Below are 60,948 nucleotides of genomic sequence, written 5' to 3'. Positions count from 1 at the left end.
ATTTACGAAGATCACCCCTCCAATGAAATGAGTCTCGGGACGCCCCTGAGTGCAGTGGAGTAATTTCGACAAAATTCTGGGGGGGGGGGGCGCATTTGGAGCCAATTTTCCCAAATCAAATGAAAATGACAGTGAAAACTGAAAAATGAGTCATATATTACCGTGAGGGCAAAGATATGCTAAAGAAAGCTAAGCTGTTTCTCTGGATGGTTGAATTATGCAGGCTTATCTTAATTTTGACAAGACTTTTTACAGACACTAAATTTCAGCTGGGAGGGGTGGGGGTGGGCAAACTGAGGTCTGGCAGGGGGAAAACAGGTGTCTGGAGGGGGCATCCCCCCCTCTGCTTCATAGCAAATTACGCCCCTGGCAAAGTGAGGCGAAAAATATTTGGTCCTCCTGCAACGTCAATCAAAAGACACATTATATTCTAAATATTTGTTTAATCAAAAGACGATAAATATTAACTAGACTTCGAAAACGGGTTCAGCGTTGACATCCATGACCTAAAAAAGAATGCATGAAATAAGTCACCCGATTAAAATTGTACAAACATTAGTATATCTTTTTTAAGGTTTGCGTTCCCCGTAAAACATCAGATTTTACGACAAATCTATAATTTGGACAAAGAGAATAAGATACTTATAGACTCACTAGTTCAGATCTATCTATTCACTGAGTAAGTAGGATAGAGAATCTTCTAAAGTAGCTTAAAAACTGGAAAAATTCCATGTTTAAGACCTATCTTTTAATCAGAAAAAATGACAAGCGAATTTCTAAAAGGGGATTCAACAAATAAATGAAGCTGAAACACAGCTATCGAATGATAGCGAAATTGTCGTCTAATGCGCAACTGTCGTCTAATGCACAACTTAATTTTGCGCAACTAATGCGCAAAATTAAAAGCGCAACTGGAGCTTGCATATTAAACATTAACCTTGACGACCTCAAATTAAACCTAAAAAAAAACTCGATATGCACTTTTTAGATAATCTTAACTATTTATTATTTGCAAATTATCCTGTAATTTATACAAAATGAAGAAAAATATATCGTTGAAAACATGTAAAAACAATAAGTCTGTAAGACATTAATCAGCAGCTTTGTGCGTGTTGAGAATAACCTCTCTCTGGTAAACCTCTCATCATGATTTGATCATTTGACAAGAAAAATCTGCTTTTCCCTCTTATGAGTTTTAGAAGGAACACTAAGAAGTCTTCTTAGTGTTCTAAGAAGTCTTCTAAGACACTAAGAAGTCTTCTTAGAAGTCTTCTTAGTGTTATGAGTTTTAGAAGGAACACTAGGCTATTCTCGTTATTATATTACAAGTTGGAATGATTACAAATAGGAATTAACCTCAGTGGAGAAATTTACGCCTATTTTTAGCTGAAGAATTTACTGTGGCTATTAGCGAAATAAATATAGCGAAATAAATCGAGGTACATGAAATAACCCTGCATAGGTTTAATGCTTTGGACGCTGATATCTATATCTAATAGATTGTATTAGAACAGAAAGGTGTACATCCGTGACCATCTTTCTCGGGAAGAACATGAAATTTCGTATTGTTTTAAAGAGTAGTTTGTAAACTCTATTTTGGGCTTTCGGGCATATTGAATTTCATAGTAAAATTTTCATTAAGAACGCACCCCTTAGATTAAATTTCCACGGAGGAGGTAAGGAGGGGTATTCCTCACGGAAAATTTAACGTGGATTAAGACTAGAAGTTTTCGCTTCCAAGCTACCTGAAGTTACCAATGATTCCCGAAGTTCATAGGCTGCCAATTGCACTTTCTAGAAGGTAGGTCGTAGAGCAAATTACCTAATTAGTAAAATTTAGATTTTAGGGGTATGATCAGGCCCCATGGTCCTGTTTTAGGTACATCAAGACACTTTCTTTCGATTAAACTGTAAACTGTTTAGACTATTTAATTTAGTTGATCCGACTTATTACACAAAAATTCAGGGTAAAAGCATTTTGGAGGGGTTTTAGGCTCTATTTTGAGTTCATATAAGTTTTTTCCGCAATAAACTTTTACTATTAAGTTTAATCGAAATAATATTTACCGTTTCTGTATCAGTTTACGTAGACTGACCAGTTTACATAAGTTTACGTAAAAATCGTGCAAATCTACTTTTTTCTAATCAACATTAATTTGACTTAGTACGTAGTCAAATCTCTTCCTTTCAAATCCTTTTTTAAACCAACCCCCAACACCAAATTAGAAGTGTCCTTGTCCTCTCTCTTCATCTCAAGCACTACCTTAAATTTTAAGCTCCACCCCCCCCCCCCCCAATAAAAAAAAAACTGTTCAATACATTGCAGATGTACTATTCCTATAACCAAGATACACATAGTGTCTATCGATTTACATCTTTCCCCTCCCTCAAGTGAAAAATCAAGGTCCACTTAGCTCTCTCTCCACCACTCTATGGAAGTTGCAAATCGACCCACTAAGTAATTCCTGAGATAATAGATCTTCAAAAGAATTCATTTCCCACGGCTAATTTCACGTGGTTAAAATAAAATAAAAGCTGAAGGTTTTTTTTTGAAAATATCTTCCGAAATGATCAGGATAAAAAATTTTGTGTGAAGCTGCGATTCTTAAGTGTTAAAGGGAAGACATGGCAAGAATATAGTTTGCATATATTGCAAAAACCAAGGCCGTATTCCGGGGGGAGGTCAGGGGGTTTGTCCCCCTTCCCCACGAAATGTGTTTCCGACTCGGAAAAACGTAACAAAAATGAACAAAAAAAAATCTGATGCGGTTTTTAGGGTTATTTTGTACCCCCCCCCCCCCCCAAAAAAAAAAATCCTTTTGTATATAGAATATAAATTTTGAATATAGAATATAAATATAAGAATATAGTAAGAATATAGTTCCGGCCTATGCTAATAAGCAAGCAAATTTTCCAGGATTAGACCTAAAACTAAGATAAAGTGAAAATACTTAAAAAAAATATTGAAATGTTTTGAAACGCTAATAACACTGAAACATTGAAAAATATCGATAATTCTTAATTAAACTTTTAATAAAACAGTGAACTTTGCAAAAAAAGATCCTGTGTATATAATGAAGTCCAAATATTCCGGCTTCATGTCTGGCAGCCTTTATCAACAAAAAAAAACAAAAAAAAAACAACTTAAACAAATCAAAACACAAAAAGGTAAAGACATCACATCAAACAGCCTTTATGACCAGGCAAAAAAGGGACAAACGAAAACAAAAACGACCGTAAACAAATGAAAACACAAAAAGGTAAAATGGTAAAACAACACAAAAAGATAAAAGAACTGACATTTCATAAAAAGTATATTGTTACGAAAATAATATTTTCACAAAACCCGTTTTTATTATTTTTATTTATGTATCAAACGAGGTATTTTTCTTTCATTTGTTCATAGTACGGCCAAATTCTAAATGTTGTTGTCTAATCCCATTAAAATAAAAATAAAAAACACTCAGTTTTTTTTTTCAAATATAAATAAAAAGCGAAGTTCAAAACTTCGCTGAAATTTTGGCGACCAAAATTTCATTAAACGGGAGGAGAGCAATTGCCCACTTTAACACCCTCACTAGCAACGGTCAAGAAGCTGCTTGCGCTTTACTGAAAACAAAACATTTTTGTTACTTTAATGTTTTGAAAATCAAGTGTTTTATGCAGGATGCTGCACACATGCTGCAGATAATGCAGAATGCTGCATATAAAAACACATATAAAAGGAAACATATAACTTACACTAAAAAATTATGGTCAACACATAGTTGAAGAAAAATATTATAGAAAAAATACCTTCATTTAGATTTGATACCGCTGAAAATCGCACCTTAATCCTTACTACTGACTCATGAAGATTTGACGAAGAAGGGAATGAGAAATTAAGAAATTTATTTAAGGAAAGAAAATTTAAGGAAAAATTATTTTCTTATGTATAAATATTAATTAATTATATTAAAATTTATTTAAACCTATTAAACTTGAGGCAAAATTTAAATTTTACGGAAAAAATAATATTTTTTATAAACTTAACGACAGAATTATATGGGGGTTTGGGAGAATGAGAATAAACTTTCTATCAAGGAAGGATATTGGAAGTATAAAGAGACTCAAAACGTTCCTGACAATGAGGGTGGAACCAAAAAAAGTTTTTTGAATATTAGGGATGACGTTCTCTGTTATCAGTAGCGTATCCCGGGGGGGGGCGGGGCCCCCCCTCCCCGAAATTGCTCTTCTTCTTTTTTTTAAGTGCCAATATAGAAAGTTCCAAAATATTCACGCTTTTAAGTTATTTGCAACACCCGTTCCTTTTTTCATTTCTTGTTAAATTTCTTGTCCGTTTCTCCGGCAAGCTTATATCCTTATTTTATCATCAAACGTGAAATCGTCTCCTGTAATCAAACAAGATGTCAAGAAATTTTTCTCACTATTTAACCCTCAGAGCTATAAGCACTAGTTTCTCTGCGATGAAGGAATTGCGATAAGGAATCAAACAGTTCGTGGTAACGAACTGTAAGTAAGGAGCGACCCGGCTCAATGGTAACCGAAACTCTAAAAAACGGAATTTTGATACCAATAGATACATCAAAAGAATCAAATTTTAATTCCGATTTCAAATATATAAGTTTTATCAAGTTTAATCTTACCCATCAAAAGTTACGCGCCTGAGAAAATTTGGCTGATTTTCGAAAAAAGGGGGAAATACCCCCTAAAAGTTATAGAACCTTAATGAAAAGCACACCATCATATTGAGCGTATCAGAGAACCCTGCTGTAGAGGTTTCAAGCTCCTATCTACAAAAATGTGGAATTTCTATTTTTTGCTAGAAGAAAGATCACGGATGCGTGTTTATTTGTTTATTTGTTTTTTTTTCCCAGGGGTGATCGTATCGACCCAGTGGACCTAGAATATAGTAGGAGAGCTCATTTTAACAGAAACTGAAAGTTATAGTTCCGTTTTTAAGTGACCAAAAAAATCGGAGGGCAACTCGGCCCCCTTCCACGCTAATTTTTTTCCCAAACTCCCCCAATCAAAATTTTGAGATAACCATTTTGTTCACTTTTGTCGAAAATATTATAACTATGTCTTTCAGCATGACTTAATCCCTTAAATCCTTCATGGGAAGGGCCGAAAGCTATGAACTTTACCCAATGTTAACATGTAGTCTTGGTTATTAAGAAGTATATAGACGTTTTCAGGGGGAATTTTTACTGGTAGTGGGGGGTGGGGGTGGGTCGGGGGTTATATGGGAGGAACTTTTCACGAAGGAAGGTTTCATGGGGGAAAGGACATTGCTATGAAGGGGGCGCTGGATTTCCCATCATTATTTAAAAAAAAATCAGAAATTAAATAAGAAAAAAGAAGTTTTTCAACTAAAAGTAAAGAGCAACATCAAAAGTTAAAACGAACAAAAAAATATTAGCTATATGATTGGGTTCACCTTCTAGTCAATGCCTCGCTCTTTAAGCCAAAGATTTTTTAGTACTTTCATAAGAGCTATTTATTCTAATTAACGGCCTTTGTGATTAAGGGGTCATTTTTAAAGAATTGGAACACAATTTTTTTTACTTATTCAATGACGGTGAACTAAAATAAAAGCTGCATTAACTAAAAAACGATCAGAAATTAAATAAAAAAAACAAGTTTTTTAAACTGAAAGTAAGGAGCGACATTAAAACTTAAAACGAACAGAAATTATTCCGTATTTGAAAGGGGCTGTCCCCTCCTCAACGCTCTTGACGCTAAAGGTTGACTCTGTCTCACAACTTTATTTTTTAAAACAATAAAAACTTTAGCGTAAAGAGCAAGGTATTGAGGAGGGGACAGCCCCTTTCATATACGGAATAATTTCTGTTCGTTTTAAGTTTTAATGTCGCTCCTTACTTTCAGTTTAAAAAACTTGTTTTTTTTTATTTAATTTCAGACTAAGAGGCGATAGTTCATTCAAACGGTGCTATAATTCCAGTGTAAGCTAAGCATTGAAACAGAAAGGTCGCGTGAGAGGAAATAAAGAAAATCAAGCGACGCCAGCCCAGCATTAAGCATTTCTTAAAGCTTGCAAAAACCAGCAATGAAGGTAAGGAGTTTACTACTATTCTGACAATAGTTTGTATTTAGTGGGTTTTGAAGCACGCATGTGTCACTTGAAATTAAATGCAATTCCCAATTTAGATTGAAGACGACCAAATCTAAATTTGGAAATCTTCTCGTAAGAATTTTCTTAGCTATGACCAATTAAAGGATACAGTAAAAATGATCATTATTTGGGTGGGATCAAACTTTTTTGAAAATTAATCTTTTTCTAGAGCCCAAAATGGGATTATTAATAGTTCATTCATTTTATATTCTATTTCTTGTGTAACTATGAGCATGGTTAATGTTGGAATACCTTCATATTCCCGTATTTCCAGAAACAAAAAATAGAATCCCGCAAAAACGGTAATTTTACCGTGTGAATTGATCAATTAGAGCCGTTCCAGAATTTTTAGACGAGTCTCTAAAATTCAATACTTTTGAGAGAGGGGTGGGCAAACTGTTACCAACCAAACAATTCATGTACGCAAATAATTTAATTAAAAAAAATTAATTTTTTTCAGTTTTTACGAGTTTTACGAGGAAAACGAGTTTTTGCGACCATTAGTAGAATTAGGAGAAAAAATGTTCCGATTATGATTTAATTGCCAAAATTGATGTTTGCCCAGGAACAGCGAGATAAGTAATAAAATGAGTAATTTGACGATTCAAGGGCAATCTTTGAAGCCTTGGAACAGTCGGGTAGAGAGCATTTTCTTGGTACTTTACTGCTAAGGTCACACTACATGATGCTCCAACCGAGGGGCTAATAACTGACCGTCGCAGGTGTCCCTTCCTTCGTACCTCCGTGCCTCCGGCACACCTGAAACAGCGTGTTACTGGAAGCGAAGGAATACAGTTTTATCTTTGGCTTATGGAAAGCGTACGGCGCGTTTTTTTACGACGGCAAACTTTCTCCTCTTGAGAGGTTACCTTTACTTGGTCGTGTTATTTACTGCGTTCGACATTGGAGATCCTGGGTCCTAAAAAGTGGATATTATGCTTTGAACGAGAATTTTATTACCACAAGCCTTTACCATTGCCTAGAGATGAATATGCATTCCCTAGTGCTTCTCATTCGTCGATTCAAACGGCTTGGGCTCGAACGTCTTTTCAAACTCTCTTACAAGAATAGCCAACCGTGTGAAGATTTTTTTAGGAAGATGCGGTCTCAAACCAGTACTTACAGTACTGTAATAAACTTTTCGTTCCTCCAACTTCTACATCGAATTCGTCAATATGAAAGTATAACGGATTTTGAAGCTCCATATTCTAATGAACAGTTGTCTTTGCCCAAGGCCAAGCCAGTTAGATCCATTGGTGTTGTGTCTGTCAGTTCCAATTTTTCTTTGCCCGGGGACGATGAAATCAAGCTCAAGCTAGGGCGAGCTCGTATTGAAAGCCAGCGAATAATGAAAGCCTTGATACCCAACGACGAACTTTCTGCTTTCGGTCACAAAGTACCGAATGTTCTTCTTTCTGTACTTCACAACAGTGACTCAGACGATGACTCAGAGGAAAATACTCTGTCCGATAAGTAGGAATAGGCTTCCGCGACTGACACTGAATCGGGCTCGGAAAGTGACGGCATCTTTGAAGATTTGCCACTGATTGCTCACTGTGTGAAACACCAAGTTGAGAAAAATTGGGTTAGTGAGCCTGTGACGAATTCTAGGTTTTGTCTTGTCAAGACTTCTGACGGCTCCACAACACCAATAAAAAAATCCACGCTGTTCTGGCTTCTGAGGGAAAGCTCTGAGAAGCTGAGTAGTGACCGATTAAAACGGGTGATGGTCCAGGGCCGACGAGTAGGACTACGTGAGTCGCCACAAACCGATGCAGAGGTCGGTGTGAAATCAGACAATAAATATCTGAGAAACTAGTTATTTTTTTTAGTTGGTTGCTTTACTTAGCGCTTTTTACTAATAACTCGGTAGTAACAGTTTTTCTGACTGTTGCTTTACAGTTTTCTCTTCAAATACCCAAAGGCTTAATACCAAGGTTTAATACCTTGGTATTAAGTATTGGTATTTGTATGGGTTTAATACCAAGAAAATTGGATTCTAAGTACATTCGGGAAAAAGAGATCTATGTTTCTTCCGGAATTTTTCCTGTCAAAGCAGCAGATTCCTTTTTTTTAGTACAATTAAGAATCCGAGATCCAAGGGTGCGTCTTGGCACAGCCACTAAACAGAAAAGCAGGTACGATAAAATGGAAAGGGACGTGTGAAGACGTGATAAAAGGCAACTTTTACCGCTGGCCAAGCCATATTGAATAGGGCTGCGAGGCGTGACGTCAATTCTTGGGCGGGAAATTCAAATAACGATGTAACGTGGATGCGTAGACACATTTTTTGGAACTTTGGCGAATTGTTTTGGCCTAAAATATTTGTCATAGATCCTACTAATCCACCAGAACGTATTCACGTTGAAATAAGACTAGGAATATTGACAATCAGTTGTTAGTTACAACTAGAAACCACTTTTCACCGTACTTCGAATTTCGCACCTTGCTTGTTACGTCATCACCGCGCAGCCCTAGGTTGTATAAATTAAAAACTGTGTTCCGGGATTTTTTTTTGAAATTTTGGGATTTTTTTTTGAAGACAAATCGGACTTTAATTTTTGAGCTGGTGGCAACGCTGCATGTGTAATAGGAAAAAGTGACACCATCAGTGCCATCGTAGGGGTACCTAGTTTCTGCATGGATATCAACAACTTGCAGTCCTCCGTTCTTCTTCTTTAGGTACATATCAGTTGTTTTCAGTCTTGGGGGTTCTTTTCCTTGCCAAATAAACCCGTAAATGATTTTTTCCATTTTTTAAAAGATCGCTTTTGAAGGTGCTGAAATATTCGACCGATACCGAATAACAGGCAAGCTGTATATATTTACATATTGCGCCCTTTGGAATATGCCTCCGGCGTGCCTCCGGAGGCATGCCTCCGTGCCTCATGACTCCAGGTGTCCCTCAAAATGCCCAGTTGTTAACCCCTCGGCTCCAACTAGCGCTTCCGTGTGGAACCGATCACACATTTTCTCATGGGAATTCAACAATATTCAGAGTATTTCAATTTGAAAAGCATATAGATCATATAAAATACACATCTTCAGAATGACTGGACATATTAAAATCTTTTGCTGAAAAGACAATCGTGCGGAGAACGCAGTGTTCCTACATTACTAGATGTTTTCTCTAGATCCTATGTTTTGAAGGATTGGAATTCGGCACGCTTGTTGACCTGGGTCTTTGTCACGCGTAAAAAATTTTGAACCCAAAACTCAGAAACTCGGATTAGCACAATAATTCACGCGTTTTGGTTTTGAAGAATATCATAATGTATAAAATGGAAATCTAACTTTAAAATATAGATAATATCTTCAGTCATGCTTTAAGAAAATATAGGGTTTGCCAAAAATAAGCAACTAATCTTTGCACCCTTTTTTGTATGTTTTTCCAAGAAGCTTTGGATCTAAAGCTGAATTGATATCTCTATGTTTTTTTTTATTTCCTGTGCATTAAAGACCAAGATATTTAATAGAATTATGATTAATTATGATTTATCTAATAATTTGTATTTCACACTCTTTTATTCTGGTTTTTTACTTTTTGCTTATTTCTTTTCGTCACTTTATTTCGTCTTTTTAATTTTAGACTTGGATTTTGGCGATGACAGTAGTACCTCTGCTTCTAGTAGTATTGACTATGTTATGAGCGGTGTGGATGCTTCTTGCTCGAAGGGCTCAGATATGACCGAATTTCACCAGCCAACTGAACAGGATTCTGTAGACTCGTCCCGTGTTCTTTCAAAGTTAGATATCGGCTTGTATGCCGGAAAACCAGATCAACTCAAAAACCTTTCAGACGAAGAAAAATACAATCTTTTAACTAGTCAATTGAAGCCGGACCAGAATTTTCCATTTCATTCGAAAACATTTATCGAAAAGGGAAAAACGAAAGTTGGATCCTTTCAGTACTCTTGGTTACAAACTTTCCCAGAATGGTTGGTCTTCAGTCCATCGTGCATGGGTGTCTTTTGTGCAAAATGCGTTTTATTCACTTGTCAAGCTGCTGGGAAGGGTAGCCATCAGGTTCAAGGCTCTCTAGACTCGAAACCATACACAGGACTCAAGCATTTCCTTTCAGACATGCGGGCACATCAGAACTCTCGTTACCATCTTGATTCAATGATTAGCGCCGAAAGCTTTGTCTCCGTTAATGAAAAACGAACTAGGAGCATTGTGTCTGCTATATCGAGTGCAGAGGCTGAAATAAAAAAGAAAAATCGCGAAATTCTAACACCTATTCTGCGCGCGGTCCTTTTTGGCGGCATGGCGGCATGAATTACCTCTGCGAGGACACAGAGAGGAGAGTAAACTATGCAACGAAACTAATGTAAATGAAGGCATTTTTCGTGGAGTTTTGCGTTTAATGGTAGAGAGTGGAGAGCAATGTCTAAAAGAACACTTCGAAAATGGCGCAAAAAATGCGCAGTATGTATCTCCCATCATTCAAAACGACCTGATCGATTGTGCCGCGTCCATTATTGTACCAAGCATTGTGAGTGATTTAAATAGTTCAGTAGCATTTTCAATCCTTGCCAACGAGACTAAAGACATTTCCAATAAGGAGAAGTTACTTATCGTTGTCATATACTACAATGGAACTCGTGCTTAACTTGAAGAGCGGTTTCTCGGGTTTTTCTGTTCGCGGAAATTTCACCGGCTCTACAGTAGCAAAACAAATCATTAGCGAATACAGTGCAATTGGCTTGAAAATTTAAAACTGTGTAGGGGCTGGTTTTAATGGGGCCAGCAACATGTCAGGCTGCTATTCTGGTGCACAGGCAAAAATTAGGAAAAAATATCCGCATGTGATCTACACCGACTGTGCATCACAAAGCTTAAATTTGGCTTTATGTAAAACTAGTAGGGTAGGACTTTTTTATAGGACTAGTAGTATATGTAGGACTAGTAGGGTATTAAGTAATACCTTTTTAAGGTTGGTATACCAATGGGTATTAATAAGTTTTAATTGCCGTTTGGCTTCTCCTTTCTATTGTCTTACCCCAAGACAAAATTATTCTGAGTATAATTTACCTATTCTCTTGTGGGATAATTTGCTCATCATCCAAGGCTCCAGATTTCAGCTGCTCCAACAATTGCTTCCTTAATTGAATTTTTAAAGGCTGGATTGGATTTTCCCTTGCCATTCGGTCCCTAAGTTTTTCTACAGCTTCCTCTAAGGTAAGACCATACCATTCTGCTTCTTCTAACTAAAATCAGAAATATAAAGTTATGAATAACCACAACTCGACTCAAAATGTTCGGACACTCGGTAATAAAGCGGAGATGCTAAAAACTGGTTTTTTGACTTAGGTAAAAAAGGAGTAATTTGAAAGATAATTACATTATAAGATGTATTGCTACTGAATGAAGCTAATTGGCTTTGTTAAGCTACCAAGTAGCATCAGAGGCGGTTTTATGAGGTTGGACAGAGGGATAATCTGCCCCTGACGCAAAATTTTAGGACGACAAAATTATGAATAAATAATCTAACAGTCATAATCATGGGCGTCCATAAAAGGAATTTTAGGGGGGCTTGCCTGGTCTAATCAGCACTTCCAATGTTGGATACTGAACCCAGCGCCACGCCGGCGCACACATCGAACGCCGCCGACGAGAGGCCCGGTCGACTGCCACCGAAGTGTCAGAACGCCGCCGGCGCACCACCGCCGGCCTAGGCGGCGGCATTCCGCTGACTTTGAATTAATTTGAGCCAATTCTTTATTGCAACCGCAATGCAGTAATTTCTTTTTATCGTGTGGTTAATGATTTCGATTTTCCTGCTTAGAAATCATGTGCGGTTTTCAAAATTCAACAAACAAGTTGGAACACAAATAGTTTGCAAGAATTCCTTGTGCTTCCAGGGTGAGTTTTTATTCAGCACTAGTTCTTGCAGCACATCCTTTGAATAGACAATTGTCTTTTGAACAGACACCAGATTAAATTCCAGGTAGGAACTTGAAATTTAAGGACCTCTCTATTTCAAGACACCTTGGTATAGCAAAGAATTAATATTTATTGAGGCCTTGCCATAGGCAGGTATTAATAAATACAGAAGTTTGTATTCCGTGACACAGCAACGTTACTTGAAATGGGAGGTTCTAAAAATTCTCAAGTTGCCAACTGTCAAATTCTGAATTTAACATTGAGGACAACTAATGTGTTTCCTTATTTGTTATAAAACCACTGGAGGTTTAATAACTAGGATACTAGAAGTAGGATACTAATAACTAGAACTAGGAGCAGACTCGGAGGTGTCTAATTACAGGACGGAGACCTATTTCAGACATCGACAGCAATGAATGGGAAGGAAACTACAAATGCAGGTCTCCCTAATCACAATCTCAATAGTTGTATATATTATATCACCTGGAAAATTAATTTTTCTCTACTAAACCTGTCTAAATTTTCTTAATAAGTATTTCATTATACTGAATATTTCACCCATATACAATGGTAATTATGTTAAATGCATTAGACAATTAATAGTAGAGATCTACATGTGATTGCAAATTTTCACCTCGACTCTAATCTTGGAAAATAGGCTACTGTCCGATCTTGAACAAAGGATCTTAAAATTGAAGTAACTCAATCATGAACAAATTCAATCACTGACATGTATTGTGAAAAAGAGTAATCATATTTAAATAGGCTTGGCTATAAGATTGTCGTCAGCCAATTCCAACTATCTGCATCAGGTGCTAGATTAAGAACCTGCTGTCCTTGTTTAGGAAAGATACATTTTAGTCAAAACGTTTGTGCAAGATCACACATTGTCCATGTACAGGTTTTTTTTAACCCTAAATCCTCTTTCATGTAGTAGATATGATCTGGCTGTTCCAGCCGCTTCCGCACATTACCTCTCCCGCTACTCATAGTCGTCACACTGACCTCTGCAGTAGGTTCTACCTTCTCCCTAATTGCCTTCATAGATGACTTTTAAAAAGTTGCAAACTGCAACCCAGATCAAAACTAAGTTCACATTCCTTTTCACTATCTTACCCAAGAAAACTGTCTGAGTTGCCATCAACAGTCACTATCTGAGCCTTTTCAGTTATATTTTCACTCTCAGTGCTATCTTCTCACCAAATCTCTTCACAGCCTGCTTCTTTGCTTTTCTTGCTTTTGTTGCTTCAATTTTTTCTTTTCCACTTCTTCTTTGCCTTCCTTGTAGCAGACATGTTCAATCTTGGCTTTGACTGATGTATCAGTGATGTATATATTTTCTTAGTGGTGCTGGGATGTGGCTGTACTTGTTCAGGTGTGAATCTGATGAGCATGGCAATTTGCCACCATCTTCATGGGCTAAAAAACATTTGCTTGGTCTGTATTTGAGAGCACAAATCTTCATTATCAAAACGATTGAAAGGGAATATACCTATCAAATCCCTTCTGGACGTTTGACGGTATGAAAGCTAAGGGGAAAGATTTTCCCACTAACCCAGCTGTGATGTAAACGGGGACAGTTCTTCTCGATGGCGATGGTTGCTCGATGAAAAGAATACTACTAATTATGATAATTAATTCTGTTAGGAATTAATTATCTAGCTGTTTGATATTTCAACTATTATGCAAGGGTTCTGAAACGCCATAGCCATTCTGTTTCTATCAGATTTCTACTTCTTTTTATGAATAACAAAGAAAACGATCGTCCAGCCAGCGACTCGCGAAGTTTCTAACTCATAAATAGGCCCAAGTCTGATGTAAATTAGAGGTGGTATTTGAGAAAGACTGATCAGAAACAAAAATTTTGCGGTCAACAATGATCGCGCCAGCGGCACACCGCTGCTGCTATTTTTTACCACCGCTGCCGCCAACCCTCTTTTATCGGCACGGCGCCGAGTAATAGTATAATAGTCACCGAGTTGTATAATAGAAACCTCGTAGCAAAAATATAAAAATATTAGGCAGCATTATTAAGCCAGGGGGGTTGCCCCCCCCCCCTTATGGGCGCCCATGTTCATAATCATTTTTGTAAGTTTTGAATTTTATTTTTATTAAATAATGTAGAGAGCAGAGTTGGCAGCATGTGTCAGCAAATTACATCCGAAATATTCCTTTTTCCCATATCTTCATCACCAATCCTTGAAAATAAAAGTAAGTAGACCAAATTTAATGAATTTTAATCTTTTTGTGATATTTTGCATTCAAACCTGTTCGTATGTTACAGCATGGTTAGCTTGTAACAAGAAAGAAGGCTCCAAGGTATGAAAAAAACAATTCAACAGTGACACATTTCCTTAAAGAAACCTTAGATATCTTTAACGATTAGAATTAATTAGAATTAATTGTACAATACGGAAATGGAAGGGTCTTCACAAATGTAACAGTTGTCTATAAAATATTATTAGCGATTGCAGTGTCGGAGGCCATTAATGAGCAGTCGTTCAGTAAATTAACATTAACAGCATTAATGCGCATATAGATTGAAGAATTAGAAGCGATCAATTCGAACGAGATGATTAATAACTTTATAGAAGCTAATTTATGAAAAGTCAGATTTAAATAAATGGAATTTTTTTTAATAATTAAAATTTTGCTAAAATTTGGCCTGAAATTTCTTAAGTGAGAGGGATACTAATCAAGATTTTACTCCGAGCGCGAGAGAGGCCAGAGCCGACACCGAGTAGCATATTAAGTGAGTTCATAAGTAATTCTACAGATCGTATATTGAAAAGGTTCCAGCATACTGAGGGAATCTATCTAATTTAAATGAATCCTTTACTTTGTTTTCTTTTACTTATTACTTTCTTTTTTTACTCTTCTCTTTCTTTTACTTTCATAAAAAAAAAAAAAAAAAAAAAAAAAAAAAAAAAAAAAAAAAAAAATGCACGTTAGCCTTTAGGTAAATTCTTCGCCCATAGCTAGCATAAAATACGCCCGTAATTAATAAATACGGCCGCATTTAGCTTGAAAAACGGAGTATTTTTCCAGCCCCTTAGAGGATTGTTTCTAATGGTCTTTTTTATTCGAGGAACTTTCTAGGAAGATATGATAATCCTAACCTGTCAGACATCTTGGCTAGAATTCGCATAGCGATGTCGTGCGACCTTTTTGACGTTTAGCATCGTCTGTTAGAACTCTTGCGCTAAGATGACAATTGATACGAACAGTATAATCAAGGTCACAAATAAGTGTTCTTTAATAGATTTCAGCGCTTTCTTTAAGCGGTTGCCTGATTTAATAAAACGACTAAAATTATTTAATTTAAGCAGTTACCAAATCTTAAAGAAAATAATGTACCATCAGTACTTCTTCTTAGATAGGCATTCAAATAAGCTGTTTTTGTAAGAGGAACTTTCTAGGAAGACCGGGTAGTTTAGCTCTTCTTTAGTCAGATAACTCGGCCAAAATTCGTATAGCGGTGTCTTTTGACAGTCCTGGCATCTAGCATTGCCTGTCAGAACTTGCTCTTAGGCCAGGAAGATGATTGATACGAACAGCATAATCAAATCCAACAACAGGTGTTTTTATGACATTTCAGTGCACCTATTCTAAGCAGTTACCTAATTTGATAAAATATCAATGATTATCTAATGTAAGCAGTTGTCTAAAAAAAAGTACTATCAGTACTATTTCTTAAATTGGCAATCAAAGGAGTCTTTTTTTCATAAAAGAAATGTTTTAGGAAGACCTGTAAATTTAGCTCCTAATCAGTCAGACATGTCAGCCAGAAATCGCATAGCGATGTCGCTTGGGCGAATTTATGTTTCGTATCATCCATCACAACTAAATCTTAGGTTAAAAATACAATAGCTACGAACACTAGAGTCAAAATCAAAAATAGGTGGTCTTTGTGGCATTCCTGCGCTGTTCTTAAGCAGTTACCTAATTTAACAGGTGAGCAACTCAAAAAATACCAAAATTAATAATTAACCTAATAAATAATTCAGCTTACTTACTGGTATAATAAAACGTTCATGCTTAGCGAGTACTTCTTTTTTCTTTATTGGGTCTTCGGGATAGATGTTTTCCTTGGCAAGGGCGATGAGCATTTCCCTTTTAAACTTGAGGGCTAATATGGATTTCAAATCTTGAGGTGATGTCTAAAAATGGACAGTAAATTGAAAGATAATTAATGGAAAACTTATTTAACATTTAAGTGCAATTAGTATAATGTCGAATTTAGCTAAATAATACGAATATATATTTTATTTATGTGAGGCTGTTTGCCAAGGTACTAAAGTTGTATCTACTTAGTCTTAATGGAAACAAGAAAATGAGCAATCCCAGTCATGAGTAGTCCCTTCGCCCCCAGTGGAAAGCCAAAATAAATTTAAACTCCTGGATTATACATACATTCGAAGATGGGATTCAGGAGGTCAGGCAATTGAGAAACAACAATCTCCAAGTCAAATTCAGCGATGTTGTAAAAGCAAAAGCTTTTTGTGTTGAGGGTCCTAGTGTCCTTTCGGCAAATTTGTCAAGTGGCAGATCAAATGCAAACTCAGGGAAGAAAAATCTTATGGCATAGAACTATTTAGTGCAGGTTTTTACCCAATCCCTTATGTCCGGATGAAATAATTAAGATGAAGTTAAAATCAGGAGAGATAGTTGTTTTGTAGCGGGTTAAAAATAAATTATTACTATTATTATAGATCAAAAACACAAATTATATAAGTGCTAAATTGTAAATGATTACAAGGCAAACATATATTTATTCTCACAGGTACAAGAACCAGGAGAAGGGAATGGAATTTTATGGAAGAGGACTTGGACTTTCCATAAAAGTGGATGCTAGCGAACTGGCCAAACATAATCCAGGCCTCGGCGAGGATGCTTTCCGTTTTGGACGAAGTAAAACAATTAGACTGACTTTCAAAAACAGACAGACCATGAACTTTGCAATGTCTAATGGAATCAAGCTTGGATACGACTTTTTCCGGGTAGATAAGTACATGAAGGCCGCTCGAAGGTGTTTCAGATGCCAGAGCTTTGATCATCTCATTGAAAACTGCAAAAAAAATCCCAGATGTACCAGATGTTCCGGACCACACACTAAAAACACCATGTAACGAAGACCTCAAATGCACTTCTTGCGATGGATCTCATGTCTCCTTCAGCCTAAGATGCCCTAAATTCAGAAAGATTATAAGAAACAAAAATAATCAATGAATTGATCTCTTTAAATTTTTAGTCTGAATATCAATGGTTGTCGCAACAAAGAAAAAGACATAGATCATCTCGTTCAAATTTATGATGTGCTATTTATCCAGGAGCGTATGCTTTCTGGGATGAATATGAATCCGATTAGTAACCATTCCGGACTTTTGTTTCAGATGCAGTCATCACATAGCACTATTTACGGTTGTTCCGGAATGTGGGTCTACAAGCAAAATTGGGAGAAATACAATATTCCCCTTTACGTCACCACTGTTGCTTCGGTTCCAAGCTGCATCAAAGTTCCGTTTCATCTACTCTGCTCCGGCCCTTCCAATGTCTCAGCCACGATTGATTTCCACACTTATTACCATCAAGTCATCCTGCTCTGAAAGTTGCCGAAGCGAAAGCGGATCCTACAAGATAGCGAAAATTGGGACCAAAAAATCGATGGGGTCCGAATCCACTGACCTCCAGTCGGCAAAACAATATGCAAAACGTGGCTGAACATTTGGATTGCTTGTTGGATACCGCTACGCGGGACCAAGCTGAAGCGGAGCACAAAACGCAATTATAAGTTGAAATGAAGAGGTACCGAATTATTGGGCAACGGTTCACTGGAAATAAGAAATCGTGGCTAAGCCTAATCAGACCAGACGATCGTTCATCTAGTACTTCTCTGACGCTACATGATTGGCACTCTTACTACACTTCGATTTATGGAGATGAGAATCGTGGTACGGTATAACCAATCAGTACGAAACGGAAGTTTCCAGCTGGCTTGCACGTTTCTATTAAAAATATATAAAAGCGGCTGAAAAAGTACACCAGCTAATTCTTTGAACAGAGAAGTCGTTATACCATCACATCCTGCCGAAAATCCATTTTTCAAACTAGTAACGGCTTTTTGGTATTCCGAGAATCGGATAGGGTACATAAATATAGTCTTATCTACTTTATTTGGTAAATATTTTCTATGATTATGTGTTCCAGCAGAAATTTTATCCACCAGATCATGTCCAACTTTTCTAAAATGGTCAGTAAATGCTTCCGCCATCCCTCTCTCATCAGTTATCTCGACTCCTTCATGACTTGTAATATGAGATGGAATATTTCTTGTTTTGATATTATTAAGTTTTTCATTTATCAATTTCAATGTTTCCCGAGGTGAATCACATTTGAGAAATTCATTTTGATAATATTTTGCTTCCGCTTCTCTGAGAACAAGAGTTAACCGATTTTTATATTTTTTTAAAATTTTCAATATTAGTTTCATTTGGGTACTGCATCTTCACCTTATACAATCTATTTTTTTCTTTTATACTCTTTAACAGGCTTTCAGTAACCCATGGTTTACGAGGCAAATCCTTACTCTTTCTTAATACCATAGGACATACTTGGTCGAATATTTGGTTAAATTTCCTATAAAATAAAACAATTGGCTGATTCGGGTCTTCAACATTTAGGACATCATTCCAATCTATATCTCCTATTTTTACTTTCATCTCATCTATCTTTTTCTGGTTAATTATCCTTTTATAACTTTTATTTGGTCTCTTTTCACGTTCCACTCCTGATCCAGAGAAGTCAGAAACAACAACACAATGATCAGATGTATCATTCAAAATAATATGGGTATCAAGGCAATTTTCAGATGTTAAAATGTTATCAATAAGAGTTGCATGGTTATCACAGATTCTTGATGGTAGTAAACAAGTAGGTGACAAACCATGTAAAAATGAAATATTCAAACATTCGATGTCGAAACATTATGTCGCATTAAATCAATATTAAAATCCCCATTACATAAAATGGATGGTGTTGCTGGGTGAGGACATCTAACAATGACTCATATTGACTTAAAAACTCTTGAACACTAGACGATGGTAGCCGATATGCTACAATTACCAAAAAAGTATTTCCTTCCATCAATCACTTCTACTACACAACTCTTAAATATTATCTCAACATTCAAAATCATGAATGCATCACGTAAATCAGATGCAAAAACATCTTGTATAAAAATACCGACTCCTTCTCTCTTATTCTGTTTTTGACTACCATGAAAAAAACTATAATTTTATTAATGTTGGAATGTATTATTTTCATCAAGAAATTTCTCACAAATTCCTAACGCATCTGTTGACGACCCTTTAAAAAAATCATGCAAAAAATTTAAGCTGCTTTTTAATCCTCTACAATTACAAAATGACAGTCGTTTAAATTGATTATTTAAATGTGGAAGATAAAGAAAAAAAAAAAAATTATTTTTATTTTCATTATAATAATATGTAAAATATTTATATTGTGACTAAAACCTATGAAAAAATTTATTAATATCAAGAGGATTTTTTTCAAGTTCCTCCAACCTACCAGCAGGAATTTCTACAAAACTTAACTCATCCATAATCCAACTTACTTACTTAAAGCTCTTGCTCGGCAGCGTCGCCAGCGTAGAGGGAACCAGTCGTCAGCGCCGTCAGTCTTCTCCAGAGTGGTCGGTTCAGGGCGAGGGTTGTCACTTCAGCCAGGTTGTTGTTTCTGGAGGCGAGCCGATCACGGATGACGTCCGCCCATCTGGTGCGTGGTCTTCCCCTAGGACGCCTCCAGCCGTTTGCAGCTGGGTCAAAATCGAAGATGAGCCGGATGGGTGTTTGGGCAGGCAGACGGAGCAGATGACCATACCAACGCAGCGAGCGAGACTCAAGTTGCTCGGACAGGGGTGGGAGTTTGAAGGACCTGAGGATTTCCGAATTTCGTACCCCGTCGGGCCATCGGGAGCGTTCGATTTTTCGGAGGTGTTTCGTCTGGATGGCATCTACCTTCAGCGTCTGTGTCTGAGTCAGCGACCAAGTCTCAGCAGAATAGAGCATAACGCTGGCAACCGAAGCAGAATATATTCGTGCTATTGTGAGACGGCTGATCTGGGGTATATGGAAGACTTTTTTTAGAAGGCGACCGAAGATAGAGTTTGCTTTTGCCGCTCTTGCTGATATTTCGGCATCTAGGCTTCCGTTTGAGCAGACAATTGAACCAAGGTAGGTAAACTGCTTGACTACCACTACAGTCTGGCCACAAATTTCCACAGATGACAGGGGGTTGGACTATGTTTTCTCAACGGGCATTATCTTGGTCTTCGACCAATTTATTTTCAGACCGAATTTCTCAGCGGCAGAGGCCAGTGTTTCCAGTGTAGTTTTGAGGTCACTAATGTTTTCGCATATTAGCGCCACGTCGTCGGCAAAGTCGACGTCTGAAAGAACTCTTCCAGCAAAGCCTATGCCAAATGACTGCACCTGCTGTGTTTTATTCAGGATGTGGTCTATTACACAGTTAAAGAGCTCAGGTGCAGCGGCACATCTTTGCCGGACACCATTTTTAATTTTGAAATATGCAGAAGGCCGTCCATTTACGATCACCGCACTTTCAGTGTTATTATACAGCTCTTTGAGGAGACGGACGATTTTCGTGGGAGACGGACGATTTTCCATAATCCAAACTCAACAAAAATTTCGCATCGCATCTCCGTGAGCCGATATAAATAAAATAAAAAAAAGAAAGAAAAAAAAAAATAAAAGGCAACAAAAATTTCGAAAATAAAAAATAAGAACAAAAAAGTAATACATAAACAATATTTGACATCATACTCATTCTAACCATTATCCTTATCATCACACGAAGGCGAGCGCAATTTAATCACGGATACCTGAGCTAAATCACAACTAACTACAATCATAAATCCACTCAAACATACTAAAAAACCACTTTAATCCACTTCCGATACATTTTTTATGCATTTGACTTATACGACATTACACCATTTAAGCTTCACTTTTTGCTCATTCTCAATCAAGCATAATACAGGTGGGACGACTGGGGGGATCCAAGCACTGACTCCCTTTTCTCTCAATTCTTTCTGTTTGATTTTCAGGGAGTTACGAATGTCACGAACACCTTTTGTCACATCATCTGTTATATAGACATAGGGAGATTCACTTCCGGCTACTCTTCTGAACGGTTTTTCACGCAATTTCTTCGCAGTTTCCCTGACGGATACAGAATTTGTCCTTATCATCCTTGAGCTGGATTTTGATAAATCGATCCGTAAACTCAAGTAGTTCAAATTGGGTATTAATCCCAAGATGTTGGGAAAGTAAGGCGTTAACATACTCCTTAGCTTTTGACTTAGATTCACCTTTAATGTTCCATAGAATAATATTCCTTCTTCTATCCATGTTTTCTACCACAAAGACTCTCGTAGCTAACTCACCAAAACCGGGTTCCTTTACAATTTGTTTACGTAGTGCCGATATTTCCTGCTTAATACTAGATAACTCATTTTCGTGGGTCACTTTTGCTAATTCCAAATCTTCAACACGAGACGTTAGGGACGCTAAACTAGACTTATGTCACTGATTTCCCTTTTTATTTCCGAAATATCATTCTTAGTTTCTTCGACGATTGCAAGGATTTTATCCAGCTTTGAAACATTATCAGTCAATTCCGTGGACCCTCTAGACTCGTCCAAATCGTTTTGTCTTGATCGCTTTCCGCTTTTCTTAACCATATTGGTATCCAATAATGTTTATAATTTTCAAATAGCTCGATAAACGAACGCCTAAGATATTTCACTAGTCACTTCACTTGTCATCTTATAAAATATATTTTTGTATTGTTCTCTATCTAATAATGTTTATAATTTTCAAATTGATCGATAAGCGAATGCCCAAGATAATTCACTGCAAATTCTACACAGCGCTTGCACAGGGGATGTTACTAATACAGATTCATTGAATGAACTGAATCCGAATTGAAGAGTCACCGATGTATATTTTGGAGGTTTATATTTCTACTAAGCTTCAAACTTTTTCAAACTTTTTGCGATTTCTACTAAGCTTCGAACTTTTGGTTTTCTTTTTTAAGGTTTTTGAGTTGTTGTAATTGTACCATGAACAAAATGCGATATATTTAAAATACCAAAGTTCCTTCTTTTTAAAGATAATTCCGTCGAAACTAGCAAGTTATCATTACAAACAGTAGTTACATCAAAGAAGCCAACTTTAAAAGCCTAGTAGCTATAATCAATAAAAATTATCCTAGCTTCCAATGAACTCTGAAGTTGAATAACAGTTGAATTACAATTTTATTTCCATAAGCACACCTGCATCCAAGAAGGGCAATGGGATTCACCCACTTCCTTCCATTGAATGGTCCAATGGACATCCTTATGGGGAAAACGAAACTACTGGCGTACAGAGTCCCTTTTTTACCATCCCCTAAAGATAACCCTGCCCCCTTCCAACAAAGCTCACAGCAGTGAGCATTTATGTCTTTAACGAGGAGCGCCCGTTCACACAAATATGGGGAGGGATAATGTGCATTCTAAAGAATGACATAATTCTATTTCTGTTAGATTAATCTTTCCTAGGCTTTCTTACAATTTATTAAAAAAGGAACAGGAATGCAACTTGTTTGCTCAGCCCAAGTTGGCAACACATCGGGCTTCGTTTTGTAATTTAGCTTTGCCTTTGAAATTTAGATCAAATCTCTCTTCTATTTATTGAAAATGCTCTAATTGCATATGCAAAAAAGGAGAATAATACATGAATAATTTCCGACAGAAAAAGTGCAGGTCTTTGTACATTATAATCTTTCAATGACGCTAAATTGTAGTCCATGTAAATAACCATTACCCAAGTATGAGCTAACCGAAATAATCTTCAAAAGAACAGCCTATTTATGAAATCAAACTCAAAGGATATTTACCCCTTAATTTCTTTTTATTTAAAACTATTTTTTATTGCGACCTTCACATATTATGTAAACTGCAACTCAACGAAACTTAAAGCTCCGTCTATAACATTTAAAGTCATTCTTAATCAATCCCTCTATCAAGCATGTACCATGGTCCGAGTTAGACCCCCCCCCATATAAAATATTACAAAACACACACACGTTCCTTATTTTAAGATGACTGTGATATTACTCATCAATACAAACTTCATTTAAAAGCTTTTATCCTTGGCAAATTTTAAACTCACGGGTAAAATTGAGCAGGATTCATACTCGGATTTTTTATTTTTTTTTTTTTTTTTTAAAGAAAGGATAATTTCGTGGTTGAGGAGTTGAGTTAGCGCACTTTTAAAGCCTAGTTAACGGTGAATATTGGGAAAACCTTGGCTCTAAACCCATGGCAACTGGGGTCCTAAACTCTACCCTTACATGTATAGTTTTAATTCTGGATAAAAAATAGATCAAATAAAAAGTAACTCTTTATCAAAGATTAATGTCACTGTATCCCATGTTGATACATCATAAAAATTGCACATGAGAAGGAGCTGCAAATGATAGGTGGATAAGTATCTGAGCTTCTTTACTCAAGAATCGCCTTTACGTGCATCGGCAAGAAAGTTTATTTGCTTTTTATTTAGATGCACTACTTTTTCAATCACACTGAGTTCTTTTTAAACAACATGAAATAAAAATGAAATCCGGCAAACCAAAACATGACTGGAAGTTAAATTCACTTTGATTAATTCCACCACCTCCACCGAAGTGAAATCCACCAAACGGACTTGGACCATTTCCAAAGAAAGCATTGAACATTTGCGGATCAAATTCAGCAAGTCCCTCATCATCTAGGTCTTGACCTCTATCATAGCGGGCTTTCTTCTTGGGATCAGAGAGTACTGTATACGCTTCTCCAAGATCTTTGAAATTCCTTTCGTGTTCTTTTCGCTCTTCTTCTGTTGCCGAAGAATGTCGGTCAGGATGATGAACAAGCGCTCGTTTCCTGTATGCCTTTTTGATTTCATCGTCGTTGGCATTCTTATCAACTCCAAGGATTTTGTAGTAATCTTTTCGCTTGGACCTTTTCAATGCTATTTTCGCCTCTTGCAACAGTCTTCGCGTTTCTCTATTTGCATTTTTTTCTAGCTTCATACAAGCTTCATAATCTCTGACACATTCTTCATGTTTTTCAAGACTTCCATAGAATTTTGCTCTTAAGAGCAATGCTTTGATATAACCATCATTCAATTTCAGAGCCGCGGAACAATCGTCAACTGTCTGGGAGTGATTTCCAAGCTTGGAATTGACAAGAGCTCTATTGTAATATACTTTAGAATTGGTCAGCTTATTAACTGGGTCGATCGCAAGTGTTTCTGTATAGATGGTGAGAGCTTCTTTTAATTTGCCTTGTTTAAATGCTACATTTCGTTCCTCCTTCTTCGTCTTTAGCTGCTTTACTTTCCTTTAAGTTTCTCTGGCTTTGGCATAATCGGGTGCTAACCGAAGTACTTGTTGGAAATGAGAAAAGGCCAAATCAATATTATCCTGGTAATATAAACACATTCCACGGACCAGCAATGAGTCAACATCTGTACTATCTGACCTTAGTATGTCATTAACGATTTCCTCAGCTTCCTGATATCGTCCAAGATGCATCAACGACTCGGCTTTCTTTACTTTATATCTTCGGCAAAACACAGCTATATCCAAGGCTCTTTCAGAACAATACAAAGCCTTTCGATAGTCTTGAACTTCAACAGCTCTATTCAAATCTTTGTCTATTTTATTGAGGGTGTCAATGGTTCTCAGTTCAGCGCCAATAGTAGTATTTGTAGGTTCTAGTTCCTTAGTTTTGTCGAAAGCGCTTTTTGCAGCGGCTACATCACCCATCGCCAAGAAACATTTTCCCATTCTCAGATGGCCCTTGGCAAAAGACGGCTCACATTTGACACTTTCTCTGGCATCTTGCAGCGCCTGTGAATACATTCCCAACATGATATAACAAGCAGCGCGATTGCCATAATAGGCAGCACACGGATACAACTCAATGGCTTTGGCGTAACAGCCAAGAGCCCTTCTATAATCCTTTTGCTTGTAGTATTTATTTCCTTCATCCTTCTTATCCTCCGCGAGCTCTTCAGAACTTGGAGTGATTTCAACTATATCATCTGCATTATCTAGATCATTATCTTCAGTATCTGTTATTTCTATAACTTCAAATTCTTCAGAAGGGATTATGACAATGTCGTTTTCATCATCTAAATTGACTTCCTCAATAATATCCGGCCCATTTGAAGCATCCATTTTAATTCTTTTATGGCTTGGGTTCTCAATTTTTGTAATTAACCAATATAGAATCTAGGCTTTATATGAATTGTACTAATTTCCTATCCTGATAAATAGCCTTGGCCTACTTACTGGAACGTAAGAAGAATTTCTATCGCTACATAATCCCTTGCTAAAATGTACAAAAATATTTTTGCACTTACCCGTTTTTTGGTCTTTACGCAATTTAATATAAATTTCTCCATCCATGACAATCTTCAATTTTTCCACATAAGTGTGACAAGTGTGACAACGTCATTGCCATACTGATGTATATAAAAATGACATCACTCACATAATTTTTTTCTTCTAAAATTAAGGCTCTTAATGAATTTTCTCAAACTTCTGACCTATCTAGATCGTTTATTTAGGCCAGAATATCACAGGATGCTAATTTTCACGATAAAATCTGCACCAAATCATCAATGCATCAAATCATCACAATTCACAACATCTACTTGGATATTCAGATCTTGGCCAAACTTGGTGAGAAGTAAAAGTAAGAGTCACCGGTGTATATTTGGAGGTTTATATTTGATCTGACCTTGGGGGGAGGAGGGGTCACTAAATTATTTTCGTCAGAGAATCTCTAAAAAGGGGTTGTCACTGAGATGAAAATGCATAACTGAAGTATTTGCAGACAATTTCACGACATATATTCATGAAACAGTAGGTGCTCAGGGACTCTTTGGCCTATTAGGAAAAGGGGGTCAAAAATCCCAACAGCTGCCATTCGCGTCCCAAATCTTCAGCAGTGAGTGGCCTCATAATCAGTCTTACAGAAGTGAGAATAGATCCTATTAGGGTAACTATACAAGAAGTTTAAGACAAACATTAAAATTTCCATTTCTCAATTCAAGGACAGAGATAAGGACCAATGGGGGAGAGATAAGGGGGGAGGGGCTTGAGATTAATTTTCCAGGGGCACCAATTCACGTAAGTGAAGAAGGAGGTCTTTTTCCAGTATTTTGAATGAAGACACTAAAAAGACATTTCTTAAAATTTAGGAAATAATTGCCCCCTTACTCTTCCTTCCCCAATTGGCGCCGGGGCATTTGTCCCCTCTAGATTTTAAAATATATCTTTTCGAGTAATTCTAGTGAAAATAAATTAAAAAAACACATTTCCGCCCCCTCCCCTGATTCTAAACAAAAAATTTTTCTCAGCTTCATTTAAAATAAAATAAAATGAATAAAAATCCTTTCCTTACCCCCCACATTTTTGTGAATTGGTGTTCCTGTACAAGGAGCGAGAGACTACACTAAGACACACCTTACCTGTAATAATGCCTCAAGGATACAACTTACCTGTAAAATGTAGTTATCAAAGCCATAATGTTCATCCACAAGCTCCAAAAACCGCAGAGTACATGTGACTTCATATCTTTTGTCCAATATTTCACTATACACAACCCGCTTATACAGAGTTGGAACCCAAAAATGAGAGAATCTTCGGACTTTTGGGTGACGCTTTTTGAAGCCCTGAATAATACCTTCACCGCCCCATAAGCCTTCGTGGAACTCCTTTGGATACTTCAATGGAATTGGGACATTGACAATTTTTTGACTGAAAATGATGAATATGAAACAGATGAATAAATAAGAAAACACTTCAATAAAAGCAACAACACTTCGGGTTTTCCAAGTGGACTTGGCCACCAGCTAAGTAAATAGCTTCAACAAGATTTTCTAAATTACAATAGGAAATAATTAAAATAGTGGCTAGATTTTTATTCCATAGGGGCCAGATTTTTATTCCATAGGGGCCAGATTTTTATTCCAGGGGGCTAGCTATCATTCCATGGTTTTGTATATTTGATGCAATTAATAGTTCTATTTTGAAGGAATTAACCACAATATTTCCCTAAATATTATTTGCACATGAAGAGAGGAGGGGGACCTTCCTTCTAGTATTTGTCCAAGGGACACCCCTCCATAGAAAAGATTAGAGTTAGTGGTATGAAATGTAGGTGTTCTGTGTGCTAACCTCCCACATCTTAAAAAAAAACTGATTTTCACTAAAAAACTTCAATTTGTAAATAAAACTTCTTTTTCAAGTCTTATTTTGAAATATTTCCCCTGAGATATGTTGGAATAAACCTTCTGGCTTGATTGCGCTGCCACTCTGGTAAAAGCTTCTACACTAAGAGTCTTGCCACTAACATCAGATAAATTTGAAAATCTTGTTTTGAGGAATGGATTATAATTTACCCAAGTATTTATTTCAAATAGCCCTTGTGATATCCAATTTTAAAGTTAAACTTTGAATAGCTAGGAACTCCTTAGTGGCAGCATATAACAACTATCTGGTAAGTATCTTCTATACTAAAATTCTTGGCAACTGTTCAATTCTGAACATTTGATATATCTGAATTTTAGATTCCAAGTTTTAACCCTTCTTTCAGGGATTCATTAAAAATTAGATATTTAAGACGTACCCATATAAAAATAATAATTGCCTAATAATGGGTTCCCCCAGGGCCTAACCTCTGCACAACAAGAATGAAGAGGATTTTTAGTGTATATTTCTTCTTCTTCATCAGGGAACCGGGCCACAGGCACAAAAAATTGGTTCTTTCGCCTCTATAACGATCTGGCTGTGACGCTGGTGCCTATTTATGGGTCAAACCGCTAACGTATATTTGGCATCACTTACTGTAAAAAAAAGAAATTTAATAAATTAGTCTCTTTTTTAGTATTTAAACGATCCCTCTAAAAAAAATGTTTATCCTCATGGGATAAAAGGCAAGATTTTAGAATTGAATTGAACGTTTTAGGGATTTTTTCCTTGGAGCAGAGAAACTTGAGAACTCTAGTTTTCTAACATTGGAGATGGCAATCAAAGAAAAACTGTGTATTTGCCCTCATACAAGGGCAAATAAAGGGCATTGATGACAAAAAAGGAGTTTTCTCTCAAAGAAAAGAGAATGCATCTACTGGTTTCGACTTGTTTCTATTATTTGTCTGATTATATTGCTTCTACTGAGGTTCATAGAAGACCTTAGGGTTCAGGAGACAGCTCTGACAGCTTTTAGACCTGCAACTTCATTGTGTTCAACATCTTTATGGCTTGGAATGTGTTGGAGATATAGTAAATTATCAACGCTGTAAATTGGGAGTCAATTAGGAAAATGATACTTTCAGGCATGTTGTAGAAATTTATAACCACCTAAGGCAATGCGGATGGCATGAAAAGAGACCACATGAATCGTAAATAAAATAGAAGATTCATATGGGAGGGAAGAAAAAAGGTTACAGCTCAGATAAAGGACAAATGCAGCTGCACCAGGTTACTCATCTTGTACAGACCATTTAGGGTAGTACTTAAGCATTTGTTTTCCAAAAATAATCTGAACCCATCGGGTTGACATTGTAGAGCTACTTTTATTCGCTGGAATAAGGTGGGGTGATTTACGAGTGGGCGTTTCAACAAAGGAATTGCCTTCATTTATTTGTTGGTTTCAACTAAACCTCTGATAAGAAGATATTCGTGGATGAGCAAGCGTTGGGACAAACTGTTTTAATTGCAAAAGTATACGCTTATACTATACATGTTTGAACCGTTGAGAAATAATTATTCATTTGACAGGAAGCTCCTTCTCTAGGGGGCATTAATCCAGATATCTCTCTCAATTTAGCCAAAATTTGGAATTTTATAGAGCTTCAGGGATGCTGAATAAGGGTGGAGAGCAATTGAAGAAAAACTATATATACTATTCAATCCAGATTATGAGAACATTTCGTAGACTTATTATAGTCTTCTGATGGCTTCCCCATTTTGTTCCAGCTAGTCTTTTTAGTATGGCTAGTCCCTGAAAAATACTAGTTTTCAAAAGAGCTAATTTGCTCATACCATAATTGTTCATGAGTCAACCAGAGGCCAAGCAGCTTCACTGTTCTACAATATGGGATGTGACTAGAGAGCATTTTAATTGGTATAGAGAGACTCCTTCTTCGATTAGTCAAATAATCTTATTAATTTTGCTGAATGGGATGGGGAGATCAAATATAAAAGAAAATATATAAATTAAAACTACATCTTGTTGGATGAATCTTTTAAGCAGGTATCAATGTCCCCACTCCCCATACTTCTTTAATATCAGATCGTCAGCATAAAGGCCACTGAGTGCGATAAAATAAGTTACGTTCCATTGGGTTGAAGTGGCCCCCCTAGCTTAGTGGATGTCACCCTGGAGTTGTAACCGATCAAATAATAATTTAAAAAATTAAGGAGGGCATCGTGTAGCATTTCAGGCGATTCACAAATCCACATAATTTAAATACCATCAGTGTTTAGTGAAGACTCAATATTGAGTGATTTAAGTGATGTATTAAATTCATCTTTTAAAAAAAGCTTCAAGACACCTATACATAGAAATGTGAGGTGGGTTACAAAATGGTGGGAGTGTGTTATTAGAACCAAGGTGCTGTTTTTTTTTTTTTTTTTTTTTTTTTTTTTTTTTTTTATCAATAAAGAGATTTACTTTCTTACGATCAATGCCAACTGGGGAGACATCGAAGAAGATATGATATTTGCAATAATCAACTACCCCCAAGCAGTTAATGAGCTGACGGATGAAATGATAAACCTCTAGCAACAGGATCTTGAAGTTAGGACTTTCACCGGAAGTATTACAAGCAGTCCTTTTTCATACAGACCTTGCTGCAGCACATGACAGTTTACAGCAGATAGGTGTTGATGAGGAAAAATTCTTTTGAAATATCTTGCCAGCTTTCTTTTTGCCTGAACAGCAAGCTCCCCTATCTGCCAATGCTTAGAGCCCTTGCGGCCTATAGGCTTCACTTTTAGTGTTAGGTAAGACAAGTTAGCTGCATGTTACCAGATAGTCTTCAGGTTATGTTCAATGATATCAACATTAGAATCTAGCAGAAAAATAAAAAATTAAAATCCAATTTTTACTGGATTCCCCAGAGCAGGGTCAGTTCCCTTTACAGTTGATAAAAGGTTGGCAAACGGGGATTAGGAAGGATAAGTTGATTCTTGTATGGATGTAAGAGGAGCCATATGATCTGATTGCAGTTCGGAAATATTTACAATCTGGACTTCGGCATAATATATGAAGAACCAAATTGCAAATCAACGATTGAAAAGGAAATGAAAATCATACAGAAATATCCCTGAACATTCAAGATGAAACCATATCTTAGGAATTCGAACAGGTTCATATTAATAATGGCAATGTTATTGGCAGTGAAGGCTTGCTCCTTTATGCTTGAGATGATAAGGAAAATGGGTTTATCCTGGGCATCCCGAGTGGAGATGTTGTGTAAGCTTTCAGTTGATTCAAGGGATTGGCTGCACTCCTTTCCTTTGACCAGTCTGAAAACTATCATACAGATGGGTACCGGTTAGGGAAATTGGGGTCTCTGGTCCGCTCTCATGAGGAGGCTGATGGTGTTATGATAGAAGAGGTTAAGGAAAATATTCCAAAACGAGCTCTACAAGACACTATAAGAAGACACTCCTTTATGCTTGAGGTGACGAGGAAAATGGGTTTGTTCTGGGCATCTTTAGTGGGGATGTTGTGGAAGTTTTAAGTTGATTCACGGGGTCGGTTGCGTTTCTGTTTAAATTGACCAGTCTGAAAATCCTCATTGAGCTGTGTACCAGCTTGGGAATTCTGGATCTCTGGGACAGATATCATAGTATCATTAAAGCAGTCTTCTACAGCGTTCAACACTTCATCAGTTAAATTCATTCTTTGTATCTGCATCCCATTAGGACGGGTGACCCCCTCCCATGAGGGAGTTGGTGGTCATATGAAACATCCGGTTAAGGAAAACATTCCAAAACAAGCTCTACAAGACACTAGAATTAACGGACAAAGCAATGTAAATCCCCCCCCCCCCCGAAGAGGATAAGCGTTCTTTTCTTCTTTAAATCAGAAAAAAGGATATGAATAACATAGATACATTTACATCATTAGGCTTCAATACCAAAATAGTTTTTCTATATGTTAATAACAATGTTCCAAAAATACAGGAGTTGGCTTTTGTGAAATTCAAAAATTTATGAGCCATGTACAACATGAATCGATGCTGAGCAGAAAAATTGGTTCCATGTGGCAACGGTTTTCAAAGAAGAACATGGTGCAACCTCATGTGCCCAAAAGTGGCAGATTACTGATGAACAATGAGCTTGCTTAGAATAGGTGAAATGTTTATTCGATTTCTCAAATTCGTTTTATGTATTTATATTGTTTCTATTTCTCAACCGAAACAAATTTTGCTGGAAGGGAACAAAAGTTACCCTTCTTCCCCGCCCTTAAAAACGGAAAGTAAAAGAAAAATGCAGAAACAACACAGCCCCTTTCCCTACTTGAAAAATAATGACCCCTCTAAGCACTTGACTATGCTTTTAAGGGTGATATATATCAAATTCGCAATTTTTAGTCAAATAAAAATTCTAACCTACAAATGTTGAAGCCTTTGGACATCTTTGAGGAGAGTAACAACCCTACATTTATTTGTGATAATTTATGTTCATTTTAATCCATCATTTATCTATAATAGTCTTTATTCGTTTTAAACTGACGTAAAATCAAACATAAGCATTATATTTACCAACTTCCTTTCAAAAGTTTAGAACTAAATTTGTTTATAATACAATCAAATGAGTATTTTCACTGTTCAAGATAAAAAAAAAGTCACAACTTCAATGTGGGTGGGTTGGAGAGGTTGCTAGCCCTCAATCATATATAGTAATGATTTATACTCATTTACGTAACATCGAATGAATGAATGCCTAATATGTAAATGAATGTAAATAAAAGCTTATAATCTTTATTCCTTTGCTTTAAGAAGTAAACTAAAATTGGAAATTCCTGTGTAGACACGCAAGAATCCATAGTATTTCTCAAGTCAATGAAGAACGATTAAAAAAATCTAGCATACTGGATAAAGCATAATGTCAAAAATGAAAAAAAATAATAAATATTTCAAAATTATTTTCAAATATTGAAATATTTGAAAATTAGAAAAAATTGTAAGTGTCTATAAACATTTTTAATTGAAAATTTATATATATTTCTAATTGAAATTAATTGAAAATATTTTTAACTGAAAATTTAGAAATATTTGAAAACTTAAATACTTGAAATATAGAAAAACATTAAAAACTTAAATGAAATATTAATTTGAAATAGAAATATTTAAAATTAGACCTTATAAAGGAACTCATATTTTGTACCAAAAAACAACGTAGAACTTAAGTTTCTAAAGCTATGCCTTACCTTTTAGATACCGTACTCGTTAAAGTCAATCTTTTGGAATATTGTAGAACTTTAACATTTAAATTACAGCCTTATGGGGAAAAAGTTTTTTTAGGTGGGGGGGATAAAATACAAACTTTAACTTAATCACTAATTAATGAAACTTCATATATATTAATTACACGAAAAATCCCTTCTTTGAACTTATGCATACAGTATATGCTGTTAATATACTGACAAACGCTTTTATACAATTTATAGCATAACTGAAGTTGCCAGATGACTGAATTTGCCATAATTGAAGTTGCCAACTTCATAACATGAAGTTGCCAGAAACTGATCCTTTGATAACCAGCAATTTCAAAATGTTTGAACTGAAAGTGTTAATGTTTAAGACAAATGCCAAAAATTAAGCCCTTAAATTGTGAGGTGTTTGAAAAAGACTGTCAAACTTTTTCTCATATTGCCCTTGTGGTATATCATTTGTTCCTGAACCGTTGGGGGGAGAAGTTAACAAAAAGATAGCGTAGAATATTTACTCTAAGATTCAGGGACATGGTAAATGGACTTGAATACTCCCCCTTTTCCAAAAATTTTATAAATTTGCTTATGGAAGTGACTTTTGAATGTTATTAACTTAACTGAATTTTGGATATTTACAATAAGTCTGAAAAGTTATTTTAAATGTAAATATTTCAATAAATATTCCATTTGAAAATTTTTGGCTTCTTTTAATAAGGTTAACTCTTCACCTACAGTTCGTATTTCTTGGCTTCCAGCCAAGCAAGAATCTGTTGAATGCACACCAACATTCACAGAATCTGGTGAATCATAGCATAAGGTGAATGCATAAGGAAAACCTTTAAACTAACTCAAGCAATCAGCAAAGATCCTGTTTTAAGGAAAGGTGTATGTGTAAGCATCTATTTTGAAGTCAGTGTAAAAGGACCATTTAGATTCATTTACGTAATATGTAATATTAAATATTACAATCATTTATAGTATACAATTTGTTTGCCTTAAGCTTTGATATTGAACTCTATTTCATTTGTAAAGTTGTTGTTTTTTCTGTTCTTTCTTAATTTCACGTTTATTTTATTTTAAATATGAGAGAGGAGGGGGATATTACCTCCCTCATGCCCCTATTCTTTAATCTAAAACCTGAGTTTTGTATAATCTTGATCAAGAACAAAAGGGATTATTAAGGTATACTAGTTTTACAAAATAAAAGTAATGTTATCCTATCTACGAGACGACATCCCCCACACTAAACTATTGCTATTTAGCATAAAAATTCAATTTTTTTTCGCAGTACTTTGATTTCTAAAAACTAGTGTTTATTGTTAAAAATTAAATTCTCTCCAATTAGCGAAGGACCCCCCCCCCTTACAACCTAGATTGTAAACTTAGTTAAAATGTATTTTTCAAAATAAAGGTAGGCTCAGATGATAGTTTCCTTTCCATATTTATCTGAAGGACCTGTAATATAAAGTGAAACTATAGGCATGAGCATGTATTTTACAGTGAATAATTTCTGAGACCACACTGGCTAATCATGATAAAACATAAAATCGCGAATAAAGGAAACAAACGAGGACAATTAACAGCCAGTGAAAAAATTGAAAAATTATGCAAATATTTCGGTCAAGACCTCCGCTTGACCGTTCTCAGTGCAGAATAAAAGTAATACAAATATAAAAAACCAAACCCTAAAATAAAAACACAAAACTAAAATTGGACGACCCTTTCTCAGTAACGGTGAAAGGGCAACCGAGTTAACTGAGTTGGACGGTCAAGCGGAGGTCTTGACCGAAATATTTGCATAACTTTTCAATTTTTTCACTGGCTGTTAATTGTCCTCGTTTTCTTCCTTTCCTCGCGATTTTATGTGTATTTTACAGATATCAGGCACCCGACTGTCTCATAAAAAGATCTTATGCCCCCCCCCCCGTCATGTGGCAGCATGACTTCTTAAACTGGAAAGTTATACAAATAGCTATTCTGCCCAAATTATTATTTTGCAACAGAAATGGTACTTTGTTGCAGCACCATTTTTACGTTTAGTTTCTTAATAAAGGCGCAACAATTTTGAACTTCAATTCAAATATGTTTTCTTTTGTGAGTTCTCTTTTTCTTTCTTTCTGATGAGTTCACTTTCTTTTGAAGGAGCCCATTTTCTTTTTCTATCTTGCCATTCTTATTGAAAACTGATTCTAACTAGACTCTTAACATTTGTCTTTCTTCTTAGTTTGTGTGGCACTTTCTGCATATCTTGCCGGTCAACTAGGCCACCACCCCTGATGGATACTTCTTCAAAATTTCTGTGCTCTCATTTTATTTTATTAATTAAGATTTATTAAATAAGATTTAAGATTATTATTTTAAGATTTATTTATTAATCTAGATAAGGAAAATATATTACATATGCTTCATTTAATTTTATTAATTAAGATTTATTAAATAAGATTAACGATTATCATTTAAGATTTATTTATTAATCTAGAAAGGATTTATTAAATAAGATTTATGATTATTATTTTAAGATTTATTTATTAATCTAGAAAGGAAAAATAATATTAACATGTGCTCTCATTTTATTTTATTAATTAAGATTTATTTAAACATGATTTAAGATTATTATTTTAAGATTTATTTATTAATATAGAAAGGAAAAATTAAATGAACACTAAAATGTAAATCTTGAGGCCCAAACACCTGGTGTCCGCTTTTATTTTCAGAGTCGTTTAGATTGATCGGCAGCTATTTTTTCTGATATTAAGTCTATGAACCCTGGGGGTTGAAAGTACGTTTTATTCTAAATTTTATTTGCTTAATTCACCTTGTATCATTGTCATGAGTTAGGTAGAGCACTGGCAAGCCTATGTTTCAGGTAAGACAAATTATGCCTATATTGTTAATTAAATAAAAAAACAAGTTTTTTTTAACTGAAAGTAAGGAGCGACATTAAAACTTAAAATGAACAGAAATTATTCCGTATATGAAAGGAGGTCCCCTCCTCAACGCCACGCTCTTTATGCTAAAGTTTTTTTTATTGTTTTAAAAAATAAAGTTGAGAGACAGAGTCAAACTTTAGCGGAAAGGGCGAGGCATTGAGGAGGAAACCGTCCCTTTCATATACGGAATAATTTCTGTTCGTTTTAAGTTTTAATCTCGCTCCTTGCTTTCAGTTAAAAAAATGTTTCATATATTTAATTTCTGAACGTTTTTGAATTAATGCAGCTTTTATTTTGGCTCACCGTACATGAATAATTAAAACGAAATTTGCATATTAATTTTACTTTTTTTGGCTTAATGGCATTCTCGAAATTTTGTTCTGACGTAACTTACGAGTTAACTTACGCAACGAACTTCTATGTTCGTATGTTTTTATTACGTATATTAGGGAGTTCGCCTCCCTCGTCAATACCTCACTCTTTACGCTAAAGTTCAAATTTTGTTCGAATCACAAAACCCTGAATCTCAAAGGCCGGTTAATTAGAATAGATAACTCTTTTGAAAGTACCAAAAAAAACTTTACCTTAAAGAGCGAGGTATTAACTAGAGGGCGAACCCCCTCATATACGTAATAATTTCTGTTCGTTTTAAGTTTTAATGTTGCTCTTTACTTTCAGTCGAAAAAACTTTTTTTTCTATTTTTTATTTAATTTAATTTCAGTTTTTTTTATTTAATTTCTGATCGTTTTTCAATAATGCTGGGAAATCCGGCGCCTTCTTCATAGAAATGTCCCTTCCCCCAAGAAAACATCCTCCGCCGTAACATCCTCCTCCAGCCCCCTCCCCCACCAGAAAAAAAACCTCATGAAATGGCCTGTATACTTCCCATTAACCAATACTATATGTAAACAATGGGCAAAGTTCATAACTTGCCACCCTTTCCCCGGGAACTGTGGGGCATAAAGGTCCTCAAAGACATATTTATTAGACTTTCTACTATGCTGAACAAAATGGTTATCTCAAAATTTTGATTGGGTGACTGCGGGAAAAAAATGAGCGTGGGAGGGGGCCAAGTTGCCCTCCAATTTTTTTGGTGATTTAAAAAGGGCACTAGAACTTTTAATTTCCGTTTTAATGAGCGCTCTCACGATATTCTAGGACTACTGGACCGATCCGATCACCCCTGGAAAAAAAAATAAATAAACCCGCATCCATGACCTTTCTTCTGCCAAAAAATACAAAATTCCATATTTTTGCAGATAGGAGCTTCAAACTTCTATAGTAGGGTTCTCCGATACGCTGAATCTGATGGTGTGATTTTCATTAAAGTTCAATGACTTTTAGGGGTTGTTTCCCCTTTTTTCAAAAATAAGGCAAAATTTTCTCTTAAAAACTTACATATTTGAAATCAGCATAAAAATCCGATTCTTTTGATGTATCTATTGGTATCAAAGCGTTTTTTAGAGTTTCAGTTACTTTTGAGCCGGGTCGCTCCTTACTTACATTTCGTTACCACGAACTGTTTGATTATTCTACTATGTTTTATTTTTACTTTATCTTGTATTTTACGTGATATCGTTAACAGTTTCGTATTTTACTTTGAGCACTGGAAAACTTCTGCTTCTGGTAAGATAGTGAATGCATATACTTTTGTTAGTCTTCAGAACCATGTAGTAAGTTCATAATGGGAACGGGTTTGAACGAGCAATAATAGTTGGGCACGGGTTCAATTCCTGGCGTGGCTGGTTATTTGGTTTGGGACAGGGTCAGTGGCGTCATTCTGTAAGCTCAGCCAGAGTCGTTCCAGTTCTAAATGGGTACCTGGAGAAATCGGGGGAAGGTAAGTAGGGAGGTTGTACAAAAGCACATGATGGCTGGAACCCAGCCTCCCATTGCACTTCCTGACTGAAAGGCCACGAAACGGAGATCAGCACCCCCGGTTTGGACCTTGAGGGGATAGTGCTATCATACTTGTTTATAATAGGAACTTTGGTGTGGGTGTGTTTAGGATCTTGACTTGAGGAGCTAATAGATAAGGTCCTCATAGATAAGGAGCTAATAGATAAGGAGCTAATAGATAAGATAAGGTCATTATTGATCTTGCTTATTACAACAGAAAGTTAGGTTAAGCTAAACATTACAACCACTGGTTTGATACAATCATCCCTGAGGGAAATGTTGTCCTTTCCATTAATTTGTAAGCCACACTCAGCTTTTTACTAAAAATTTATTACATTTATTACATACAGTTAGATTATAGTCAAATCAAAACTAGACGAAACAAAAAAAAAATCTTACGAATTCTTCGATACATTACAATGCACCTTCCTCGGTTTGAGCTTAATGGGTTATTTTGTCATGATTAGACTCACATTTCTCCAGATTCAGGATTCTTTTTCCATCTACCTGGCTCTGGTATAAAATGAACTGGCTCCTCTTGTCCTGACTTCCATACTAGATAGAACTTCTTATAGTGCTCAGGCAGAAGCGCATTCACGCCCTTTTTCAAAAGACTTCTATGTCTTGCTACTTGTTCAGAATTGGTGGATAACCTTATCAGGGGTTTGATAGTTGCTGCCATATCTCCCCTGAAAAAGTAAAACTAAATTACACTGGCTCAACACTACAATTAAATGTTGAGGATATGTAGAACTCCAAAATGGATATGTGGAACTCCAAGAGGATATGTAGAACTCCAAATGAGGATATGTAGAACAACAAAATGGATATGTAGAACTAATTTCATCTCAACATAATATCCATCAAGGCCGACGTACTTCAATAGATAAAACTACCTTCCTTTTAGACCAATTTAGAGAAACCTGGAAACCCCTTATGTGTCATGTTTTCACTTCATCTTTTTAATTATCAGTACTATTGAAATAGATGCCTTACATCTATTCATTGAGTTCTGGGAATATAGAAAAGGCTACATAAATCCAATGCACTGAGGACGGTCAAGCGGAGGTCTTGACCGACATATTTGCATTTTAGTCCATATTTTTCACTGGCTTGTATAATCCTCCTTTTTCTCTTTTTTACTATTTTTTTCATTTTAACATGAATCCAGATCCAGGCTTTAAGATATGTTACTCCGCAATTTCCGCCGAGCTTCTCTAAAATCTTCTTTTGCAATGGCTGAAGACTGCACTAGGGCGTTATCATGATGGAGGATGATCCTACGATGGAGCTTTCCTGAACACTCTTTGGCTAATTCTGCTATCATTTCCGCAAAACATCTACAAAACAAGCTTCTAGATTATTTATTAGCCTTCTAAGAAGTCTATAGCACAAATACTTAGATTCTAAAAAGCAGTTACCATTATTTTATTGACAGAAATTCCGTCTACTTTCTGAATGCCCCTTTCAATGCCCTCTCCAATGCAATATCATCATAACTTAAATACTCGCTTCCATACCCCCTCCAAAAAGAAAATAAAAGTGAAATTACAGTGACTATTTATAAGAGTATGCATACTAACGCCTAAAAGAAGGAAACAAATATCAAACAGAATAATATGAAAAGGTTCAAGATGTTAATAATAGTTTAACGAAAAGAATAGAAGATATACTTTTTCTTAACTTTAATATTAATGTTAATGATAATGGTAAAATTTCCCTTTTTCATATTGGATGGCAAAATTTCATAAGAATCCCCCGAAACCACGCTTTATAGCTGATGCAGCAATACAGCTGCACCAGAATAATACCAGAACTCTGGCGACTGACCTGTCGTGTATTTTAGGGGAAATTAAAAATAAATTTAAGGCATATTGCTCGGGAATTACAAAAATTTATAATTTTAATCCAAATTGAAGCGTTAATAATTCATAGCAAATAATAGATTCTCTGGCTTTAGTTTCAGCAAAAAGAGTGGACTCATTTGATTTCGCCATATTATATACAAATCTACCAATTAATTTAGTGTTTGTACATTTAAAAAAGATTATTAAGAAAGCTTTTCTTTTGTCTAATCTGGTTTTTCTAAAAATTGACCCTTATAATAAGAAGTGATGGACTAATTTCTTTAATAGTACTGCTAGTTCAAGATGTTATAGCTTAGATATGATTTACGATTTACTAGGATTTATTATATTTAATACTTTTAAAAAATTTAATGGTAATCTGTATAAGCAAAGTATTGGAATCCCTATGGGATGTAATGCTAGTCCAATTATAGGGACCTGTTGAATTAGGCCATTGAGAATATGAATTTATGAAAAAGAACCCAAGGAATATAAAATATTTGCTTTCAAATAATAAAAGATATTTAGATGACCTTCTGGTGATAAGTTGTGCAGAGTTTTTAGCAGAGATTTCGAGTAAGATATACTCACCAGAGTTAAATCTGGAATCCAGCAATGGGAAAGGTAATTATGACCATTTTCTAGATTTAGATATTAATGTTTCACCTAATAATACATTAGTTTTAAAAAAATATATAATAAACCAGATTATTTTAATTTTGAAATAGTTAATTTCCCATTCCTTAACAGTATTACACATTCAAATATGACATATTCATCGCATTATTCCCAACTATTTAATTTTGCGAGAATTTGTACTAATTATATTAATTTAAAAGTAGAAGCCAAATACTTAGCCATAAACTAATCATAAGAGGTTTTTTCCGCCAATTAACTTTCTTGGCAATTTAAAACACTTGGTTTTCAATATAATGAACTTTTAAATAAGTATAATAAAATTATCAAGATATTTTGAACGATATTTTGATGTAACTTGTTGGATGAATTTTTCCTCTTCCCTATATTTTTTGAGTAAAGAGCTTGTTTCGACACAAGCAGGTGCTTAGTTACAGAAGATAGGTCGATATTAGTTTTTAGAATTTTGAATGAAAGTTAATTTGTATTTGCTGACAGTTGTTGTTATGCAATTATGGGAGGTAAACTGAATGAAGTGTTATCTTACAGATTTGGGTAGTTTTATTTTGAATCAGTTCTAGGTGAGTGATGGTGAATGAAGCTTTGAAAATTTTTTGTGGGTATTTTTATATTTTTGAGTATTTATTATTCGTAGATATTCCACAGGTGACACTACATAAGGGTATACCATATGGTTCTATGGCAGGCGCGCTCATGTGCCTGGGTCAGGAAATTTAAGCGCCGAAACCCGTATTGGCAAGTGAATTTTTCTCTGAAGAGCTCTGATATGTGGTGATTACTTGGGGAATATTAAATTTTGTAGACTTAAGGTGCTTTGGCTTGGTTTTGGGACAATGACTTACATTTATTAATGTTGAATTTGCTCCATTTTGGACGTGATTTTTTGACTATTGGTTTGGATTTACTGTTTTGTCCTAGGTGATTGGATGGATAAGTAGGGTCTAGACCTTGTTCAAGTGCTCATCTATCCCAGTTACTAAATTAGGAAGACAGTATTTTTTGACCAAGTAATTACCTGTAACACACTATATAGATTTCGACATAGTAAGAATCTAAGATGTTTCCTAAAAATATAATTTGGGCAAAATCATTAAAAGCAGAACTTTTATAACAAAATTAGAATGTTCATCCTTGACTTACACTCAATATTGGTGAAATTCTTAGTTGTATTTTTAAGTAATCCAATCTACCAGAAGTTAGAATTCAAGTTTTAAGAGAGGCAAAATTGTTCATAGTTTCTTTGAAATCACCCTTATCAGTTATTTCATGCTCAACCGACAGCAAAGTGAGGTCTGACAATCTGGCCCAAACTCATAATTGATCAAAGATGATTTTTTACATGTGGCGTATCATCTTTGAAAAACTTATGTTGCAGCTGGCTAAACTTACTCCAGTAGTCAGAAACAATGGGGACACAATGTCAGCATTGACAACACATTCATTGAGAAAGCAGTTCTCCTTTACAAGCTTTGATCTGATCCATTATGAAGCACTGTTGAGCTATAGCAGCCTCCTCCTGACTTGTAGCTCTTCTTTGTCTAGGTCCTTGCAAGCACCATCCAGTTTTACTGTAAAATATGAATCAAGGAGGTTAGAATTTTTTGTCCAGATAACAAAGCTATTGAAACCTGGGAGCTATTGCCAGTAGTGTTCTGTCAAAGGTTTTTCTTCTCCTGTTTGTTCACAATCATATGTACATATGCTGACTTATCACCAAATTGATGTTTATACTTTCTCTTCTGGCCTGGTCCAACTACTACATCAAACTCCATGACAGAGACCGAAGTCCCTCAAAGATAATTCTTATTTAGTTTTTCTTGAAGTTTGCTTGTAGGGCCAATGTTTTAGAAGCATATTGGTAAAAATCAAGGCATATAATTGCAATAAACTGTTGTGTATTATAGATGATTCTTTGCCCCAAAACCATGATAGAAGAAAAAAGGAATAATCACATTAGCTTTAGCAATACAATTTCATCAAAAAATCTATTTGTGCCTTTAGAAAGGCTTGTAAGTTGTCTGGTGTTATGTCTCATTCCAAGCAACTGCATCACTCTTTAAGCTGTTGAAGCAGTAACTAAATTCCAATTATGGGTATGAACTGAAAAAAAAGAAACCGAAACAAACAGTTGTTCAATAATTCCAAAAAACAGTAACTGAATTTATAGAAACAAATAGCAAAATAAACTCCAACCAGGCTTAGGGAATGCTTAGTGCAATGATTTATCTGCTTTTGAATTCATTGATTTTCCATGTGTAGAAACTCCTGTGCAAAAGTCACCCATTGCTGCAGCATTTTTGTAGTAGTTCCTACAAGAATGCTGAGACACTTGTAGATCAGAAACTCTTGTAGAGTTTCTGATATTAACTTAGTCAATTCCTGAGTGGATTTCCCCTTAGTTTCACTAAGTCTATCTGGGACTCAAAAACTAACCTTAAAACCATTAATCTTCATATAACCCTGACTAGTTTTATTGTTGCAGCATATTTCGGAAGAACTGTTAGAAATTATGGTGAAGTGTCTTCCATCCTTCAGATTCAACAATAAAAGGCAACTGCAGCAAATGTAAGCTGGGTCAGCAGTCAAATGCCTAGTACTGTTATAAAACAAAATGTCAAGGGGTGATTAGGAGGGTTGATACACCAAAAGCCATTGGTCAAAATAAAGGCGCAAAGACTGTTGTGTCACTTATGCCACAAACAAGCTTTTAGAGGTTTTGCAAGTTCAGGGTGTAAGATCAGGATTGAAAATTGATAAAAAGAAGAATAAGTTGCTAAGAATAGTACTACTTAATCATAATAAACAATGTTGGTTAACAAGAAGACATATAAAGTGGACTTATTCACTTACCCAGTAATTTGTAGGTTTAGAAACGACAGTGGGTGCAGTGACAATGTTAAAAGTAGAAGAGCCAGGGTCCAGGGTGTTTTCCATAGTGCAAAAAGTTTAGAAGAATAGGAAGAAAGTCCGCAAATCAAGATTAGAATACTGGAAGTTACAGTGATGGCAATGGTCAAGTATGATTCTGAAGTGTGGGCATGGATCTTTTAAGATGTTTTCCAGAGAAATTGCTTACGGACTGTTTTGGGTACCTGACTGACTGACTGTATCTCAAACAGTATGCTGTACAACAAAACTACTACTACTACTACTAACAACTCATCACAGCACCAAGCCGCCTGAGGCCAACACAGCTACACACGCTCCTTCTCCATCCCAATATATTCAAAGCCTCCCTTTTTACATCCGCCCACGAAATTCCCATTTCCTTTAAATCTTTCTTTATGACGTCCTCCCACCCCAGATGGGGACAACCTGCTTTCCGTTTAGCCCTAGACGGTTCGCCGAAAAGAACAATCTTCGGCAATCTGTCATCCTTCATCCGCACAACATGCCCTAACCACCTCAACCTTTCTTTCATTATAGCCCTAGAAAGCGGTATTGAACCACATTTTTCGTATAGCCTATTGTTTGAAATACGGTCAGTCAGCCGGGTACCCAGAACAATCCTTAAGCAATTTCTCTGGAAAACATCTAGCAGATCTTCATCCGCTTTTCGGAGCGTCCATGCTTCAGAGCCATATTTGACCTCTGTGATCACTGTAGCTTCTAAGATTCTAATCTTGATTTGCAGACTTATCTTCCTATTCTTCCAGACTTTTTTTAACTGTGAAGAAACACCCTGAGCCTTGGCTATTCTATTTTTAATATCTTCACTGCTCCCACCATCTTTACTAAAAATACTACCAAGGTAAGTGAAGCTGCCAACCTGATCAATCTTTTCATTACCCAACGACACCTTTTCATCTTCACTTATTCCTAGCCTTAGTGACTTAGTCTTCCTAACATTAATTTTCAAACCAATACTAGCACCCTGAACTCGCAAAACCTCTAAAACCTCATTCATTTGGTCACACTTTCATCTAGGATGCTTAAATCATCAGCATAATCCAAGTCCAGGATTTTCCTCCCCATTTGATTCCGTGGTTTCCCATTGCCTTTCCTGTGCTCCTTAAGACAAATTTCATCAAATAACCCATGTAAATGGGAAAAGAACGTAACCCTTCTTAACTTCTGATTTAATGCTAAACCAACTGCTAACCTCATTTCCTACCTTAACCGAAGCAGTATTATTCTCGTAAAAAGCACTAATTACTTTAATATATTTTTCTGGTATACCATACAAGGATAAAACCTTTACTAAAGCTCCTCTATCAACAGAATCGAACGCTTGCTCATAATCTATAAAACTGAGGACCAAAGGTGTTTGAAAACTTAGGCACTTCTCAATTACTAACCTAAGAGTGAAAATTTGGTCAACACATCCTCTAACTTTTCTAAAACCGCACTGCTCTTCTCTTAAAACTTTGTCTACGGCATCTCTCAGTCTAAAAAGTATCATATTACTAAGCAATTTGCTACCTACAGAGACCAGACTAATGCCTCGATAATTACCACACTCACTTTTATCACCTTTCTTATAAAGTGGCTTAATTAAGGTTTTCCTAAAATCGTTAGGTACTTCCTCTTTTTCAAAAATCATATTCATAATCTTCAATAGCTTATTTCTAACCTCAGAGCCACCATATTTAAGAAACTCATTTACTACCCTATCAGCACCTGGAGCCTTATTATTGTTTAATCCTTTTAGTACTGTTGCTAATTCCTCCTCACAAAACAAATCTTCCTTCACATCCAAGGTATCACAAACTTTTTCATTTTCCTCTATATTTTTTCCTGCAAATCTATCTCGGTTAAGCAAATTCTCAAAATGTTCGGCCCATATCGCTTTAGCTTTTTCCTTATCGCTAATTGCCACCCCATTCCTATCTTTAACTGGGACAAGTCCGGATTGACTACTACCTCTCAATTTGTTAACGTGCCAGTACAATATTTTACTATTATGCCGTCTAGCTGCATCTTCTAAATCCTCGGCAATTTTATCCATGGCCTCCACTTCACACCTCCTTAGTTCATATTTCAATGCTTTCTCCACTTTCTTTACATTTCTTTTTTTTCAAATGATCTATCACTCAGATAATTCTTGTACAAGTCCTGTCTCCTTTTTATTAAACATAAAGCTTTTTCACTAAAATTCTTATCTGCAGTTCTAGCTTTCTTCCCCAATACAACTTCAGCAACTTCACAAATTATTTTTCTAAAATTATTCCAACCATCTTCCACATTATCAAATTTTAAACTCTCAAGTTTATTATTCAACTGTTCCTGGAAAGTTTCTCTGAAATTCTCATCCTGGAGTCTACTAACATCATAACTTCCCGGGAGGTAATTACCCTTCCAATATTTCAGCTTTAAATTAACCTTTGACACTACTAGATGGTGATCTTTACTTTTAACATCAATAACAGCACTCCTATATACCCTAGTATCTTGTATTGATCCTGTCAGTCTTCAGTTTACTATAACATAATCAATAAGGTTTGCTGTCTTACCATCACGTGAATACCATGTTAGCCTATGAGCCATTATATGACCAAACACCGTATAACTAGATTGTTATACCTACACAATTGTAAAAGTCTGTATCCATTACTGTTTTCTTTTCCTACACCAAATTTACCTAAGCTGGGATACCATCTATCCTTATTTCTACCAACCTGGGCGTTAAAATCTCCCAGCAATAAAATTATATTTGTACCTGGGACCTTGTCTATTTGTTCCTGTAACTGTAAGTAAAATTCATCTGAGTCACTAGTATCTCCATCAGCCGGTTCTACAGGGGCGTATACTACTATAACTGATGCCCTGAACTTTTTAGTCATAAAATGAGCAATTAGTATTCTATTATTAATACCTTCTCAGCCTAGACAAGACTTAGCAGCTTCCTTATTCATCATGAACCCTACTCCCTGGCTATGTACCCCATCCTTCCTGCCTGAGTAAACAAATTCTATTTCACCTAATTCCATGCTTCCTACCCCTGGGATATGAGTTTCTGAAACTCCTAATAAATACAGTTCGAATCGTCTGAATTCGTCAGTCAAAATGTCGATACGATAGTTATTTTTTAATGTCGTAACATTCCAAGTTTCAATTTTCATGTTCTTTAAATCATTGAAATTAGTTTCGCCTCAGGAAAAGCAATGATCCCGGATACCAGTGCAGGACGGGGATCACATATCTTCTCAAGTCTACACCGAAGTGCTTAAGCCGGCTTAGAACCGAACAGCAAGAAGTACCTGGGACCTCCATGAATGGAGGCTTTGTGCAATCCTGGGCACATCTTGGTCACAACATGGTTTTCAGCGCTTGGTGATGCTCTTCTATCAACAAGAGTCGAAATCCTGCACAGACAATCTCAATCCTATTTCCTCCGACTCATTATATATTCATGCCTACAAATATTATGCTACTACGGGGAGGCAACCCGTAATAGATAAATTAGCTAGGAAGAGGTTTTTCAGCCCATAGATGCCCATCAAAACATACTAATCCCAGAAGAATTGTCCATTAGTCAGAATCCCGTGCGAATGCTGTGTCGTTTACTAGGCTATAATTTCCTCGAGGGGCGCCACTCCTCAAGTGGGAGTAGAGTTGACCACAAGGTCCCCAGTCTTGCAGGTACCCCGAAAAGGTCGAGGCAGCCCTTTGCAGAGGCCGTTGTTTATAGATCTGGATCTTACGCCCTGCCACAGTTGTCCTCCGATCGAGGATCCTCCCGCGATGGTGTTCTGCATCACCATGCAATTTAACCCATTGCTGGGAGAAGGTTTGCAACTCAAGGAACTTGTGGATAAACCAGTGGACCCTTTTGAGTGTACATTTGAGGGGCCTTCTTCCTACTCCGCTTGTATTTATGACCCCGGGCAAGGGTGCCCCAGATTCTATTATGGACCCCCAGGGACAAGGACCCCCCTTGGTCCATGCCTCCTATGGAGGTACCCTTAATATCTGTAGAGCGTTCCCCTATCGCCACCTGGGGACGTGCTGAATGGCCTGGGGGAGGCAAGATAAACGGATCACTTTTGTTTTGCAAAACAAAAGTGTTACCAAGATTTTTGTACAACAAATATGGTTCAATACTGCTTTCAAGGGCTAAAAAAAAAATATTTATATTTCTACAACACTTAAAAAGCCATTTTGGCTAAGTGGACGTGCGCTAGGTTGTTAATTCTTTGTCCAGGGGGCACGGGTTTGATCCCTGGCGTGACCAGTTATTTGGTTTGGGACGCGGGTCACTGGTATGACTCTGTAAGCTCAGCCAAAGTCGATCCGGATCTAAATAGTTACCTGCAAAAATCTGAGGAAGGTAAGCAGGAACGGTGTGCAAAAGCACAGGATGGATAGCCCCCAGCCCCCCATGGAACTTCCTGACTGAAGGGCCAGGAAACGGAGATCAGTACTGCCGGTTTAGACCTAAAGGGTCTAGTGCCTTCACACTCCCTTTACTTTTTTTACTTCTTACTATGTGAGTTTAATTAAATATTAAAGAATGTAACATTAAAAAAACAATGCATATAGCAGTACGTTACTACGTATGATACACCTGCGCAACCGAGTGAGCACTTCACCTACCACTATTAAACGTGATCTATAATCAATTCTTTAATAAAAAAAAAATTCTAAGTTTCCTGAAGTTGTTAGTTTGGAGGATGGATCAACTACTAATAAAACGGAGAAAGTGGCTGATATTTTGAATATTTATTTTGCTAATATACGAGAGAAAATTGTTTCATCAGTAATGAAACAATTTCATTCACGCAGTAATAAGCATTTTTTTGTAACTTCCATCTCCTCAAAGTAATTCAATTTTTCTTGGGCCTATTTCGCAGTCTGAAATAACAAAATAGTATGTGATCTAAATCAAGGTAATTCAGCAGGAATAGAAAGGTCTAGTTCTATAATTGTTAAAGAAACACTGTCTGCAGTAATTTTACCATTACAGCATATAATTAATCTTTCATTTAAAACTGGAGTTTTTGCATCTGCTTTTGAAGAAGCAAGGATAATTCAACTTCAAAAAAGGTGGCTCTCCTGAAAACCCATCAAATTACCACCCTATTTCTATTTTGTCAGCTTTTTCTAATATATTTGAGAAGGTAATTGGTAAAAGGTTTTATGATTTTCTTGAAATCGTCTAATTTCTTCACAGATTCCCAATTTAGTTTTAGGTCTGGACGCAATACTAAACACGCTATCCTTGTTCTCATCCAATATATTCATGAATGCTGAAATAGAGGTGAAATTCTAGCAACAATATATTTACGTTTTAAAAAAGCATCCGATGTTGAATCTTATCTTCATAAGAGAAAGCAACAAATAGATGGAGACAATTTCCTCTCTCCGCCTGTTCCTCATTCTTCAAAGGTTGGGGTACCTCAGGGCTCTGTCCCAGGCCCATTGTCTCTCCTAATTTATATAAATGATCTTCACCGCGCTTTGGCAATGCTATGTATCTACACGCATTTTGCGGATGATACGACAGTTTCATTTCCTGAGAGGATTAACAAAGAGTTGGAGGTGAAACTGGATACTGCATTTTCTAATATTCTTGATTTGTGTACATCAAATTTTATTGCTTTGAATTTATCAAAAACTAATTTCATAATTTACAGCAGAAAGTCAAATATCTGCCCTTGTATTACCCGAGTAACTTCATCAAAGTATCTACTATCAATATCTTGGGTGGAAATTATAAAGTACGGTACCATGGACTTGTGATTGACAAAAGCTTATCTTTTAAAACACACATTGAAAATCTATGCTTAAAGATTTCAAGGTGTGTTGGTTTAATGCAAAGGTTGAATCATTATTTGCCTTACTCTCCTAAGCATTTATTTTGTTCTGATTCAATCAAATATTAATTATTGTTCTCAATTAAATCTACGTTTAAAAGCCATATTAAACCAATATAGATATTTTACAAAATAAAGCCCTAAGAATCCTGAAAATTTTATTCTGTCACCTATTGCACTTCCAAATAAGTCTTATACAGCATCTTTATAGATACTTGTCTAGATATACTTCCAGTTTCTCAACAATTTACTTTTTGAGCAATGAACTAATTTATTGTAAACCTGTCAAGTTTAGACAAGAAACACAGACAGAGCAAAAATAAAAGAAAATAAGAAAATGAAAAACGAAAAGACGCTTCAACAGAAACAACAATGAAAAAGAAAGAAAAACAAAACAATACCTAAGACTTAACCTAACAAGGAGAGAAGAAAATCCACATTACTGATGAAAACTACTGGGTTAGTATGGGCCACCACTGATGAGTTTGACCATTATTACTGAATTTAACAATCTGTTTTTCTGTCGCTTTCAGTGGATCCGTGATATTTGTAAATCCTTATTATTTTTGTATTCCATGTCCAAGGTGGGAGTCTGAGTAAACATTTTGCAAACCGGAAAAAAATGCTGCGGATTTTATTTTTATCTGTTTGAGTAAATATTTTCCAAAAAGGTGTACAGTATAGAATGTGAGGGGTTGCAATCGTATTGTACAATGTGGCAATGGTGGATCTATTGAAACGAAGTTTGGCCTTGATAAATATCGCATAAGCAGTGCAAATACGGCGTTGTATATGTGAAAGTAGAAGCTGACGTGTGTGTTTAATAGAAGTGCCAATCGAGAGTCCACGGTAGGTTATGTGGTTAGACGGTTTGATTGGCGTGCTGTCAAGAAAGATGCTAAGATTTTGGGTTTCATCTTTCCAATTAAACTACACAAACTCCGATGTTTCAGGATTAAATTCAAGTCCAATCCTAGCAAACCCCTCAGCCAGCATTTCAAAAATCTCCGGAATCCGTTGCAGCGTGCGACTCACATTCAGGATGTCGTCTGCGTAGCAGACCAAGTTTATAGCCTGCAAAATACACGATGATGGGAATTGTGCTTGAGCATCCAAGGCGTAATTATTGAATAATGTGGGGGATGTTACAGCTCCTTGTCTGGCTCCTTTTTTTTCACCGGGATCAGTCGTTCACGTGGTGTAGGGGGGTGAAAATTTATCTGGAGGAAATTTCGGCCGAACTTTAAGACCCAAATACATATCACGCAGTGCCATGATAGTATCACGGTTCATCCCTCTTTTTGCTGTGAAAAGAAGCATTACGTCGTGTATTAAAGAATAGAAAGCCCTGCGTATTTCATGTCCAGCTAGTATTAGGCTGTCTCAACTTCTGTCTGCATCAACAAAGGCATTAGCCACAGCTGCAAGAGCATCCGTACATCCCACGCCAGACTGGAAGCCAAACTAATTAGGAGTCGGATAACATTTTTCTGTTAATTAATCAATAATAATCAAATCAAACAGCTTGCAGAGAGTAGTGGAGACAGTATTAGGACGAAAGAATTAGCACTGTGTGGACACCTTACCTTTCGTCGGTATTGGTGTTAGATCCCTAACTCGGAAAGTAGACGGTACCACTCCCTGAGTGAAAATCATCTGCATTAGCAGTTGTATATGATTTCGGAGCTGAGTTCCCCCATGCTTGAGATGCATTACACTTATACGATCAATCACCAAAGACGGTTTTCGCTTCAGGTGTTTAATAGCACGTTAAACAGCCGAAAGAGGGACGGCAAAATTATTAGGAGGCATCCCAGCAAGAAATGTATCTAATTCCTGCTCAAACCTTCACTCCAAACCCGCATTAGGAGGCAAAAACTCCGACTCGAAGTGGGCATACCAGTCCAACGCCGGGATATCAACCGCGAACGGCGGTGAGGTGGCGGAGGCTGCCGATCGGGGTACCAACTTCCACAGCTCATTTGGGTTCCGACTTACCTTTGCAGAAGTCTCCTCAACTATCTTTTTACGATGTTTAGATAAGGTGTCAGCGAACGCTTTCTTTGTTGATTTGCGATTCTGGTTTACGACACCCTGCTTTGGCTTGCTGCAACCCTTCCAAATATGAAACCAGAATTTTGCTCACCAGCATGACTCAACCAGTGCCGCATTTTCAGACCATTTTCGGACGATGCCGGTCCTAATACGAGTAAGAGGTACTGCGGCGTTCTCAGCAGTTAGAAGTGCGCGGCAAATTTCAGCGCAGTAAACGTTCAGTGACTTTCTCACTTCCTCGCGTTGTTGTGAATTACGGCATAGTACAGGGCTGCCACCAAGGTCATTATTTCCCTAAAAGTCACTATTTTTGAAAAGGTCCCTAAAATATAACTATTTTGTTGAAAAGATCCTAAAAGTCACTTTTTTTAAGATGAACCTTGAAAAGCACATCAGGCCTATGAACTGCGTTCCCCTCATAATGCGTAGTAGTTGGCCATGGGCAAGATTATTTTGTTTTATTCTATGGCGCTTGGCCTTTTTTTTCATTCCCTTTTCAAATAATGCTTAAACGTGCGAAAACTTGTAATAAAACGGTTTTGTCAGATACACATCTGACACACATGTAGACACATCTACACATATGTAGTGCAACAAAAACATGATTTGTGTTTCACCTGATCATTCCACAGTTGTAACCATACTATTCCTTGTCTTAAGGATGTCCACGATACAGTTTTGGCTGTTTCAATGGCATGCTAACGAAGGCCATGGTGATATCCGCTTTGTAGCACCGTTAGATATTAATGTTTTTTTGCATATTTTAATGTTATTCTGTGCTGAAGGTTCTGGCATTGAGGAAGTGTAAGTTCAAACTCACTTGGTTAAAAAAAAGTCGACGACTCGGGACGATGCGTGGGTGACTGGTGCGCATCCACAAAGAGTGATGAAGAGGCTTTTTGTAAAGTTTGTTGCAAGACTTTCAGTTGTGTTAAAGGGTGACAAGCGATACTACGACATTCCCAAGGAGCAAAGCACGTAGAAAATGTGAGAGCTTCACTGAATTCCTTACAGCTAATTCTTCAGCCAAGATCTGCTGCCTGTGAACATTCGACTCTTGCTTCCGGAAAGGAACACCAAGTTGAACTGCAAATGATTGCAAAGAGAGATGCGTCGCTAAAGGCAGAAACTGATTTGGGCTCAAAAGAATGTGGTATCAGATATGTCAACAGGTTCGTGCGATGGTCTCGGTGATGTTTTTAGAGAAATGTTTGGAGATCCTGCTGGTAAAGACTTCAGTCTTGGGTGAACCAAGCTCGGTTATGTAATAACAGAAGCATTGTATCCCTATTTTAGAAAAAGGCTCTTTGAAGACATCGGCTCTTCCTTTTTCACATTGCTATATGATGAAATAACAAACGCCGAAGGTGTGAAAGAACTGAACGTCATGATACGATATTGGTCTGAGTTGACAGAACAAGTTTCCTGCTGTCATTTGGAGACTTTCTTTGTTGGACGAGCCACAGCAGAAGATCTGCAAGCACATTTGCAACAGTCCTTGGCTAATGCCGATTTACCTTCTGCTAATCTTCTGATGTTGGGCAGCGACGGTCCAAATGTCAACAAGAAAGTGTGGCGACTTTTTAATGAAGAGGTTAAGTTGCTACGTACTGACAGAGGCCTAATTGATGTTGGCACCTGTAATATTCATATAGTTCAGAATGCTTTTTTGAAAAGCTTAGAAGTTCACGGACAGGCTGTTTCTGACCTTGAAATTCGTGTGTACTACTTTTTTCACGGGTGGTCCCTACGTGCAGAGGAATACACGAAGGTACAATGTTCCTTTGGGCTTCCGGTTCATTGTTTTGCAAAATAATGTTACGTCCCGGTGGCTTACTCTGGGAGAAGCAGCGAAGAGGCTCCTCGAGCAGTGGAATGGACTTACTGAGTTCTTTTGAAGTACATTCCGTCAAAACAGAAACAGTTAATGAAGTCCAGTGGATATACTGAAATCGTTTTGTTGCTAAAATCGCCTGCAACAAAAGCTCTGGTTTTATTCGTTGTCTCACTGGCTGACCTGTTGCTGGCTTCACTGGAATGTTCCAGCGGGAGGATCCTCTGGTCCATTTTCTATATGAAGAGATGAGCAGGTTTCTGCTTATCCTGCTGAGTAGGTACTTGAAACCTGATGTTCTAGCGGATATTCACAGGAGACGGAGCGTCGTGATCGCAGAATTAGACGTCTTTGATAACTTTCTTTCCTTAGAAAACGTAGAGTGTGGCCAAGGAGTTAGATAATGCCTTTCAAATCTGTCAGAGTTAGAACGTGCTCAGTTTCGTACCAAGGTCAAAGAAGCCTACGTTTCTGTGTCCAAGCATATTTTGCAAAAGACGCCTCTACCTGGATCTGTCTTGAAATATTTTCGTTGCCTTCACCGTGAAACACGTAAGCCTTCCCAGAAGTTCCTCCGACTTGTTGAAGATCTGTCAAGTGATGCCTTTCACTGTAAACTGTGACAGAGTCAAAGATGAGTGGGCGCTACTACAGCTTGAGCCTGAGCCAACAATTGCCACACATAGTATTGAATAATTTTGTTTTTTTTTACCTAAAAGACGGTCAAGGTAACCCGAAGTACCCCCAGATCTCTAGGGTAGTAAAAGCCAGTTTGTCCCTGTCACATGGCAATGCTGATGTCAAGAGAACCTTCTCAAATTCAGGTCGTATTTTAACTGAGGATAAAACCTGCATGGGATTGAAGATACTAAATGCAAGGTTAGTGATTTGTGATGGTACGAAGAGATACGGAAACCGACCTGAATGTTTGCCAATTACGCGAGAGCTGCTTGATCTTGACCGGACTTCAAGTCAGAGTTACAAAGCCCATCTTGAAAATGAGCGTAGGAAAAAAGATGAAATGGAAGCGCGTCGAAAGGAGGAAGAAGAGAAACTTGCCAAGTAGAAAGAAAACAAGCAGCTGATAGCAAGCGAAAAGAAGAATACTGAAGCACTGGAAGAAAATCTCAAAGACATAAAATCGAATCACACTGAACAAAGAAAAGTTACTGATAAGCTGATCGAGGAAGCTAATGAAAAACTAAAGAATGCGATAAAAGCGAAACACCTCGTGGAAATTGGGATTTCCCAGCCAATGGTTGAAACAGCAACGAAAAGGCTAAATGAAGAAAGAGAAACTGCCAAGAAAAACGAGTGCATACAGCAGAAAGTGTCGAAAAGGCAGGCAAGCTTGATTTCATCGCTCCTCCCAAAGAAAAAGAAGTGATTTGAAGGCAGTGGTTTCTAAAGTCGGTACTATGCAATTTTCAGCTTTTTTTTTGTGTTTTCTTTCCTTTTTTTTCATTGTATTCTTGTATATGAATAAAGTAAATGTATCTGAAAAAATAAAATAAAAAGCCAACAATGATCATCTAGACCTGAATTCAGTGTCTAGTTTTCTGAAGCTAACTTGTAATGGTGCCAAAGCTGGCAACCTTGACCAGTCATTGTTATTTGTGGGTCCTTAAATATGGTCACTTTTTTTTACTTTTGGTTACTATTGGGTCACTTTTTTTACTTCAAAAGTACCTAAAGTTGCTATTTTTATGGTCAAGACTTGGTGGCAGCCCTGATAGTAGGTGAAATGGGGGATGGATTTTATGAAGAATAACATCTGATGCTTCCATAAATTTAATTCTGTCTATTTAACTCCACTCCCTGCGTGAGGTTTGTTTGTGTGATTGTGTTGGGGCATCAATTCGCTGGTTTTGTGGGGTAAGTATTTTAAAACTAACAGTGATCTGACCAATGGTAATTGGTTAGTACTGATGCAATTGATTTAGATAGATTATGGGGAGCAACTACGTGATCAAGATTAGACGTGCTCGAAGATGTGTGGATATAAGTGAAAGGGGAATCTTTCATAATGATCTCAAAATAATCATCAAACAAACCGTGAAGGAGGGGCGCACGAGATGACCGGTTATCAGAAGCTAAATCAAAGTTAAAACCACCTAGTATAACACTCGGAATATGGAACAGCTTAAGTTTGTTCAGACACGACGACAGCCTACCGCAAGCAAGGGCAAAATTCTACTCAGATTGTTCATCGCGATAATCTACCGGCATATACACGTTAATGATAACACAATTCTCTAAACAAACCGCAAAAATCTGATCACATTCGTCAAAAATACTTTCTTTTAAACAACTTCTAAAAAAAGTAGTGAGGCCTCCGGAAGGCCTTCCTCGGCAATTTAGTCTCTTTGCAAATACAGTAAAACCCCTAACACCAGGATCGATATCGAGCAGTGCCGAGCTAGTAGAGGTAAAAAAGTGCTCCTGAATACACACAACTTCGGAAGTCTTAATAGCATCACTAATCACAGGGATTTTATTCGCAAAATTTCCGTTTATATTCCACGAAAAAATTTAGAGCTTATTGGCCATTTTGGGAAGAAGAGCTACGATTTAACAGTTTCTGGTTTTCTGGACACGAAACGTGATAATATGTATGTTTGTTGGAATTACAGTTCAGGCAGCGGACTGGCCTCTGACATGGTGTAGCAGGGCTACCAGATTCAATTCTGACATTAAGAAATTACTGCCATATTACCTCAATCAAAGTTTGTTCTCCCAATCACAAGATTTACAATAACACTTGACAAAAAAAAAGTATCTACATTGACAAGTGTAGTACAGAGATATCTAAATTCGCTCCGTTTGTGTCAATAGCCTGGTGGCTGCTGGGATGCTTGTAAGGATCTTATTGGTATATTTTCTTCTATTCAATTAATAAAAAGGAATTTGAAGTTTCATTTAGTTCAAGATTTTCAATTTAGTGTCTATTCAATATGATCAAGTTATTTGTATGGTTTGTTGCTCTTGGTGAAAGTGGGCCTCTTGGCTATCTTCTAGCATTAATTTATATTGAATAATATTGATATTTTTTATATTTATGGGTCCAGGGCTACCTGCTAGTTTCATATTACTATTGTGTTATTGTATCTTTGTCGTTTTGTTTACCTTTGTACTGTAGTGTTATTTTTATCTTTGTCTAGGCCTAGTTTTTTTAGCTTGTCTCCCCATGGGTCTATGTCAAATATATACATGTATATGTGAATAATAAAATGACAGAACTTGAACTACCCAACTACAGATCTTGACATGGTTTTGCTTCAGTCTATCTCTTGGTAAGATTCACTATGGTTAGTTATTGAACAGCTGCATAACTTTAAAGGGTGCAATACAATTAGTGATTTCACAAATGTGCATCCTTTCTCAGCTTCATTGACAAAAAAATTCCTTTAGCAATTTTAGTTTTATGTCATTGAGCATCGATCCTAGAGTCCCAACTTATTCCCCTTATGACTTTCACTTGCTGAAAGATAAAACGAAAGTGTTTTCAGCCTCAAAATTTGCTATATCCAATTTATAATCTTTTAAGTTACTTGAAAAATATCAAACATTTTTGTTTTTATATTTTAAATTATTAAATATTGACTTTTTTTTATAAATCATTAACTTTAAACTTTTACCTTAATTTAAATTATTTGTACAAATAAATTACTCAAACATAATTCAGATTGTGAATTCATTCTTGAAAGTTAAATTCTCCAAATTCAACTAATCTCTAAGACAACAAAATGCCCTCATCTAGAGTTTTACAGGAATGTGTTTTCAGCCTTTTTTAAAAAATTTGGGTGTCACTGCAGTCTACACCCTCTTCTGAAGGACACAATAATGACAATAGAATAATCATGGTAGCAGCCATTATATTGGGAAAAAGAGTCAATTGGGAATCAAATGGTACTACTTTGTAGTTATTGCAAGTACAGATCCAGAGCCTTAATTTGGGAGGGGCAGCAGTACCAAAAGGAGAAAGGGGAACATCCCCCCCTCCCTCCCCATCTACAATTTGTTTTAAAATAATTGAATTAAGGCAGGGTTTACTATCAACATAACATAATACAATGGGAGATCAACTAGATCAGGTTGCCACTTGTGCAAGGCATTGGGAAGCTTTGCTGAGGTCGTGATTGCTGTTAAACAATGGCATCCGTTAGCTAATCAGAGGCAACCTCAATCAAAGGGAAGGTTACACACTCGTTGCCTGTTGCATTTGGTGAGTTATAATATTTTCGATTGCTCTTTGATAATATCATGGTGAGGTAAGTTTGCAATATAAGATGAATGGATAATCTAAGTATCTGGACACCAAGGTGAAAGGTTCCTCCAGAAATGGAACAAAAAAATATAGAAAAATCCTCTCTCAAAATACTATGTCCAAGAACGCACCCATTGCTTAAAAGACAATGTTTGAAGAAGAGGGGTTATTTTTAGTGTTTTTACCAGTATTGTTGTCAAAGGTACTCAAAAACAAAGAAAAAGGGCAAGAAAAAGAAAAAGCCGTGTCAGTTGGCTGGGAAAAATGACAAGTTTTGCTGAGGCTGCAAAACTTATCCCTATCAAGGTGAAAAGTAGATACGTAAAAAATTTGGCAGAAGATAAACTGTGCATTTTGATGCAAGGGACAACAAACTCTTGAGCCAGTTTGATTTTTTGGTCCAAAACTTTTCTCTATGAGACTAGAAGAGACCTAAATCAGGGTCAGAGTATGATCCCATGAAAAGAAGGACAAATGGGTAAAGGGGGTGATAAATGTTGCTAGTGTAGCTGGCCCTAGCAGCAGTAAATGCATCTTCCAAGGAATATTACAGCACAAAGGAGCTTGTTGAGGTACACCAGAAAGGATTGTTGGCCTTATGGTGCCCTTCAATGGGTTCCACGTTTGAGAAAAATAAGTATAACCAGGTCTCATGTCAAGTGAGATGAGAAATATACTCACTCTATCTGTGTCTCTGGGGAGCAGTGATAAGTGATGTCAACCCACACTTATACAGGCCACAGCACTGTAGCCATCCAATCTTTTTGTCTTGGGTCTCCACTCCCTTGGGCTCTCCCTAACAGCACAGAAACGTTTCAGTCTTGAGTTTATAACACATATCATCTTTGAACAATCTTATTGTGTTGATATGTTTCATTGTTTTTATTTCACAAAACAATCGATTTTTCAATCCTTGTAGATATTACTCAATAATGTAGTATAATTTAGGATGGATTCTTAAAAACTTGTTTGGGAGGGGCAATTGCCTCCATTGCCCCCCCCCCTTGTATCCTTGCTTGAGTTATTGTAGTATTTCCTTCAGAAGAGGGAACAGACTGCAGTGATACCAAAACTTGTACTGATATTTCCTTAAAAAACACGGACTGTTATTTCTAAAATGCTACCATCATTTCAGTAGCTCAGTCTAAAAAGTGTTGTGCAACAGCTAATTTTCTGTCAGGTTAGAGCATCAGTAAGATATTATTCTGTATCTGGTGGCATGTCTTGTATAGCCTATAGCCTTGTCTGAACTAAGGACTAGGATATAATAAAAAAAAGTAGTAGTACAAGTTGAATTGGTGATCAACATTATTTCTAAATATAAGGATTGTGTATTTGATTACTGTATATCAACCCTCCTCTAATAGAGCCAGATACATCCCTAGGTCACAGCTTATAAAAAACACTGCTAATGCTGTTGACTTGCATTATACTTTTGCATCTAACTTTCAGCCAAGGTTGGTTCATAATAGCTTAAGCAGAGTTTAGGATATAACCCAGGTCTTGTACTGTATCTTATTCTTTTAGGGAGGGGAGAGGCCCTTAGGTAAGTTTTTGGATGCCTTATCTAATTTGCTAGTGTAGCTAAAAGATGAACATACCACTTGATGCACTCTAAACATTTTTTCCTAACATAACAGTTCTTATATTTGCAAAGTCCATTTTGAGCCCTTAAACTGACACCTTGTTCCTTGTTTTAATCTAGCAGATCTAAAATAAAAATACACCCCATGATTCAAAACTTAATACTAATTTTACCATTATTTTTTTTAAATAGCCCACTTTTTTAATATTGTTCCTAAGGTGTCAATTGGGGGGGGGGGGGAGTGATATTGGCTTGCCCCAATACTGTTCACATTGTGGAGCAATTCAAGTCCATGTTCGATTGGTCAATGTCCATGTTGATGATTAATAATACTCATAAACATAATAATTCATAATTGTCACTGTTTTAAAGGCCCAGTGACACACCAATAAAATCAACTAGTTAGTTGTTGGATGGATTGGGGAATCCAAGTCATATTTCCATGTTTTTTTAATTTGAATTCAATTTTATTTGAATGATGATGCAGTTGCAATAGTTGCAGATTCTTCACAGAGTCTAAACATTTCAACAGCCTGAAATAGTATGTTTAATTAGACCAAGACTAGAATTAATCTTTAATCACAAATACCACCAGTGCTCATGGAATTTGAACTATTTGTCAGAATAAGCTCCAAGGCTCCTCTTATTCAAATTGGTTTTTAGCAGTATATCAGAGTTTGATTTGGAATTTAACAAGATGTATATGTGAGAGGGATTATTTTTGCCAAAATGGGGGACACAGCACTTAGATGTCAAAGTCTAGTAGTCAATCTGCAGCCTATACTTGAATTTGGATTGGTCTGATTGTATACTAAATCTGTTAGTAGGTCCAAAAATTTTGAATGGTCAGCATAATGAACATTGCTCTTTTCTTTTTCTTTCAGTGAAGCAACTGATTACCATTAAACAAAGGAAGTTTAAGAAATTAAGAAAATTCAGGAGTAATGAGAACAGAAAAGTATACTGACAAGCTAGCAACAAAGTCCGCAGTGAATCCAGAAAATTTGAAAAGGAGCAGGAACAGTATGTTGCCGGCAATGCAAAAACCAACCCAAAAATTTTTTGGAAATATGTCAACAAAAAGTTAACAAGTAGAACTGGAATATCTGACCTGAAGCAAGAAAATGACAATAAAGCCAGCACCCCAGCTGAAAAAGCAGAAGTATTGAGCCAGTTCTTTAGCTCAGTATACATTACCAAATCCCCAGAAGCCAGCATTGTAAGTCAAACAAATCGACCCCAGATGAAGGAAACCAAAGCTAGACAAGGTGATGTGCTCAAACTACTCAGGGAAAAAGATCCGAACAAATCACCAAGATCCAATGAAATAGCAGCCAGGTGGCTGAAGATTGCTGCTGAAGAGCATACAGAGCCACTTACTCACCTGTTTGATACATCCCTACAGCATGGTATAGTCCCAGCTAAATGGAAACAAGCTAATGTTGTGCCCATCCATAAGAAGGGGGACAAATGCAGTGCCTTCAACTACAGGCCTATAAGCCTAACTTCCCAGCTCTCCAAGATTATGGAAAAATTAGTCTGCAACAAGATTATGAATTTTGTATCTGAAAATCAACCGATTAGTGCAGAACAGTTTGGCTTCATGCCAAGAAGCAACTGCACAAATCAGCTCCTGGAAGTTCTGGACAAGTGGACAACAGCCCTGGAAACTCGCCTGAGTATTCTGGTGGTTCTGTTTGAAATTAAAAAGGCCTTTGACAAAGTCCCCCATAGCACCCTACTCTCACGACTTCGTACCTTCCGTATAAGTGAGCAGATTATTTTGTGGATATCTTCCTTTCTACTTGACCATAGCCAGATTGTTAAGGTGGGAAGACACATTGTCATCAAAAGCTAGTTCACCAAGTGGCATTGTCCAGGGGAGCGTAATAGGGCCACTTCATCCTCCACATAAATAGCATAACTGAGGGTATCACCAGCTGTGTCAAGCTCTTTGCAGATGACATAAAGCTTTTCAGGCCAGCGGCAAAACAAGAAGATGTAACCATCCTGCAAAGCAACATTAACATGTTGATTAGGAATCTTGAGAGCCTAGGATTAAGCTTCAATGCTAAAAAGTGCAAGACATTATGGATTGGACCCAAGCCAAAAACACCAATGACACCCTTACATTAGCAAAACCAAACACTGTCTCAGTCATATCACACACTGATTGTTAAAGAGACTTGGGGATCTTTATAGACTCAGGGCTGAAATTTCACCAACACACAGATCTCATTGCAAATAAGGCAAGCAGGATGGTTGGTCTAATCAGGTGGTCTTTCATGCATTTAGACACTAAAACCTTCACCGGACTCTACAAAGCCCTTGTGCGACCAACCATTGAGTTTGGAAACATAGTCTGGGGTCCCTCATACATTGGCAATGTTATCAAAATCGAGAAGGTCAGAGACATGCCACCAAACAACTCCCTGGCCTAAAAGAAATGCCATATGAAGAGCGCCTGAAACAAATGAAGCTGCCAAGCCTAAACAATAGAAGAAAAAGAGG

At 36.6% G+C, this 60,948-nt stretch overlaps 3 protein-coding genes across 3 annotated transcripts in view; all 3 read right to left on the bottom strand.

Annotated features, from left to right (window-relative positions):
• Positions 1–390: 390 nt before the first annotated feature.
• On the bottom strand, positions 391–38,120 carry mRpL28 (mitochondrial ribosomal protein L28). The gene is made up of 5 exons (XM_089089950.1): positions 37,910–38,120; positions 26,659–26,917; positions 16,039–16,182; positions 11,171–11,346; positions 391–506 (listed from the first exon to the last, which is right to left on the bottom strand). The coding sequence occupies exons 1-5, from the start codon at positions 38,116–38,118 to the stop codon at positions 464–466; spliced, it is 831 nt and encodes a 276-aa protein (XP_088946076.1). The 5' UTR covers positions 38,119–38,120; the 3' UTR covers positions 391–463.
• On the bottom strand, positions 23,681–25,364 carry Tpr2 (Tetratricopeptide repeat protein 2). Its single transcript, XM_089088642.1, is given in 1 exon segment — positions 23,681–25,364. A coding segment is annotated over 1 exon segment (1,650 nt). The 5' UTR covers positions 25,331–25,364.
• A 22,171-nt stretch (positions 38,121–60,291) lies between the features above and the next one.
• LOC148952560 (uncharacterized) overlaps positions 60,292–60,948 on the bottom strand; it is a 2,926-nt gene continuing 2,269 nt past the window's right edge. Inside the window, exon 2 of the mRNA XM_089089226.1 lies at positions 60,292–60,447. Within this exon, the coding sequence (XP_088945352.1) occupies positions 60,292–60,447 (156 nt within the window). The remainder of the gene's footprint in view (positions 60,448–60,948) is intronic.

This window comes from Artemia sp. Qi Xiang Cuo, chromosome 5 (genome assembly GCF_049724085.1).
Source record: "Artemia sp. Qi Xiang Cuo chromosome 5, ASM4972408v1, whole genome shotgun sequence".
In the NCBI taxonomy this organism is placed as follows: domain Eukaryota; kingdom Metazoa; phylum Arthropoda; class Branchiopoda; order Anostraca; family Artemiidae; genus Artemia; species Artemia sp. Qi Xiang Cuo.
Note: the sequence above shows the minus strand (reverse complement) of the source record. Positions and strands in the feature narration are given on the sequence as shown.

Excerpts from the sequence above, each read along its gene's own strand:
- mRpL28 (XM_089089950.1), bottom strand. The coding sequence starts at position 38,118 with ATGGCAGCAACTATCAAACCCCTGATAAGGTTATCCACCAATTCTGAA. Across the intron at positions 26,918-37,909 it reads AATCCTGAATCTGGAGAAAT|TCAAAAAATTGTCAATGTCC; the intron begins GTGAGTCTAATC and ends CATCATTTTCAG. Across the intron at positions 16,183-26,658 it reads TTGATAACTACATTTTACAG|ACATCACCTCAAGATTTGAA; the intron begins GTAAGTTGTATC and ends GTCCATTTTTAG.